At 48.1% G+C, this 70,675-nt stretch overlaps 2 protein-coding genes across 4 annotated transcripts in view; both read left to right on the forward strand.

The window, feature by feature from the left end:
- The first annotated feature begins 3,723 nt into the window (after positions 1–3,723).
- Positions 3,724–57,250, forward strand: GGTA1 (glycoprotein alpha-galactosyltransferase 1 (inactive)). 3 transcript variants are annotated; one of them, XM_044264994.1, is made up of 9 exons: positions 3,724–3,900; positions 31,044–31,159; positions 37,337–37,425; positions 41,673–41,708; positions 43,026–43,079; positions 43,524–43,589; positions 44,136–44,228; positions 50,641–50,778; positions 54,734–57,250. In XM_044264994.1, the coding sequence occupies exons 3-9, from the start codon at positions 37,346–37,348 to the stop codon at positions 55,425–55,427; spliced, it is 1,161 nt and encodes a 386-aa protein (XP_044120929.1). In that variant the 5' UTR covers positions 3,724–3,900; positions 31,044–31,159; positions 37,337–37,345; the 3' UTR covers positions 55,428–57,250. The 3 variants fall into 3 exon arrangements, with proteins under 3 accessions (XP_044120929.1, XP_044120928.1, XP_044120930.1); XM_044264993.1 differs by lacking the exon at positions 3,724–3,900 and adding an exon at positions 4,256–4,471; XM_044264995.1 differs by lacking the exons at positions 3,724–3,900; positions 43,026–43,079; positions 43,524–43,589; positions 44,136–44,228.
- Positions 57,251–68,056: 10,806 nt separating this feature from the next.
- LOC122917297 (N-acetyllactosaminide alpha-1,3-galactosyltransferase-like) overlaps positions 68,057–70,675 on the forward strand; it is a 13,892-nt gene continuing 11,273 nt past the window's right edge. The window contains exons 1-2 of the mRNA XM_044264996.1: positions 68,057–68,136; positions 69,627–69,659. Of these exons, the coding sequence (XP_044120931.1) occupies positions 68,057–68,136; positions 69,627–69,659 (113 nt within the window). The remainder of the gene's footprint in view (positions 68,137–69,626; positions 69,660–70,675) is intronic.

Genomic DNA, 70,675 nt, shown 5'->3' on the forward strand with positions numbered 1-70,675 from the left:
AAAGGGAGGAAGGTCTCCGGGCCCTGGAGTACTTGGGCCACACTGATGTAAGAAAGACATTAGGGTTCAAAGCCGATGGCCAAGAAAGAATTCTTGAGACTTCTTCAGTACAAAAAGGTGGTGTCATTAAAGCACGGGGACAGGACCCGTGGGCAGAAAGAGCTGCACTGGGGTCATGAGAAATGGCCCATTAGATACTTTCAAGTTGAGAGGAGGTTAGGGGTGGCGTAAGTCTCTGAAGAATTTTGGAAGCAAGGTTTCCAGGACCTTGAGGGAGCTAGCTCTTATTGGGAAAAGGTCATTTATTACCGTCTAAGAAAACCTTAGTCATGAGACCCTTCAGATGTACATCAGTAGGTCACATGCTTGGGGGATGATTGCCAACATGGATCTTGGGGGGTTTCCCAAGGAATTTTTATATGTTAAAGTAGACTCACAGATCCTGGGGGTTGGGCTAAGATTGCCTTTTGCCCTTAGCAAAGTAGTAACATTGAGGCAGCTGAGCTCCCAGAGGAATGTCACTCTGCCTGTTTGAAGTACCCATCAATGGGCTGCAAGTAGTAAGGAAATTTAGTAATTTCTCTTCTGCCTTTTATGTCCCCCATCAATACCTAGAGAGATGGTGAACAAAGTTGCTTGTCTGTGCCTTGGCTTTCTTTCCTGGAAAATGGGGACGTGATGAGGATGAGCTGATTAAGGGGGTGGAGGGTCAGGTATGGCTGGAGTGCTTGGAGCAAAGCCCACAAGTGGTCAGCGCTAGCCAATTGCCTACCTGACCCACCCCTCCCCTCCATGAATCCAGTCTCACATTCCTGGGACGTGACAGCACGTTCCAAGGTCACCAACTTTGATTTTACCTCCCCCAAGATCTAGACATCTTACGCCATTTTGCATATAAGGCAAATGAAACTCGGAGGAGAAGAATGACTAATCTAATGACTTAAACCTAGAACTTCCCACCCTAAGCCCAGGGAGTAGAGTTTTCAAGGTGTTTTCCAGCTCAGATATTGTCAGTAGAACTGAGGTTAAATTGTGAGAACTACACGGATCCTCTCAGAGCAAAACAAAACTTCCAGACCCACACTGTTGACTTAAGTTATATTTATCTTATGGTTCCAGAAATAGCGATAAAACTAAATTAAGCATGAATTCCTCAAGCTCACAGCTCTAGAAATCAACCAAAAAGCCCAACAAATCTTCTAAGAAAACAGACACCCAACTGTGAAACGGAGAAAATCCAAATTAACAACATTTAATGAATGCGACTGATGATGTATGGCTGAAATCCAATGGCTGACATTGGGATTTAACAGTAGCAGAGTAATGTTTTTACACGTTTTATGTTTCCGGTGTCATCGTCTTTTGATTTTGATCTTGATGAGCCATCCCTTGAACCACGGTCAGAGTTACCGTCATTGTTTTCTTAAAAACAAAAACAAAAACCCTCATTTATAATCCAGTTTGATGGGCTGAGCAACTTAAACTGCGTTCTCCAATGCACTAATGAGAAACGGAAATAATGCATTTAGTATCATATTACTTATTGTATATTTATGGTGATACTTACTACTGACTACAAGTGTGTTCACCAAAGACAATAATGGCCCAATTTATGCTCTAGCAAAGGACCCATTGTGCTGATTGCCAGAGAGCTCCTCATTCCTGAGCTGCTGTGTGGGGCTGATGAATCCCTTCTCCCACCATCTCACTCCACTGGACCGTTCATTGTAGCTTTTAGAGGCCTGGTGCTGATGAGGTCTGGAGTCCACAGCCAAGAAAGAATTCTTGAGACATCTTTGGTGCAAAAAGGTGGTTTTATTAAAGCGTGGGGACAGAAGCCATGGGCAGAAGGAGCTACTGCCCTGGGATTGTAAGGAGCAACAAGATTATATACTGTGGGGCTGGTGGAAGTCAAGATAACGGAAGTTCCAAAAGGATTTTCAGGTGCCAAAGACTCACAGGCTACCAGAGGCCTTGGATTGTCAAGCTAAGGTTGCTTTTCCCTCTAGCAAGTCATTAACATTAAGACAGTAAGGAGCTTCCTGGAGGAAGGTTATATTCTGCCGGTCTCAAGTATTTGTTAATGGGCAGCAGGTTATAAGGACATTTAATTTTATCTGCATTTCCTTCTGCCTTTCTTTCCCACATCAGACCCATCAGGAAACCTCATTCTTCTAAGCTCGAAGACAGGCACCTGGCTCACTGACAGCCTCTGTGCCTCCTCCAAGGATCCAACCAGGCTTCTGTTCCCTTCTGGTTAGCATGAAACAATTAAAATTGTACATTACATCCAGGCTTTGTGCCACTTCCCTGGCGTCAAAGTATAATTCCAATGCATTAAAATATTTAAGAAGCTGATTTCCCAGTCCTTCAAATTGACGTTCAATGGCAAAGGATCCGAGCAAAAGGAAGTTTTGACCCTTCACCGGCAAAAAACCTGGTCGTGGGCCCCAGAGGGGGTGTAGGACGCCTGTTGTCTTCCTCAAAGCGGGCAAGCTAAGGGAGGGCAGCCGGATGTGCCTACATCAACTGACCAGGAGTAGCGGCCCGTCAAACCTGGCGCAGAAGAACAAACTCCAATAGATGTTGTTGGGGTGGGGGGTGCTCCTTTTTAAATAATTCCAGTGGAGAACCCCAGGGGGTGTGTAGGGCATTTGAGAAACTTGGGCTGGAGTCTGTCAACGCGCGTGGGCAGGACCCGCACCAGATGCCCAGTGACCAGCCCCCACTTCCGGAGCTCAGGACTTGGGGGGCTCCGGCAAGAGCCGCGAAGGCTGCAGCCCGCCCGCCTGTCGCTGTCGCCCATCTGCGCTCTTCCTTCCCCAGGAAACAAATGGTGGATCAGACCTCCCAGGCTCTCCGCTTCCCCAGGATTTGGCGGCGCGCCAGGGCCCCCGAGGCCCCTCCCTGCAGTACCCGGTGACAGACCCCACCCCACTCTCCGAAGCTCCGGGTTCCCCCCTCCCCCCGCCACCCCCACCACGTGCAGCCCGAGATGGCAAAGAGGCCCAGCCACCGTCACCAGGGATTTTCTTTTCTTTTTTTGCTGGTTGCAGGCTTTTTTCTGCCTGAGTGAAAATGAAACAGACACCCCCGCCTCCCCGCCCGCAGACACTCACACGCACCCGCACTCACGCACTCGCGCCGCCGGCCTCCCGGCCGCCAGTGTCCGGGGCGGGTCCGGCTCTGCACACACCGCCGCGGGCGGCGCCGGGCGGGGAGCGCCAACGCTGTCGAGCGCTCGCCGGCTCCCCCGCGCGCCCCTGCCCGCCGCCCGCCGCCCGCCGCCCGGGGGCAGCGCCCCGCGACCCGCCCGCCGGAGCGCAGGCTGCACACCCCGCCCCGGCACGCCCCACGGGGCTCCGGCAGAGGCTGCGCGGCGACTGTGCGGGCGGCTGAGGGCGCCGCCGGGCCGGGGGCCGAGGCGCCGTGCAGCCCCCCCCCCGGGCGCCCGGGCTCTGCGGATCAGGTGGGTCCCACGGGGCGCCGCCCGAGCCCCGGGGTGGCGGGAGCTGGACTCCGGCGGCCCCGGGGCTGCGGGCGTGGCGTGGGGGCGGCGGGGACGAGAAGCGGGCCACCGCTCCGGCCCTGCCCTGTTTCTGCCCTGCCTGTGTCCTTGCTTTTGTTCTTGTCGCTATCACTCTGTCCCAGTCCCTGTCCCCATCCTGTCCCTGTCCGCATCCTGTCCCCGTGGTTGCCTCTGCCCAGCCTACAGACTCGCCAGAGGGGCTGCGGGTGGGGTTCTCCCCACGCGGTCCGCGGGATGCGGGCGGGAGAGAGGAGGTCTTGGGGGAGGGCACGGCGGTAGGACCCCCGTCCCTGAGGAATCTGGAAAGGAGTGAGGGGTCTGTCCCCTCCTGTCGGGCGGGACAGAAGATGGCTCTGGCCCAGGACCGGACGGTAAGAGGATGCCCCTGGGAATGGGGAGCCTGGGAAGGTAGAGCGAGGGGCGGGCGAGCCCCTGAAAGCAAGAGCACAGAGGGGGAGTGGTCCGAGAGGGAGGACGGAGCCAAACACCCGGCGCTGCGCGGGGAAAGTTTCAAACATTTGTAACTTTGGCAGCAAAAGGGCCTGCTGCACTGGGTTGAAGGGAGGAGACAGGGTCCCTTCGACTTTACAAACTACCCCGTTGCTGCTAGAAAGGGACACCACCCGCCTTTGAAAATGGCAGAAAAACAGCTAAACAGAATGATTGCACAAACTCTTGAAAGGCATCCAATAAAACAGTAAAGTGGAAAAAATTGTCAGCGCTCGAGGAGAGAAAGCAGGACGAATTGAGATTTCCCAATCTTCCCGCTGGCAGGCGGGAAGAAGGAGGAAGGCGAGGAGGGTGTCAACGCTGCTCCTCCCCGCCCCCTCGCCCAGGAAGGAGAGGAGACCCGGGCGGCTGCTTCCGTGGCTTTGCTTGTCGTTTGCGCGCCTTCTGGCTCCTGCACAGGCCTCGTTGTCTCCTCCGTTTACCTGGAAATAGGTACGTCTCAGGAGGCAGGAGATGCCCCGGGGAGCCCGGGCCTCACTGCTTCTTAGCTGGGCGACGCTTGCCCAGGGGCAGCCTCAGTTTCTGCAACTATGAAATGGGGATGCTGTTCTGAGTAAGAAAATGCCAGTGCGGAGGGGCCAGTGTGAGCGGTGCTGGGTGGGGACATGGTTATTCTGTTGCCCTTCTGTGCCTTTGTGGATACACTAAGCAAGGACTTTTATCTTGTTCCAAGCTCTTGCTAGGTTTACCTTACCTACAGCACCAGATGGGGGCAGGTGCAGATCTCGGTTATTGCTGCAAGTGGCAGATTCTCAATGACTGAAGAAAGCAGAGCTTGAAAAAGTCCCTGCGGTTTTTACCTTTTTAACTAGTCCGAGAGATTTCGGTTTTTACCTCTTTACCTAGTCCGAGAGATTTCGGGCTGTGCCTCTGGGAGTCTTGTGGTCCTGGCTGCCTAGCACCATAGTCAGGGAGGAGAGCCTCCCGGGCAGGGCTCCGACCCCTCCCTGCCTTCTTTCAGTCGGACCAAGTTTCCTTCTAGAAGCCTTTATCTCTTCTATATATTGGGAAACCCCAGGGGCTGTTTTTAGTATCACGTTCTTCAGATCCAGTCTGAGTTGGTCGTGTTGAGTGGAGAAACCGATTCAAGAGGTGTGCAAAGTGACTAGTCTGATGGCCAGACCTTGCCAGGAAACCTGTCCCCCGAGTCCTGGGCCGGGAGCCCCTTTCCCTGGCCCTGGGCAGCCATTTGGCCAGCTGTTAGCACCGGCTCACTTGGACCCTAACTCCAGGGCCACAGGTCCATCTCCTGCTCCTGGAAGAATCGCATGGTCTGAGGTTTTGTTTTGTTTTTCCTTACGACTTTTGTGGAACTTCACATGGGACTTGGTTTCACAGGCTGAGATAAAAAGAAACGCGTTCAGCAGGAGCTAGTGGGCACGCTGGCCCCATCTGAGCCCAGCCAGACAGGGTGGGGAGTTCAGAAAGGCCAAGGGACTCACCCCCCCCCCAACTCCCCATCATTCAGCTTTTAACTCGAGGCTGGGATTGGACTGCAGCTCTGTCTGACTCTAAGTCTTGTGCTCTTTACATATGTTATCTCTCATGATGGATTAAAAAAAATGGCTAATGGACAGATGTCATTAAGATGGGAGCAAGGGTAAGGGGTAGGGAGACGGGCTGAAAGGGGGGAGCATTAAGTGGGAGACTGGGCCTTTATACTATAAATGTAATCGTATTTGAAACAGGTGTGTTTTCTGTACTGTAGTTTCTTTTTTAGTTTAGTGGGCTTTTTTTTTTTTGTAGATACTTAAAATTATTTTATTTTTCTAATTTTTCATTAAAGGTTAATCTACACACCATAGCATCCACAGATCTTAAATGTTCAGTTCAAACATGTCTTGGCAGTTATTTGTGGCTGTGTTGTTGCTACCCAAAATGAAATGTAAATATTTGCATCATCCTAGAAAGTTCCCAGGCCAAACTAATTTTCCTTTGTCCTTACAGGCAACCGTTTTTCTGATTTTATTACCATTGATTAATTTTGGCTGCTCTTGGCCTTCACGTAAATGGACTTGTACTGTTTATCTCAGGTTTATTTCACTTGACATAGTGGTTTTCAAGGTCATCTGTATTGCTACATATATGAGTATTTGTCTCTTTTTATTCCTGAGTAGTACACATTCCGGATGGGTGTACCACAATTGACTTATTTATTAGGTCTCTTGTTGATGAACATTTTGGGTAATTTCCAGTTGAGCTCTTAATTTCCTGTAGAATCCTTTTGTGGACATTTGTGGGAGTGTTCCCCCAGAAATGTATGAGGCTTGTGATTATTCCACACCCTTGACAATGTCTGGTGGAGTCGGTCGTTTTGATTTTAGTTATTTTAGGGGCTGGGTGATGGTATCTCATACCTTCTATTTTTACAATGGAATTATAAAGGTTGTTGGAGGAGACGGCATGAACTGGGGACAGAATATGGACTAAGATAGTAGTTTGGAGGCCAGTAGTTGGAATTCTGACCTTAGGAGTGTGGATTTCTGGGCTCAGGTGAGCTCTCCGTGTATCACCTGAGATTTAAGACCTGGTCCTCCTATTCTGTACACGTGGCAAGTTCGTCCATGCTTATGGCTTTAAATGCAGCCTGCAGGACAATCATCTTATCTCCAGTTCACACCTCCGTTTTGGGTCCCTGATTCACATGTTTAACTGCCCATTGGGCGTCGCAGGTCTCAGCCACACTACAGACTTGACAAGAATGGAACAGCACTCATCATCTCATATTGGCTTTCCATCATGGGTCACTGGATGAATGATGGCACCACTGGGAGAATATATAAAGAGGAATGTTTGGGTCAAGGGCAGGGATAATGTATTTGGCTCCATGCTAAATGGTGCAGAACTGTCTGGGAAGGTAAGGACAGGAAAATGCACTGGGCAGTCAGGAGATAACTGAAATCTGCTGGGTGTAGTTTTGGTGGAATGGAGGGCAGCCAAGCTAGATCGCTGAGACCTGAGAGCGAAAGAAGCAGCAGAGATGGTGAGTACAGGCAGCTCTTGCAAGAAATTTGCTTGAAAAGGCCAGAGGGAGATTGAGCTACAGTTGTCCAAAGACAGGGTGAAGGAAGGGATTTTAGGATGCAAAGGACAAGGGAAATGGAGGCTCGGGGGAAGGACTCAGTCAAGGAGAGGGAAGGTTGGCCGATAGAGCAAGGTGCTAGGGGGAGTAGGAGGGAGCCGGGAGGTTGGTTTGGAAGGATGGATGTTTCCACTTCTGAGGCTGGATGTGAGTGAATGTAGGGGAGAAAGCTTATCAGCTGCAGAATTATCTGTTGACCCTCCACATGCACAACCTTCGTGACGTGGAAGGTTCTTCACCATCTGCTCCCTTCTCATCTCACCTGGCTCGTGTGTATCGGGTAGTTTTTGCTGCAGCTGTGCTGTATAACAAACAACCCTCCAGTCTTAGCTGATAGCCGCTAAAGTTATGGTTTGCCTTGTGGTGGCTGCAGAGCAGGAGGCCACGTGGTCTTGTGGCTGTGCTCCCGGTGCCAGCCAGACACATCTGCTCCATGTGTCTCCTCCCTTCAGAACGCAGGCTGAAGGACCTGCCTCGATCCAGTAGGTGTTATTTTTGTGGATAGAGCTGGAGGAAGAAAGGAAGGGTGGGATGTCTCATAAAGCCCGTGCTCTGAATGGGCCCAAAGTCAGTAAGACTGATTGATGGATATATAGGCACGGGTAAGGGGGAGGGGCAGAGGGACAAGCAGATGCCCCCCTGAGCAGGAAGCCCCACCACGCAGGGCTCCATCCCAGGATCTGAGATCATGACCTGAGCTGATATCAAGAGTCAGGTGCTTAACCGGCTGAATCACCCAGGTGCCCCATCTGTACCATTTTTTTTTTTTTTTTGCAACAGCATTTGCTCAGTGTGTCTCTGTGGCACATTTTGGTAGTTCTTGCAATGTTTTCACTATTTCAACAAACTCTTTCATTATTACTATATTTGAGTTGCTGCAATCTCATGACATCAACTTGGTTGTTAAAGCAGAGGCAGGATTTGAGAGGACTGACTCCAATTTTAAAAGAAGTTCTAATGTGAACAAAATATTAGCAAACAGCATCTTGTGCTCTAGAGAAATCATTCACGAAAGCAAGAATCATTGATGTAGCAAACTTCCCTCTTTTCTTGTTTTAAGAAATTGCCGAGCCACCCCAACCCGCAGCAACCAGTTACTCTGATCTGTAGCCATCGGCATCAAGGCAAGACCCTCCTCCACCAGCAAAAAAATTCCAAATTGCTGAAAGCCCAGATACTGGCTAGCATTTTTTTTTTTTTAAGCAATAAGGAATTTTTAAATTAAGACAAGTACACTGTTCATTTTTTTTTAAAGAAATAATCCTCTTATTAGACTACAGTGTGGCATAAACATAACTTTTATAGGCATGAAAAAACCACAAAATTCATTCAATTCGCTTGGTAGCAGTATTTGCTTTATTGTGGTAGTCAGGAATCGAATCTGCCGTATCTTGGGGGTATGTCTCTAACTCTGCTCTCTGGCAGGGAATGATGCTTGGGAATAGCACTCCAGTTAAGCACACATATTTGTTCATAACTTCCCAATACAAGTCTCCATTGATTTTTTTTTTTTTAATCTCTCAGAACGAGTCCCCATTGCACGGTCTACTCTTTGGGACAGTTGCCCTCTCTGCAGGCATGGCAGTGCTCTTTCAAGTCCGTGTAGCTTTGTGCACACGGTCCCTCCGTCTGGCAGTCTCCCTGGAACCGAGTGTCTGACCCCGTCCAGGCAGGCAGTCCTACCTCTTTGTCGTCCTGTACTTCCACGCCGCTGAGCCTGCTTCACTGAGGGGCAGTCCGCTCCCCCCGACCACTGCTGTTATGGCTCCGTGCTCTCTGCTCCAGGCTCGTGTCCTCTAGTACATCTTGTCACTGGAACCCGTGCCTGGCCAGACACCCATCTGATTGGGGTTTTGATTTTTCCCAGGCCCCCCTCTGCCGTCAAGGTATAAGGCCCCTGTTCCTTTATGGGGCAGCCAGGATCTTGCAGGAGCTGCAGCTGCCCTGGCAGCCACTCTTCACCCCCCCCACCTCCCCTCCCCACCTTGAATTTCTGCTCAGGCCTCAGTTCCTGAAACCTTCTCCTGGCTTTATGGCTCTGGGCTCTCTCCCATGCTTCCCACCCCTGCTTGGAACCCCCCCTACACTTCCTCACCACATCCACCTGCAGACTCCTACTCATGCTTCACCACCCAGCTTGATCATCGTCCTTTCTGGGAAGCCAGTCTCTTCATCCTGCTTTCCAGGAGTCAGGCGCTGCCCTGCACCCCCCCACCCCTGCCTGCTCAGCTACCCTGGGGAGCCTGCAGTTACGTTTTGTCACCTGTGGTCAGTTCTTTCTTCCTTGACCGAGAGCTCCCCCGGTGGTGAAGTGTGGCCTCTGTTGGCCCACTGCCTGACTTCGTATTCTTCCTGGCCGTCCACTGGCTCCAGGAGGAGCAGAGCCCCTTACCGCTTGGCGTGGGCTGAAGGTCCTCTCCCAGAAGTTTTATCTTTGCTCCTGGGAGAGGGAGGCCAGCTGAGTTTGTTGGGGAAGCCAAAGTGATGTAGATTGGGTCCATGTACCGAAGGCAAAGGGGTCGTCCTTTTGTGTATTTAACCAGGAATTCTAAAAGCCCCGTCCATTCAAAATTTCAAAGTAGAAATATGTCATGTAAATCGCCAACCAGAGAGCTGATGTGCTCAGCTGTGCTTGTCCCGCCCCAGTGTGGAGGCCACAGACCTCGGCTGCAGGCTGGCGGACCGGGCTGGGGATGTTGCCAGGACACGCGCTCCGGCAGCCACTCTGCTCGTTTTTGTTGCCAAACAGAGTTTCATAAGGGAGAGGTGGTGATGGCTGGGGGAGGGTGGAGCTGTGTGCTCCCGGGTTTTGTGCACCGGGAAAGCCTGCTCCGCTGGTGGTGGTGGTGGTGGGGTGCAGCCTGTGTCTTCTCTCTCGAGCCACCAGCGCTTGGCAGGTGGGAACGGCAGGAAAGATGGCAGGGAAGATGGTGGTTCGCCCACCTGGGCCAGCCCCCACCTCGGAGAGCGAGTGATCTGAGAGAGAGGGGGAGAGCCCAGGGAGAGGAGGGTCTGGGGAAGTGGGGGTGGGGGCAGAGCAAGGTTCCCGGGGGGTGTTGTCAGGAGGACTGAACAGTGCTGAGAGGTTGGTGGAATGAGCCTGGAAGAGATCAGCTGGCTTCGGGTTGACAGCAAAACCCCGGGGAAAACAGAAAAATAATTATAGAATTATTATTAGCGTTTCCTATGCCAGTCGGCAGTTCGAAGAGTGAAGTCATATTTCCATCTTGCTTGAGGGTCACAAAAGCCCTGTGAGGGCAGCAGAGTAGAAATTAGGTCCCCATTTTACGGAGGGAGGGGTGGACCGAGGGATGGGAGTTCTAATGCTTCGGCCCAAATCTCTCAAGAACCCATAGCAGAAGGGAGGCATGAAAGCCTAGTCCCAGCTGCAGACATGGTGTGGCTTGGAGACCCTGGCGGGGTACAGGCAGGGGGAGCGAAGATGGGTCTGAAGGTTCTGGGGTGTTGGGCATAGAGCCATGTGCCTCCCGGGACACGGCTGCTCCCTGGTGCTGCTCAGACAAATCCTCCAGAGAGAGTGAAAGGCAGTGTCTGCTCGAGGCCGGGAGACAGAGGCCAGGTGTTGGGGTGAGTTCTCAATGGAAGTTTTAATTGCATTTGGGCTAGGTGCTCTTGTCTTCGGGAGACTTGCTTTTAAATGTGCACTTAGGGGCAGGACAGTGGGAAGAGTCTGGGCTGAACGTGAGCTGATCTGGCCGTCCCCTGTACACAGCACACACGCTGCCAGCGGGAAGAGTGGTTGGGGGCCACGATCCGCCCCCAACTCCGCCCGCAAAATGGCCCGAGGCCGTGATCTAGCAAACTTCTCTGTGAGCAGCTCCTGCTGTTAACCAGCAAGTCCAACCGCCCTGGGCAATGAACACTCAAAAGTAAAAGCCAAGAAGGAGAGGCAGTCTTGTGCCCAGAGGGAGTCCACATTTTTGACCCCTTCTCGCCAGTTGGACACCAGGGACTGTGGTTCTAGGAGATGCACCTGTGCCAGAGACCGTGCTTTGAAATTAGCTATTCGTTCAGCAGCCACTGAACCACCATAAATTCATTCGCTCAGTTATCCACAGGCCCAGAATCTGTTGGGCAGCTGCTGTGTGCTGGGCTAGATGCCTGGGAGGGAGCAGCGATCAGAGACACAGTCCCTGACCACAGGGAGGCTGGGATTCGGCTGGAGAGACAGTCGTTAAAAAGAAAGACTGCACAGCAAGAGTCGTGAAGGAGAAGCGCAGGGTGGGTTTCACAGGGGCCTGCACCTGCCAGGAGAGGTGGTCAGGGAGGGCTTCCTTGAGGAAGTGACCTGTAAACCGAGCCCCGCAGGAGTTAGAGGGTGAAGAGGAAAGTGTTTCAGGAAGAGGGAAGAGGCCGTAAGAACCAATCATCCTGATATCCTGCTGGCTATTCCAGAACCCGGACAGCCTTGGTGCCCAGAGGCACACAGAGAGGGCAGCAAGCCTTGCATGACGGGCCTGCCGCCTGGAGGGATGACTTTGGGGCTGGTAGCGTCTGTGTGCAGAACAGCAGCTGCCCCCCGTCTCTTCCCTCAGGGAACCGCGAGTCCTCAAGTGGCCTTCCAGCTGTCCCCGAGAGGACTTGCCTGGCTTCTGTGGGGAAGGCAAGACACTTCCCCGAATCAGGGGCAGGGTCTTGGTGCACTGAGTTGACTAAGTCTGTGGTTGCCTCTGCAGTGGTATCTTGTATGGCGACTTCTGTCTTCGTGTGTTAGCCAGAGCTGTGCAGAGGAAGGGCCGGGTAATATTCCTATGTGCAAATTCAACTGTGTGCTTAAGAATTATTTTCTGGGCGTGCAAGTGCTCAGTAAATGTTTGAGGTTAATACACAGAGTAGCACCTGAGAACGTGTACTGGGCAGAGATCACGGTTGGAAGCAACAGCTGGAGATTCTAGATCGCAGAGGCAGACAAGGCCTGTGTCGGAAGGATTTCTTTTACCGCTCACAGTGTCCCTGGGGAGGCCAGAACACCAAGCTGACCAGAAGCAGTAGACGTGGGCCACCAACAACACAGTTAGGGTCCTGCCCAGGAGCTGATTCCAGCTCTTGCTGCCGCCGGAACTGCTGTAACGTTTCAAGGGCTTCTGAACCTTCGAGAACTTCTTTGCGATGTTCAAATCCCCTAACTGGCCAGGCCCAGGAGAGGCTCCTTTAATCCCGGGGCACCTGGGTGGATGGGAGAGCGTCTGGCCCCTTCTGCTCTGGTGGCCGGAGGTGATTCTTGACACGAGGCTGAGAAGCCACAGAGTCCACCAAAGCCACGAGAGTTGGGACACCCTTAGTGCTCTCAGGACCCTGCAGGCCTAAGGAGAGTCACAGGGCCGTAGCTGCCGGAGGGAGAAGGCTTCTGGAGAGCTCTCAAAGGGGCAGCCTGGCCTTGGTTGCCTTATCAAACATCTGGGCCTCAGCATTCTGTGGTGCAGAGTGGACTGGGGCAGAGTTTAGAGACAAATGTGCCCCGTGGCGTGGTGTTCTTAAATGGGAAACCCCCCTTGTCGTTACACTCAGCGGAAGTAACTTCACTCAGCTGTTACCAGAACAGTTGTGCCCTCAGAGGAAGGAAACCCAACTTAGGAAAATCTAGAAGTCAGAAGTGGACCACAGACTTTCCTACAAACAGATTCTCTGCAGGGTTCCTTTAAATTTTTGCTGCCTCAAGATACTTCCCATAGGAGTAGGACTTAAGTGACCAAAATTCAATCAACTGTCCTCAAAAAGTCCCGTTGAAGAGATCAGCTCTTTTGCAGGAACAGACAGATCCATTTAGAGATCCTAGTCTGGCTTCCCTTCCTCACTGGGGAAGCCTTAAAAAAGGAAGAGAAAGTTCAGGCCCCGTGACTAGAGGCACCCCCCCACCCCCACAACCCCCCAATCCCCAGGAGAGTTGGGGCTGCACCACCACACCCTCTGGCCGGAAGAACACAGACTCCCACAGACATAGAACACCCGGGTTAGATCTCGACACGGGGGCAGGCTGGTGAATGTTTCATGACTAGCTCCTCGAGAATTGAAAAAGCCCTGATACATGGTATTTGCCAATTTCCACAAATATTTCCACCGTGACCAGTTTCAAGCCACCAGTTAAGGACTTGGGAGCATACTGTTAGCACTTGCCTCCATGTCTGCATAAGGTTGGTTGGAAATAACCTCAAGGGTATACCATGTAATAAAACAATTAGGAAGTGATGAGTTTTGATGATTACCTTTGTTCTTAATACAATCATTTAATTGTAAGGTTACACATTTTAATTTTTAATGATGGCTGTGTTTAACAACTCACTTGCCAAATTCCTGAAAATTTAGCATTTGGCTCTTGCAAGCCAACATGAGCCAAATTCAGCATGCTCCTGGCTTGGGAGGTCCCTGGGGACCACGGAGAAAGGCCAGTGCAAACAGGATTCCCAAACAGCCCTCCCTGCCCCCACGGTCAGTCTCAAACATGTTAACACCTTTTTTTTTTTCTTTTTTAAAAATATTTATTTATTTGAGAGAGCGAGCGTGAGGTTGGCGGGGCGGGGCAGAGGGAGAAAGAGAGAGAGAGGATCTCATGCAGGCTCCCTGCTGAGCACGGAGCCCCTGGGGCTCCATCCCAGGTCCCTGAGATCAGGACCTGAGCCGAGATCAAGAGTCGGATGCTTACCTGAGCCCCCCAGGCGCCCCATGTTCACATCTTTTATTTGCTGTATGACTCTTTCCACCACCTGAAATTACATCCTTAATTATTCATTAATTATAATTATTAGTTTGATTTGCTTACCAACTGGAATGTGAGCTCTGTGGGAACAGAGAACCTGTTTGGTTCCCCATCATGTCCCCAGTGCTTAGAACAGCACATCTGGGCCGTAGGCCCTCTGTAGTCGTGGATCCGTAGAATGAATGGAAGTAAGCCAAGGAGCCTTTGAGGGTTCGAATCCTGCCTCTGCTATAAAGGGCATTTTTCCTTGAGCTTCTTCCTTTAGCTGCAAAAGAAAAGGGTTTGAGTGGAAACCCCTAAGTTCCCCGCCACTATTAAAACATCTCTGTTGGGTGCCTGGGTGGCTCAGTGGGTTAAAGCGTCTGCCTTTGCTTCAGGTCATGATCTCAGGGTCCTGGGATCGAACCCCTCATCGGGCTCTCTGCTCAACAGGGAGCCTGCTTCCTCCTCTCTCTCTCTGCCTGCCTCTCTGCCTACTTGTGATCTCTGTCTGTCAAATAAATAAATAAAATCTTTAAAAATAAAATAAAATAAAACATGTCTGTCCCTGAGAAAGACACCCCATCCACACGATGCAGCCAGTCAAGGGAGCTAGTGCAGGAGTTTTGGGAACCGTCGGTTTTATTCTTTCCTCTGTGGACTGCTTTTTTAACCCTAAGTGCCAGGGACTTTCCTTGAGCAGCATGAGTGGTTCCTGCCCAGCCTTCTGGACTGTGCTGAGAGAGTCTGTGCCGTGGGGGCCGAGACTTCAAGGCCAATGGCATTTGCCACTGGGTGAAATGCTCTCGGCTCAGGATGGCAGGTCTGCCTGGGTGAGTTGTTGCAGCAGGATCGGAGCCCAGACTCCACCTTGAACGCAGAGCCCACTGAAGCCACACGGGGCAGCTGCAGGGGGCAGGCTGTGACCCTGTGTCTCCTGCACCAGGCTTTAGGGCTTAGGACAGTGTGGAAGAACAGTCAGTCCTTCTTTGTTCCTCTGTTTCTAATCCTCCGTGGATGATACTTTGTTAAAATACAGTAAAATGAGTATACTGTCAATTTCTTTGCCTCCTCGTGCGGGAGAAAACAGCATCCTTCCGCAGGCCTAGCTCTAAGGGCTGCGGCTCTGGGGGACGTCGGCCCAGGCTCCTTTCATTCCCACAGCAGCCGGCGGAAGCAGCCAGTGAGGAGACTGAGGCTGGGCGTGGTTCGGGACCACTCTGAGGAGCAGAGGGAGGCAGCACTGCCCACCCCTCCCCTGCCCCTGGAGGGGAGAGACTAGCACTTCTCACAGGAGACAGACTGAGTCCCCTGTTGCCCGCTTCTCCGGGGCTGTGGTGACTGAGTCCAACCTCCTCTTCACCTGTGATGTTCAGGACAGAGACAGGAACAGAGCTAACCCCACACCTGGCATCTTCTACTGCATCTCATCGATCTTTCCAAACAGCCATCCTCTCCTGGGTGAGTGGAGGGGGTCCTCAGGACCCTCCCCAGGCTGCTGAATCTGGATGCGCCCACAGACCTTCCTGGGGTAGCAGCTGGATCCCAAATCCATCTGCTTTGGGGAAGCACGCTAGGACTTTCTGCCGTTGGCCCTACACTTCTCTTTCCGTGACGAGCTTCGCTGCACCCGAGATGCCGTTTGGCTTTCTCTGAGGCACGGGGCCGGGCGTGGCTGGCAGGGCCGGTAGGAGGGTCTGGGCAAGGTGAGAAAGGGAAGCGATCCAGAAGCCAGAGTGGTAATGAAACAAACACTCACGCTCCCCGGGCATTTCCTCACCTCAGATGCTGCCCGGGAGCTCTCCGGGAGGCCTGGCTTTTCATCAGCCAGAGAACCACCGCCCAGCTTTGCAAATGAGGAAATTGAGGCACAGAAAGGTGAAGACATTTCCTGGGGCCACATGGCAAAGGAGAGATTTAGGGACCCAGACACAGGCGAGGAGATGGTGCCCTTCATCGTGGCACCGCGCTGCCTTCTGGAATCGAGCGGGGAGCCAGCGCAGCCCCCACATCCAGGCCCGTTACTCAACAGATGGGAAACGCGGGCCGAGAGAGGGGTGGGGGCTTCCCTGTGGTCACATGGGGCGTGGGCCGGAGCCCAGGGGTCTTACCCTCCAGGGTGGGGGTGGCAAGGGAGGCCCAGATGGGCACCAGCAGGGTCCTCTGCCCACACTGTTGGAGAAAGGTCTTGGGCATAGAGTCTTGGCTTTAGTAGAAGGTTCAGAAACTCTTTGTTTCTGCGTTAGTCCAGCCATGCTTGCAAGCAACAAGCTGGGTGTCCCATTTCCTGTGTCCAAGGTATTACTCCCAGCAAAAGGCAAGGGGAGGAGGCAGCCTCCTTACTGGAATCACTATTGTCGAGGGTGGGAAGAGCCCAGAAGGTTGGACCTGAATGCGTCATTCTGGAGATGGGGAAAGGGAGGCCCAAGAATGCCAGAACCTGTTCTGCAAACTTGTCCAGGGCGCCGAACTCACAAGGGGTGTTGGGCTGGGTTGGTGGGTTGGTTGGTTGAGGGGATAAAATCAGAGAACGGGTGAGCTGGCAGAAAAATAATACGTCCCCTGTCCACCTCCCCTTGTTGTGTAGATGAGAACCTGAGGACAGCGCGACCATGGGTGGGGACAGGAGGGTGCTTTCTGAAGCTCAGAGCCTCGAGGAACTTGTTTTTTGAAACATCGTACAACAAAAACCATTGACTGTCTCCTCTGTGCCGGCTGATTAATGATGAATCTTCCATCTCGTGGTGAGGCGTGTATGCCTGTGTCCAGATAGAGGGGACAGTGCCCCAAAGGAGAGGCATATACTGCTGCAAGGGAGATTAAAAATTTAATGGGGAGATGTCCCTTGGGGAGTGACACTGTCATTGAAGCCTAAAGGAAAGGAGGAGGGTGCGCAGGTGTGAGGGGGCAGGGAAAGGGGTCCCGACAGAGCATGTGCAAAGGTCTTGAGGCAGGAAGTGCCTCATTTTACAGATGAGGACGCCAGAGCCCAGAGATTGGCAACTTACCTAATTTAGTGTCTCAGAATCTTCCTGTTCCCCTCCCTGCCTTTTCTTGAGAACTTTTTCTAAAGAGAGAGGCAAGAGGTAAACAACTAGTGGACGAAGGAGTTAGTGGTGGAGCTAGAAGTACCAGGAACCCCTGCCCCCACCCTCAACCCCATCATGCCAAGGGAGTTTTAAAGAAAATCCTTTATCTGGCCATTCCCTAACCATGTGACCTTGAATAGAACAGATAGCCTCTCTGAACCTCTGTTTCTTCATTTGTGAAATGGAGCCCACCTTCCAGCTCTGAGGATCTCACATGGAGTCCAATGCAAGAGCTTTGTGCCGGCCAGTGTTAGAGCTAGAGCTGGGTGTTGTGGGGGCTGCTGGGCTCCCCTCCCCTGCCTTCCAGGGCTGCCCCTGAACCCTGGGTCTGAAGGAGCCTCTGTTTACCCCACTGCTGTACCATAGTCCTGAAACCCACCGCTCAGCATTAACTACCTTTGGTAACTACCACGCTCCAGTCCACCCCCAAGGCGCACATGAATCTTGAACGAACTTCTGAGATGGAAAGGTAGAAGCTTGAGCACCTGCCGTGTGCCCAGCATCTCAGGGACACTGTACATGTAACTCCTGCAACGGCCCTACAAGGTGGGGGCCTTTCTTCCCCTGGGTTGGGTAAGGACTGCCTGAGGTCCCATGGCCAGTGACAAGCCGCTCTGGGGCACCCGGGGCCTCACCCTGCCCAGAGAGGCCAGGAGTCCGTAAAGGCGGTGTAGCTGGATAGAGGGCACCTTGGTGGGGAGACCCATCAGCTGCCCTTCCAGCCAGTATCCTTTAAATACTTGGGGGCTGTTGGAGGAAATGGATTTGCAGTGAACACAGAAGGCGGGGCTCTCCTGGATTTGTAATTCTTTCTGCCCAAGAGTGTTTTCCAGAAGCATAAGGGATAGAAATTCACTGGCAAAGTCGCTTTCCCAACTGGTGTGTGAATGTCCTGAAGAAAACATGGGCTGTCCCCCACTTTTCTGTGGCGTTCTTTCTCTTCAGTTTGTGTTTGAGCTTTCCCAAGCCAGACAGCTTTTGGGGAAGCTCATTAGAGAATTATATTTTGGTTCTGTTTTTATCTGAACTTTATTTAAATGTCGGTGAGGACAGCTGTCTTAAAAAGGGGAAGCACTCTGCCTGTTGTTCATTTTGACTGAGTGGCTTGCTGTGTTCTTGAGTTGGCATCCTTGAACTTGGCTCCTTTTATTAATTAAGTACATAAAGTATTGCTTCCATTTACATAAAAGACAACAATGCATTTTTGGAAAGTGTCAGAGAACCACCAGATTTATTTAATTAAGTGGATTTTTGTCCAGTTTTGAAAGTCATTTGTTCTCATTGTAGAGCATTTGCAAATGCGGGGAGGTGGAAAGAATAAAGTGATGGCTTTCCCACAGTCTCTTCACACGATTCACCACCATTACCACGTGAATCTGGTTCTGGCTGGTATTTTTTTTTTTTTTAAACCTTGGTGAAATATATATAATGTAAAACTTACCATTATAACACTTTCTGGGCGAACCATTCACTAGCATTAAATACATGTACATCAGTGTGCAACCGTCACTACCGTCCATCTCTGGAACATTTCCATCCTCCCCAGTGGAAACTCTGTACCCATTAAGCAGTAACTGCCCATTCCCTCCACGCCCCAACCCTTGGCAACCTTCACTCTACTTTCTGTCTCTGTGAATTCAATGATTCGAGGCACCTCATCTAAGTAGGATCATCCAGTATTTGTCCTTTGGCATCTGGCTTATCTCATTGGGCATAATGTTTTCAAGGTTTATCCCTGTTGAAGCAGGTGTCACAACCTCCTCCCTTTCCAAGGCCGAATCCTATTCCATTGTATGGATAAACCACACTCTGTCTATCCATCCATTCTTCCATGGACATCTGAGCTGTTTCTACCTTTCTGGCTATTGTGAATAATGCTGCTTAGACTTTGGTGCACAAATAGCTCTTCAGGGGGGCACCTGGGTGGCTCAGTCTGTTAAGCCTCTGCTCAGGTCATGATCAGAATCCTGGGATCCTGTCCTGGGATCCCAGAATCTTGGGATTCTCCTCCCTCTGGCCCTCCCCTAGCTTGCGCTTTCTCTCTCAAATAAATACATAAAATCTTTAAACATAAGTAAATAAAAAACCAAAAAACCCCAATTACTCCTTCAAGTCCTTGTTTACAGTTTTTTTTGGGAGGTATATACCCACAAATAGGATTGCTGGATCGTATGAGAATTCGATGTTTAATTTTTTGAGGACCCGCCATACTTGTCCAGTAATTTTGATATATTAGAGCCAGAGTTGAGATCGTAGTCTATGTGTATTTTGGTGTCTGGCATTCTCATTTAATTTCCCATTTTATTAACTATTCTTCAAAAACAATGTTTCTTTAAAAGATCGTGTAATATTCCATTGCATTGCTGTCCCCACGTTTCCCCCCTCCACTCATTGATTTCTGCTCTGCAGCTAACGATTTTAAAATGCCTAACCCCGGTGAGCAGGCTCGTGCTGTGTCCCTACTTGCCTGAGGAATACGCCACAAAAATAGGTTGTTGCCTTTAAGGAATTTAAAAATTTCTCCTTGGGGATTCTTGGGTGATCATCCAATTCCGTGGTTTTAAAAGTTCTTTGTAGCCAAGGAAACTTTACGGCAAACAAAATAGCACATGGAAGCACAGCATACGATAATGGACAGATAAAAGGGGAGATGATCCAAGGAAGGGTGGACTGGGGGCTCAGAGCCCTGCTCTCTCGGCCTCCCCATCTCCCTCTTATGGTTCCTGAGGGCCTTTGGGAGATTCTGGGGTTCTCTAGAACACAGTTGGAAAAAATACCAGGGCGACCCAGTGCCTTTATTTTTAAGAAGAGAAGACATTTTGAGCAGGGAAGGGACTTGCCCGAGGACAAGTTCATTTTTGTACTTCATTCAGTCATTTTTTTTTTTTTTCCAAACACATGGCACTTACTGCTTGCATGTTGGAATCACTTAGAGAGCTTGTTAAAAATACAGTTTCCAGGGCACCTGGGTAACTCAGTGGGTTAAAGCCTCTGCCTTCAGCTCAGGTCATGATCTCAGGGTCCTGGGATCGAGTCCCACATCGGGCTCTCTGCTCGGCAGGGAGCCTGCTTCCTCCTCTCTCTCTGCCTGCCTCTCTGCCTACTTGTGATCTCTGTCTGTCAGATAAATAAATAAAATCTTTAAAAAAAAAATACAGTTTCCAGGGATTCTTCTGGATTCCAAAGCAGTAGATGTGGGAGAGAGCAGGACTGGACCCCTCGCTCCCCCGTCCACACTGGGGGTGCTCTCATTCTAGCCCCCTGCATTTGCACATGCTTGTCCTTCAACCCATAGATACTCCTCCCCATGCAGTCACCCTTCAGACGCCGGGTTCGAATGGAGCCCCTTCCTCTCTGAAGCCTGGCACACAACCCTGTGCGGTACACCTTCCTCCTTCCTCCTTGACCCCAGAACAGAACTTCCCACTTGCATTGATTTCTTATCACTGTAGGCAATAGTTCATTTCTTCGAGGTCTGGCTCCCCCACTAGAATGTAAGCTCCTTAGGGAGGCTGTGTATAATTTCTGCATTCTCTACAGCTCCAGGCATACACTGGGTGCTTTGTGATTCTTGATGGGCTGGCATTGAATCTGGTACACACCCCATCTCTGGAGGATAAAAAAAAAATCAGATAGCTGCAACATATGGAAGGTCAGATAGCCCATCGGAGCAGTGCCAAGAGTGGCACTGGATGTCCTGAGGCTTGGCCCTCAGCACTGGCCACCTGCCAAGGAGGACAGCTGTCTGGTCCGGACAGAGAGCACTGGCCCCAGCTGCCTTATCCCTGAGTCCTATAATAGACCAGATTTTCCAAAATTTAGAGAGTTCTGCCTGATTGGTGATTCAGCGTGCAGGTTTGGATGCCTGAAATTTGCTTTATGAAACTTCAGCATAGGTAGGATGGGATTTCATGTTAGTGCTGTTTAGACTGAGGCAGTGCACAGATGCTAAGAAGGCAAGGCCAGTGGGGGACGGCCAGCTAGTCGACCCTCAAGGATGCATAGCTGGGGCTGGGGGTCAGCCAGCATTGTATCCAGAGGCAGCTGTCACAAACCCACCTGGTATTCCAGTTTGTGATCCACAACTGACGCTTTTCTGATGAGCACACTGGACGCTAAATTTTCTTTTTATTGGGGAAACAAGTGACTTGTTTGTTTCAATGAGGAATTGTTATACATGGGCTCATACTACTGAAATTGAAGTATTTATGGTTGTTTATGTATTTATGATGTGCAGATGGGCTAAAGGAGCAGTGATTCACTCCCGGCCCTTGCAGGAAGATGGCATAGGGTCCCTTACTCTGCTTGCCCTGTCCTAGCCAGGAGCTTTGGGTTCTGCAGGGTAAGTGGGGGGATCGAATCCTGCTTCTGGAACCCAGGCACGTGCCTCCACCCTGGATTCCTTTGGCATATGGGGAAGCCCACAGACCCCTGAGAATGTTTTAAAATCTGAAAAATAACAATAAATGAGATTATAGCGGAAAGGATTCAAATTGAACTATCGTTATTAAAATACTAATAGCAGGGGTCGAGTTTCAGCTCAGAATGAGAGGTTTCCACATCTGCAGAATGGGGGTGATTCGTACGTGTTTCAAAGTTGAGTGAGAACTGAAGGAGTGTAAAGTGCTTAGAACACAGCCTGGCATATTGTGTGTTCAATAAAGAGTAGCATTTGCTGCTGCTACAGCTACTATTACTAGTTATTGTATAAAGTACTTATTCCTGCTCTTCGGAGCTCACGATATGGCTTGGGAAACGCTATACATGTGAAGTAGTAATTAGAAGGAGAAGTTCAGGTGCAGAAGGAAAGCTTGATAAAGGGCCAAGGGGAGCTCCAAGAGAGTGCCATGGCTCCGGCTGAAGGAGTACAAGTAGTGGCTAAACTTTTGGGCCCACCAGGCTCGGATAGCTCTGGCTCTGACCCTTAGCTGTTGGAGCTGGGCAAGCCATATCATCTCTCTGGGCCTCGATTTCCTTCTCTGTAAAGTGGGATAACAGTAGAACCCACTGTGAGCCCTGCCTCCTCGTGTCCTGTGATCAGTGAAGGGGACCATGTGGTCAGCCCAGTTCCGACCCCAGGAGGCTTCTAGGGCTGCTTGGCACCCTGGGTCCTTGTCCCTGGTCGGTCTTTCCCTTTCCCCTCCCAGCACCCCTGGCACCTGCTGCTCACCTGCGGGCTCTCAGGTGCAGTCTCTCTTGCTCTTATCAAATGATCTAGCTATTTCAGATAGGGGGAGTCTGTAGACAACAACCCATTCAACTTCCTTATTCTTTTCAAAAAGCAGGAGAACGTTCAGCCATCATTGGGACTTGAGGAGAAGATTTCTCCAGGGCATTGGAGAACTGTTCTCACCTCCTCTGCCTTGTGTGTGGCCATGCAGGGTTCTTAGTGATGAGGAAGGTGAGGTTTTAACAGGAAAGAGGGTAGACCAAGACCTTGAGAGTCGCCTACTCTGTGCAAGATGGGCTGCGTATCTGAGTCGGGATGGAGTAAGTTATAGCGAGAAGTAGCCCCTCAAGGCTAGGGACCAGACCCATAGAGGTTTATTTCCTACTCTAACAGATACGGTATCTAGGGTCAGCTGGTGGCTGTGTCCCTCACAGCCTGGGAACCAGACTGCTAGAACACCTTCTTGAATATACTCCATGGCACAGGGAAAAGAGAGGGGGTCTTTCTCTGGCTATTGAATAGCCCACTCTTACCATATTGGTCCGATGAATCGCTAGTCCCCAACCAAAAGGGGACCAGGAAATGAAATCCTGTAGTGAAGGTGGGGAGCTGGAAATATTTGGTGGGACAGCATTAGTGAGACCTGGGCAGTGGAGGGTGGGGGGTGGGGGGTTCCCTTCTGTGCCTAGCTGAGGTAAGCAACCCAGGTGGTGTGGACAGAGCAGCCTATGGACTTTGCATTGTATGTCCTAGGAAACCACAACCCGATTAAAACCCCAAGGCCACGTCTCAGCCCCAGGCAGGAGAACAGAGAGGCACACATGGCTGCTGTCATGTCTGGAGGGAACAGAAGCAGAAACTCAAGTGGAGAATGGACCTGTGAGGAGGGCAGACAGTACCTCCTCAGAGCTCCAGGCCCTAAGCGCATGACCAAGGCCAAGGCAATGGGGTTGAACTGGGCTTTTACACCACATCTTCATAACAGACTCATGTGATGTGGCCTCAGTGGAGCTCATATTTACAAAGTTTTGCTCCATTTCTGAGCTGTTTTATGTTTCTGCGTGAGGGTGTTTTTTTCTGAATTGGTTGCCTCTCTTAACTTCAGCCCATCCCGTGCTCACCTTTTCCCAGTGACATTTCTGTCAGAAAGCCCATCGTTGGCATCCCCAAATCATTCAAGAGCAGTGGGGCCAAGGGAGGGGAAGAACAATGATGTGGCCATCGCTGGCAGAGGCTTCTGGAGTTTTCTGGGCCACAAGTAAGGAAAGTTGGGAAGAAGACGGTTGACGGCAGCCTCCAGCCCCTCCCTGAGCCCTTCGATTTCCTGTGCTGTGGTTTAGAGGCATCTTGTCCTGGAGAGATGCCAGACACCTGGGTAGCAGCCGTGATCTCATGTCATTGCCAGGCAGAGTAGTCATTTCCCTTCCTCAGAGCCTCAGTTTTCTCAGCTACAAAAGCCTCGGGAGGCAGGGGGCATGCTTGAGGGTAGAGTGACCTTGGGTATTAAGGATGTTCCAGCAGCCCCATGGGCAGGTGGCATGTGAGACTGGTCCGATTCTTCCAGAAAGCTGTGGAGCTCAGAGTAAGGGAGTGGCTGCATGTTGGGGAGTTCCTTTGTCTTTCCTGTGTCGGGACATTCACCTCGATCACAGAATGCATTTGGCGGCGCAATACTTGGATTCTGGGCTCAGCTTCTCTCCAGAGCTCCATGGGAGTGAGGCCATATTGGCTAATCCTTGTAGACCTAGCAGGCTGAGCAGGGCCAAGTGGACACGAAATCAGTACTTATTTTATAAATGAATAAACAAGGGACTACATCATTCCCTTCCACTTTAACTGAAGCAGTGACCTTCAGATTTCCTATGGGCCAGAAGCAGGTTGGGAGAAACTCTTGACTCCATCCAAACCCAGCTTCTGGCCCAAGTTGAGTCACCTTGGGCAAGTCCCCAGATTCCTCTGCTGGTGGGAGGAGCAGTACTCACCCTGCCTCACGGGCTAGGGAGGCTCCAGCAGGTGGGAAGATTTGAAAAGACCCCATCCAAAGGACGGGCTGGTTGTTTTTAGACCCAGGAACATGGCAGATTCTTCAGGAACACAGAGCAGGGGATGTTATGAGCTGGAGGGTTCTGGAATAATCATTATTAGGAATTAAGTAGCTGCCACTGAGCACTTGTTCCAACATCAGGCCCTGTGCCACGCACTGTTTGTGTACCCTCTCATTCACCATAGTTGAAGAGAAAGGCGTTGTTACTCTCATTTTACAGAGGAGAGATACCAAGTCTCGGAAGCTCATGTGATTTGCCCAGGGTCACGCATTTAGTCCATGCCAGGCCTGTCTGACTCCCAGGTGGGCTGCAAGCTCCGTGCCATGCTGCCTCCTGGCGCTGGGATGTGGCGGAGATGGCACTTGTCTCTAAGACACTGACAGTTCGTTTTTCCCGAGTACCTACAAGGGGCTGGGAGCTTTACGAATGTTATTGTTCATCCTTTCAACAGTTCAAGGAGTAAGGAATTATTATCCCTACTTTACAGGTGGGTGAACTGAGGCTCACAGAGTGTGGAATGACTTACTTATCCAGGGTCAGAACAGCAAGAAAGTAAGTGGGACTGGGATTTGAATCCAGGCCTTGTCTCATTCCAAGAAAAGGAGGAGAAAAAGCCATCTCCATTGTGATCTCAACTCAGAGGTGTTTGTTTTGCTTTGTTTCATTCTATTAGCTTACAGCTAGGATTCCTGGAACCTCATCTTTAGAGTTTAGTTCTTGGAAGTCAATTTATCGTCAAGTTATTACAAGAGTCAGTTTATTACAAGAGAGATGGGAAAACCTAGCAGTGGGGGACGAGACAACCTCTGGATTTTCCAGTAAAAAATTTTTTTAAAGATTTTATTTATTTATTTGAGAGAGAGAGAGGGAGAGTGAGCATGGAAGAGGTGGGGCAGAGAGAACCAGGAGAAGGAGAGGCAGAGGAAGAGGGAGAAGCAGGCTCCCCATTGAGCAGGGAGCTGGACAGCAAGACTTGATCCCAGGACCCTGAGATCATGACCTGGGCCAAAGGCAGATGCTTGACCGACTGAGCCAGTCAGGTGCCCCCATTCACCAGTAAATATTTAGGCTTTGAGAACCTTCTAGGCTGCATAGAGAAAGTAGGGAGAGTAGAGAAACTCCCAGCCAAGGCACTAGAGGACAGGTGGAGGGCATCGGTAGAGCAGAAACGCATCTGGAGAGGCTGGGCTTCCACCACCTCTGAGCAGCTGTAGGAAAGACTATGGATACTGGTGAGGAGGATCCTAAGGGACCCGCAGGTGGTAAACACAAGGATTCTAAACACTGGATTCTAGCTGGAAGGGATCTTGAAGAGGACTTCACTGAACTCTCTTTATATTATGGAACTGCTTCTACATAGAGTGACCCTGTGATTTACCTGCAGATGGGCACACCTTTGAAAGTGAAAGTGGGCTGTAGAAGGTTAACCTTTTAACTGCCCCACAACACATGTCAACCGGAACTGTCGGAGGGAACGCCGTCTGTATGGTCACCCTGATTTTATAGGGCCTTTCTTACCGATGACACCGATAAAGGCAAAGCACAAGTGATAGAAACAGGGACGGTAAAAACGAAGGAACAGGAGACTGACCCCTAGGGAGAGAGGAGTGCTGACTTCTTTCTGCCAGTGGTCGTGCGCACGGCCTGGCTCTGTGCCAAGGCCAGCACGGGTAGCCTGACGGTAGAATCAGGAACTGATATCTGTAAACAGCATTTGGCATTTGTAGGTACACATGTCCCTCTCACCAGATATGGACTTGGAAAAGTGCAGGCAGCAGGTCTGATTCAAGCTGTGCATAGCTACATCCCAGCACAGTCCCCGGTACGGGGGAAATGCCCTCCACGTGTGTATTGCTGGAATGAACGCTGGTGGGCACGGCTTTGCTGAAGTGTGAGAGGAAGAGCGTGTTTGCTTCCAGAGGAAAGAGTTGGATCTCCGCGGAGCTGTCGGGTTCGGTGGGGAAGGCACGGCTCTGTGGACAGAGAGAGCTTATTGGCTGTGTGATCTTGTCTGTGTCATTTAACCTCTGAGCCCCAATTCTCTGCCTGGGAAATGGAGAGCATCGTCACTGATCAGAGTAAGGATCAAATGAAATGGGGCATGTAAATGAATGATATGATAGCCTTTATCCTTATTAATAACATTCTAGGAAGCAGAGATCAGAGATCGGTGACACACTGAAAAGATGTGCTTTAAGCCATCAGAAAAGTCTAGAGACGGGACACCTGGGTGGCTTGGTTGGTTCAGTGTCTGCCTTTGGTTCAGGTCATGATCTCAGGGACCTGGGATCGAGCCCCACGGCGGGTTCCCTGCTCAGCGGAGAGTCTGCTTTTCTCTCTCCCTCTCCCCCTCCCCCCTGCTTCTGCTCTCTCTCTTTCTCTCAAACAAATAAAATCTTAAAAAAAGAGAGAAAAGTCTAGAGATGAAACAGTTCCCCGTCACTAGAAGCCTTCAAGCAGAGGCTGTCTGGTATGCATGCTGTCAGTGGTGAACAACTTCTGGGGACAGGCTGGCTAGTGAGACACTGGGAGCACTGACAGATTACCACTGGCATAAAAGCCAGAGGGACTTGAACTCTTGCGGATGAGAGTGACTTGTTTATTTCTCTCATGTCACCTGGCAGACGTCAACCAGCCAGAGCAACACACAGGGGCAGCGAGGCTGGGACTGGGAGCTGGCCCCTTGAGACACAGGCTCTGCCGGTGGGAGGGAGAAGAGGACCCGGGGCCTGAAAACCTTCCCTTCTCTCCCCATGCTGTGCTGGCTTGCGGGAGGACCTCCCACCGCAGCTGAGGGAGGCGAGGGCTGCTTGGAACTTGCCTCTCAGCGGTTGTGATCTCAGCCAGATGAAGCCGTGGATTAGGCACACCTGTTGGCTCTGCGCCCCACCCAGAGTGCCTTTCTCCAGCCAAAGGCTGGGGCCTCCCCTTCTGTCTCTGGTGTTGGGAGCCCCATCACAGCCTAGGGCTCTGAAAGCCCCAGCCGCCCCTCGGCAGGGGTCTGCAGCCAGAGTCTGTGGCCGGGTTGGAGGGGGGCCACGGCCCCCCCATGGCTGGGATGCAGGCAGAGCAGGAGACCCTAGCCCAAGCTTTTCATCTGCCAGGAGGTGGAGGGTTAGGGGGAGAAGGGGGGGAAGCGTGGGAAACAACCCACACATGCAGGGAGTTGCCCGAAGTGGGACGCAGAGCCAGGACCAGAACCACCTCTGGGGTGGCGCTCCTTGCAATTCTCAAGACAGCAGCCACCTTGCCCAGACACATGTGTGTGGTCTTCTCCTCTCGTCCAGCGGCCAGGGGGCCCTGAGGGGGTCCGATGAGAGCTGGGACTCCAGATGGCCTCACCGGTCTCTGCCTGCTGCCCTCCCATGGCTGTCTTGGCTGCCAGGGTCCTCTCGGGCTGTCGCAATTCCTTTTGTTCCTGGCTCGACCCCCTCCCCCCACCCGCCCCTGTGCCCTGCCTCTTAGCAGTGCCCGCCTGGTTTCAGGGCGGTGCCTGTTAGGGATGCCCCGCTTTGCCCTCTATGCTGCTGGGCCTGAGCACTCACCAGACCTGCCCGCTCTTGCCTGTGTGCTGGCATCTCCCAAACTGCACCCCTCCCGGCCTCAATCTCTCCAGGACACCCTGCTGAGTGGGCTCCAGCAGGTTCGTCGAGGCATCTAGGACAGAACTCAGCAGCTCCCCACACTCCCACCCTTTGCACTGCATTCTTCAGAAGCACCAGTACTAGTCCACTCCACTGCTGCACCCAGAACCCTGGGTACCAGCCGAGGGCAGAGCTTGCAAACGGCAGCGAGCGGCTGTTTCACCGGACTCCTGGTGCAGACACTGACCTGGGCCCACCATGGACACCCAAGCGTCCACACCTGCAGTAGCGTGGACTGCACTGGTCTCCGCCTCGCTCCCTCCATCCCACCGCTCACTGCCAGTAGCACTCAGATCAGGGCCGTCCACTTTTTAGAATAGTTAACATTTACTGAACACGCAGGTGCCAAGCCCTGTGCGACGCATGCGGCGTAGCCCACGAGATGCACAGAGCATCAGCTGTTGTTTTGCTTTGGGACAAAACGAAAGTTTTGATGAAAATGAAAGTATCTGCCCACAGAGTTGACGTTCTGGTAGAAGCAGAAAAATACTTTGAAGAAAAACAAGGGGGCGGCTGGGTGGCTCAGTGGGTTCAGCGTCGGCCTTCAGCTCTGGTCATGATCCCAGGGTCCTGGGGTCGATCCCCGCATCAGACTCACTGCTCAGTGGGGAGTCTGCTTTGCTTCTCCTTCTCCCTCTGCTTGTGCTCTCTTTCTCTCTGTCAAATAAATAAATAAAATCTTAAAAAAAAGAAAAAATAAATAAGGAACTTACAAAAAGAAAGTCATTCTAAATCCAGGAATTTCTCCCCAACGAGGTGACACTTAAGCAAAGCTGAACGAGAATGTACTTCACGTAACCCAGTTTGCTGTGTCACTCCCAAGCGAGAATGTCCTTTGTGACTGCCCTCAACGAACACTGCCAGCTTGCAAACCTTTGGTCTGTAGGGTTGTCACGGACGCTTAATCCTCATTCCTCTGCAGAGATAATCAGGGTGGGATCTTGACCTTCATTTTTCTCAGCCAGAAGTGGTCTTGGGTGCTGGGCCAGGCCTTCCACACCTGGGCTGCAGTCACCTTGGCCATAATTCTGAGGTCCCGCTATCTTCTGCCTCGAAGTGTGGCCGGTGGACAGCTACCGCACGCTGGCTGCTAGCTCCTAGATCCATGGGTGGCCAGGACCGGATGGGCCCTAGTTACCACGAATGAGAAGATGAAGCACCCCGGCCAGGCCCGGTCTGAGCTCTTCCCTGGGTGGCCTCTGGCCTCCTTCGATCAGCACAGCTGTATGGCCCGAAGCTCATTTGCTGGGTTTTTTCCTTCTCAATTCCAGGAGTGACCACAAGTGTATGCTCCTTTGTTTTGAGAGTCTGAGCGTGACCATAGATCAGGGAAAGAAGAAGACTGTACCAGATCCTTAAGAGCTGAATTTTCTGCCCTCGGGTTTGCACACTGAGTCAAGCTGCTATTAGCCAGCCTGGAGCCTGTTAACCCCACGGCCTGCAGAGCATCTCTTGGAGGCTGCCAGGGGAAAAAGAGCAGCCCCGGACCACCAGCTGGGTTCCTTGAGCAAATCCCGAAGGCTCCCAGAGCCTCCTCCTGTTCCGACCACTCTGTGATTCTGAGGATCACCAGGAGGGGCTGCCTTGTCATCTGAGAAGTGGGGCCTGTGAGAAGTGCTTGTGTGTGAAAAGGGACCAGTTTATCTTAGCCTCCAGCCTCTGTGATCTTTCCTGTTTGCATTGACCATGGCTTCGGGTTTCTGGATCGTTGAATGCAGTAGATCATCCCTGGACCCTAGTAGGGAACTCAGTGGTGCTCAGTAAAGGTAAATGGAAAAGGCACATTCATGACAAAGTTTCATGAAGTGGCCACACCTGTGTAACCACTACCCAGCCCAAGAAGCAACAGGACCAGCCCCACAGGAACTCCTCTGGGCCCTTTCCGACTCTCAGCCAACCCCGTCCTTAACTTCTAGCACTGCAGGTTGGTTTTGCCTGATCTTGAACTTTAAATAAATGAATTCACCCAGGACTCCTTTCTCTGGGCCTTCTGTGTGCGGGAGTCACCCTGTCGGTCTTAGCAGCTGCAGCTGGCTCGTTCTCACCATGGTGTGCGGAATCGTACTCTAGGACGGGACTGAGCTGCTCTGAGGATGGTTCTTGGGGTCATTTCCAGTTTTTGCTGCGCTATGAACATTCCGGTCCCATGTCTCTTGGTGAGCTTACAGGCTTTTTCTTTTGTGTCCAGATCTAGAGCACGATGACTGGGTTGCAAGGCACACCTTTGTTCACAAGCACGTTCTTGGGACTTCCAGACCCTAAACACTGTGGCCAACCAGCTCATGCCCCCAGAGGAGGGGGTGTGAAATTTGGTTCAGAACAGCAGTAAGAGGCTGGACCTGACTCTTCCTGGACTTTGGTCCCCTCTCCCAAGTCTGGGGTTTCCAGAATGTCCTCCTAGGAGGCATGTGGGGCCCCTCAGGAGGGTTGGAATGGAGGTGGGGGGGGAGCTTGGGGGCGGGGACAGGGACGTGGGGGCTCTGAGCTTCATTTCCCTGCCTCAGCCAAAGCACTCTGTGTGCTGTTTTACGTAGCGGGGTTCTGAGAATGACTTCCTGTGGGCTTTTTGTTGTTGTTGTTGTTGTTTAATAAAAGTTTGAGCTGTTTCAGTGTTTGAAAATCCACTGCACTAAGGTCCTTTCCAGCTGGAAAGTTCTATTTTGGGAGCAGGAGGTGGGTGTAGGAAGGGTTAAGTATTATTCAGTCAAAGAGCAGGGTTGGGCCTCAGTGACCTTTTAAAGTTCTTATAGCTCGGTTTTCGATGCGGGAGATCTCATAACATTCTGTAAAAATAGTGTTCAAACGAAACAACTTCCAAAGTTCAAAAGATGTGGAGGAGAGGCTTAACCTTGAGGAACATCTAGGTAGCATTTCAAGAGTGTTGAGGACTCTCCCCCTTGCCCACCCACCCCTGCATTTTTTTTTTTTTTTAACCTCTCCATTGGCTCTTTATTATAGTAGTCACTTGGGGACTTCTGGGCTCAGAACAGTTCCCATTTTTGCCAGGGAGTGGGCAATGTGGGCAGCCTGCGGGTCCCTCTCAAGGTGGTGGCCTTCTATCCTCCAACACTAGGCCTAGTTTGGGCCTGTAGTTTCACTGGGTGAGGGAGGCCCGGCCACTCGTGGGCCCAAAGAGAAACGTCTCTGCCTTGGCATGTAGCTCTGAGTCGAGGCCTGATAAACAGCCCATTTCCCGGGGCCAGCAAGGAACAAAGCCCCTGGCTGCTGCAGGATCCGTCTACCCCCCTCTTCCTGAAACAGCTGTTTATTCTTTTGACAGGAGTTGGAAGGCTGCACCTTCCCTTCCTCCCAGCCCTGCCTCCTTCTGCAGAGCGAAGCTCAATAGAACTTTGTTGTTTTGCCTTTTACTCTGCGGGGAGAGAAGCAGACGATGAGGTATGTGAAATGTTGAAATTATTTGCTTCTGCCTTGTTGGGGTCACTGGGGAAGGTGCGAGCAGGCTCCGAGGCATGGACCCACCTGGGGGAGGAAACTTGCTCTCCCCTTGACCTCTTGCTGGTGCCCTGAGCAGCCCCAGAAAAAGAGAGTCTTCCCTTCCTGCTCTAGAAGCTGGAGCCGTGGGACGCTGGCTCAGGGATTCACTGTAAGCTCTTTATTTTGCTCCCCCAGGGGCTGGCTGGCTGGCATGGCTGCGGCCTAGGCTTTTCTCTCTAGGATTCCAAGGGCTGTGCAGAGGCTGGAGGGCCCAGGGCTGGCGTTGTGGGTAGACCCAGAGCCCTCCCACGGCACTGCACACTTCATTTGCCATATTTCTCTTGGGAAAACCCTGGCATGGTGACTCCTGGGCCAGGCAGCAGGGACAGACTTGCTGGATCCAGGCCTTAAGAGTTCCTGAAGGGGATTCAGGAAAAGGCACCACAAGAGGTACCTCAGGGAACAGGTTGTTCCGTTTGTGGTGGCTGGAGCGACAATTAGTCCTGTGTTTAGTCTGAGACCTGACTCTTCATTTCCTCTGCCTGTGTTTACTCTGAGCCTCATAATGGAAAACATCACTGGAAACAGCCTTCTGTAAGCTTCCCCCTGCCCCCCACAGATTGTTCTATGTTTCTTCCAATGGGGAACATTTCCGTGTAACACCCACCATTGCAGCGGGGTTTTCAGATCAAGTGGCCCTCTCCCCTCCTCACCCCCGGCAGCCTCCTCTACTGAGAGCAGGGCCTGGGAGACAGAGGGACTGCTTTTCAGACTCCCCTTCTGGGTGAGTGCAGTGACCTCAGTCTGTGTTAAAGCTGTTTGCTCAGCTAGAAGCCGCTACTCTGACCACAATGAGGAACGAGCAAGGTAGAGCCGGTGAGGAAGGACCCACTGAGCACACGGGAGGACCCTAGAAATGGCAGCGCTGTTCAGCCAGTGCTCACCGGCTGGCCCCAGGAGAAGCCAGCCCCTCAGGGAGTCCCGCCTGTGAGTGGCCAGCTCTGGGTCCGTTGTGACCCAAGTGATTATCGTGTGATTATCAAGAGAGACAAGATGAGAGGATGTGTCAGAGAGCCCCAGGTGATCAGTCCATGGATAAGCCTTCATGCTTTTTGAGAAAAGAGGGTTAAAAGGGTGGACACTGAAGCCCGACTCCCTGGGCCTGAATCTCATCTCTGCCACTTTGTGCTGTGTGACAACAGGCAAGTTACTGAACCTTTCTGAGCCTCCATTTTCCTATCTTTAAAATGGGGATGCTGCTAGAGTGACTTCACAGGGTCGTTGTGAGATGCATCTGAGAGACTATTGGTAAAACTTTTGGCCCAGGGCCTGGCCTAGTTCAGTGGGCGAGCATCCAAGTGTTGAAGGGCCTGGAGCTTTTTTCATTTTCTGAGCCTTCTTCAAGAAAAAGAACTCAGAATTGCGAGTACAGTATGGAAATGAAGATTAGAATACGAGAAGAGATAACATAGCAAATAACACTGACAAATACTTGAAATAGGACTAAATCCAGGAAACGACATCATAATAAAATGATGTGAAAATCATAGAAAGACGATTAGTCTACTTAGCTGCCTAATGCATCTGTCACAGTCTGCATAGTCTTGGACTGCCTCTTTATCTGACAACGATTTTGCCGTATCATTTTTGATCGAGACAACAAATCCATTTGGCCTCTGGCATGGTTAACCAACATTACTTTTTGTTACTGAGCGTTCAGAAACGTTTCTTAGAGCTTCACAACTTAGTGGTGCCACATCTGTACATCTCTTGGCTGTTTTTCCCTCAGTTCTTTGACCCTGGAGGGGTTAGGGATGGGGTACGAGGTGGCTATGAAACCTGGATCACTGTGACCCCTGGGCAGGGCGCAGAGCAGCATCTGGGTAAAGTCCTTCCTCAAGTGGGCAGCTCCTGGGTGCTCAACCAGGTCCACCTGGGACAGGCTGTTACTGGGACCCAGGTGGGCATGCGGGGAGTGGGATCAGTCACTCGGCCCCTCCTGCAGCCCTAGGACAATGCTCAAAGCTGGAACCATCCCCCAGATAGGGGCAGCACTCCTTGCCTCAGGAAACGTACAGGCCTTCCTGACCCACTCCCCACCCTGATGATCTGGCCCGGCTTGCAAGGAGGACTAGCTTCATTAGTTTCTGGTTAAGTCAGCCTCTGTGCTCCGCGCATGCTGGCTGGTGCCCCCACCATTCTGTTGTCACAGCAAAGAATCCCCCTAGGCCATGGCAGCAGGAGCTCCCTGTGTGTCTAAGGGAGCTGCCCTTGTAGAGTGAGACTTCTAGCCCCCACCTTCCTGGCCCACCCACCTTGAGCATCGGGCAGGGATGGGGGGCACCATGCTGAGTAGCTGGGTCCTGAGCCTCAGTCATCTATTGGGGTGGGGGTGGGTTCCCCCTGGCTCTTCTATATGGTACAGCCTCCAAGGACTCAGACTCCTCTCTCAGATAAAGTCAGAGCTCTACTTCAGAGCCACAAATGCAGAAACTCGCCTGTGGAACAGCGTCCTTATCACGATGGCTGCATTTGCGGCGTGTTTGCTGATGGCCAGGCACAACATGTGGCATAGACACCGTCCCCTTCAGTCCTTTCTCAGGAACCCTGGAGGAGGATGTTTAAAGCTCCATTTTGTACATGCAAATAGAGGCTCTGAGTACTTGGTCAAGGCATGCGTCCAGGAACGCTGATTCCAGAGTCTTCCTGCTGGCCTAGTTTCCACCTGGAGTGCTGGGTCTAAACATTACAGTGGCAGATGTGGAGGACTCAAGAGGGTTTTGCCCAAGGTCATGCGCACCCAGTTGGTTCCTCTGCCCTCCCACCTGCTTTGTTCTGGTTTGCAACACTTGTCACTACCTAACCTGTAGCCTTTCGGCGTCTCTTCATTGAATGCGATAGTCCAGAAGTGACTTAAGACTAGCAGGGGTCAACCTCATGGGGAGCGTGCCGCTGGGTTCCCGGGTTTGGGGGAGGAATCAGAGGCAGAGTGGAGGCTCTTTAGCCTGTGGGAAGGTCTGGTTTCCCTCTGCCCGATTCCTGTGCTCCCGAGATAATGGCTTTTCCAGAGTTTCTGAGTGCTTTGTTACTCAGCTGAGACGTTCCCCCCCTGACAAGATGAAGAAAACATGGTCCACCAGAATTCCTTTCAGAGAGGAATTCAGGTTAGAAGGAATACCTTGACTTAGCCCCAGTGGGGTAGAACTCCGGAGATTATCCAGAAGGGGTGTGTGTGTGTGTTGTTCTGTGTGGGACAGGTGGGGGTGATAGGGAAGAATTAATTTATGGGCCACATGGAGAAATCCATCCGACACGTCACATGGAAACTGCCGTGAGGGCCACACTCTACGAGGAGCCCAGGGGCAGCCCGTGTGCGGGGTTGGAAGCATTTTTTGGGGACAAATCATAAGATGGCCTGGGAGATGGCCTGGGAGATGGTGGGGGGATTTGGTGGAACTGGACCTGGTTGAATCTTCCAAAGGGTGGCCCAGAGTCCCGTTTCCCCACATGAGACAGGGTGGCAATTTTCAGCCCAGTTCTGTTCTCTACCCCTTAAATGAAGGAATTCAGAAGCAATCCCACATTTCCATCTTGATGGGGGAAGAGAGCCAACCACCAATTTTCAGAATTATCCAGTTCTGAAAATTCTGAGACAGAAACCCAAGAGAAGGACTTGTAGACCACATCAACTGCCAAAGGCCTCATTTTGGTCCAGAGAGAAAAATTAAAATGTCTTAGAAGATGAGTGGCTACCCTGCCAAGCCTTCCTTCCCCCGGGGACTTGGATCCCAAATTCCAGGAAGCACAGATACACCCATTTCAAGTGCCTCGCTGAAGGACACAGTATTGGCTCCCTGGCGAAGCTTCTGGTTGTAAGTCTCCAGCAAGAGCGATGACTGGCCATGATCAGGTTCAAGCTGTCAGGGAAGTCCGGAAAGCCATGGGCTTCCAGAGTTGCCTCTGATGCTAGCTTCTGGATTCAAACAGCCTGCGCATATTTGGAGAGGCGATGGGGAGGTGTGTCTGATTGGGACGCTGCCCGGGGTTCAGTGTCAGCGATTCTTCTGCACCCCGAGAGTGTGGGTGTTTCTTACACTGGGAAACAGTCAGCATGGGCTCCTTAGCAGGAGGGGCTGGTGGAGCTCTGGGTGCTGGTGGCAGTGTGGTCACCTCCTCCGCACACGCGGGGTGTTGGTAGCAGGGCCCCTGGCTTGGGCTTGGTCAGTGTAATCCCACTTGCATCCCACGTTCATGGATCTCTTCCTTCAGCTGTGGCTTGGAACAGATAGAGAAACCTTTAGGGTCCCTCATTAGCATCTATTTGCACTTTGTTGCTTAATAACACAGTCTTACGTTTCTCTTCACATTTGTTTTGAACTCTTGCTAAGTACCAGGCATGGCCCCTGGTTTCACTGGAGCCTCCCAAAGGCCCATTTTATGAACTGGCATTTGGGGAGAGCATCTCTACAGTGCCAGGCGCAGGGAGAAGCATTTTGTGGACTCCGTCTCTTGTCATCACCATTTTCATCCCCATTTTATTTTATTATTTTATTTTTAAATAAGATTTTATTTATTTATTTGACAGCGAGAGAGAGAGAGACAGCAAGAGAGGGAACACAAGCAGGCGGAGTGGGAGAAGGAGAAGCAGGCTTCCTACTGAGCAGGGAGCCCAACGCAGGACTCGATCCCGGGACCCTAGGATCATGACCTGAGCTGAAGGCAGAGGCTTAACGACTGAGCCACCCAGGCACCCTTCATCCCCGTTTTAAAAGATGAGGAAACCAATTCAATTAGAGAGCCACAATCCCTTTACTGAAACTCCAGGGCCAAATATGTTGGCATTCAGAATTTGGGGGTCATGGATAATATATCATGTATTAGGTGACGTCCTAGTACATGAGCTTAATAAAATACTTGAATGTTGGTGGAAAGAAACATTGAAAACAGTCTCACTAAGTGGGATAAAGATTATAGAGAACCTTCTGCCAGTTAGGGCCCTGAGGCCAGTGGAATTTAAAAAGACTATTGGTTCGGGGTGCCTGGGTGGCTCAGTGGGTTAAGCCTCTGCCTTCGGCTCAGGTCATGATCCCAGTGTCCTGGGATTGAGCCCCGAATCAGGCTCCCTGCTCAGCAGGGAGCCTGCTTCCCCCTCTCTCTCTGTCTGCCTCTCTGCCTACTTGTGATCTCTCTCTCTCTGTCAAATAAATAAATAAAATCTAAAAAAAAAAAAAAAAAAAGACTTTTCGTTCTCAGAGGTTTTTGGAGCTATGCATGAGGACCTGAGGACCTACCCCAAGGTCAGCGCTCCCCAGCTCCATGTGCGTTCGTGCTGGCCCCCAGATCCACATTTCTCTGGGAGTGAAGACATCTCCACATCATGAGAGGTGGCCACAGTCCCAATCTAGACCTGTTCGCTCCCAGCTGTAGGACTTTCCTTGTACTTGTTGTCTTTTTGCACCCTATCTTCATCCCTTGGGAAGCTCTGTCACCTCCCCAGTGAGAGGCCTTCCCTGACCTCTGGAATTAATGTACTTCTAATCTGATATTCCCCACCCAGCACCCTGTCTCTCTTCAACCACAACTTCATGCAGCAGTCAAGACATATTTATGTACCTATTGTGTGCCAACGGATGGATTGATTGATTGACTGCCTGTGGGCATGGTGGGGAAAAGCTAGGTGGGGCTGAGAAGTGGGTGAGCCTAGACTTTAAGGGACCAGGGTCATCCTGAGGATGGGGCATGTGGTCAGTGTATCAAAGGCAGCAGAGAGCCAGGGAAGGGATGATTTCCCACAATCGAAGTCAGGAGGCAGCTGGAGCCCATGGGAACCATTTATAGCTACGCCCTCACCTGTCCAAGTCCATGGTGGACCTGTGGTCAGAGAGTATACTGTCCCCCTGAGCGCCAGCGTGGCCTTAGGCTCCTTCCCCACTGGGAATTCATTAAGTTAGTCAATTCATTAAGTGAGCCCAATCTGCCATTGCAAGCCTGCTCAATTTAAGGTAGAACACACTTCTTAGCTCTAGTTAAATATTTATAAACATTTCCCCTTAGAGGGTGGAAACCTTGCTTAGAAACCGTATCTCACCTTGCATTTATTTAATCCATTTCTTCCTTTCTCCTCTTTTGTTTCCCCAGGAGAAAATAATGAATGTCAAAGGAAAAGTGATTCTGTCAATGCTGGTTGTCTCCACTGTGATTGTTGTGTTTTGGGAATATATCCACAGGTAACTGAGGAGTGCGGTGTCCACCTTTGTCTTGAATCTCTTAGTTATCAGCCAAGTCACCAGGTTGAAGTTGAAATGGAGATTAACTGAAACAATGAAAGGCAGATTCCACCCTTCCTGTATCCCAAGCCCTGGACTATATTTAAAATCATTAGATCTCCAAGTACCTTGGAGCAAAATTCTCTTCCTTCCTGCTACAATCCGAATGTCCTGATTTTTATAACCTTGCCATTCCGGGTAGGCTATATCCAGAAACAGCAAGGCCATTGTCAACCCAAAATGTGACTTTAGATGATTTGTGCAATGAGCTGTGGGAATTACCTTAAGAAATTTCAGACAGGAATTTCATGAGAATTGCACCCTGAATTTTGTAATTCTAAAATATTTTCAGGGCTTAAAGGAGCAACTCAGAGTTGTTGACTTTTGCTATAAAATCCACTCCGAGTGGCGGGTGATTCATTTGTGCCTGGCTGCAACGCTTGGGGGTGTTTTGTTTTGTTAACTCTGGAAAGCAAAATGAATTAAACATTTCTGGGTTTTCACATTCATCCACGGATTTACCCCAAATATACGTGCTTCTGTGCTTTGGGAAAATAAATGGTCTCAGAGGTTCCAGCTGGAGAGATACCTAACAGAAAGAAGTCTCCGCAAACAGCTACAAATATGCAGGATGCCTTTGACTTCACTGGGACAGCTCTGTCTTGATCCAAAAAGGCCACCGTACAGCGATGGGCAGGGAGAGCTGTGCTGGCACGAAGACTGCTATCTCCATGGTGGAGTGCTTTAGTAGCCCCCACGTTAAAGATGACAGCCTGGATTAACATTTGAATTCTTTTAATTCTGAAATCCTAAAATTTGATGAGCCAGCAGGACCATCTTGGCTACTAAAAAAGGACATGTGCCTTTAAGAACATCAGTAGGAGGGGCTCCTGGGTGGCTCAGTGGGTTAAAGGCTCAGGTCCTGATCCCATGATCCCAGGGACCTGGGATTGAGCCCAGCATCTGGCTCTCTGCTCAGCAGGGGACTTGCTTCTCTTCCTCTCTCTCTGCCTGTCTCTCTGCCTACTTGTGATCTCTGTCAAATAAATAAATAAAATCTTAAAAAAAAAAAAAAAAAAAAGAACATCAGTAGGAGGAGGACTCCCCAGAATATGGAGCTGTTATTCCCCGGAGTACAGCATAGGTCTAGCCCCTTGTGGAGCATTACTCTGTTTCATTCTGAATAGCTCGTTTTCATAAAATCAAGACAAGCTAGAGTGTGATCAAGTTCAAGGGGTCTACACCCACAGCTTTCGAATTGAGGGAGCTGGGGGTACTTAGTCCTAAGATGAGTGGATTCAGAGTTGAGTGCAGGGAGCCTGGGATCCCTTGGGTACTCGAGGGCAGAGGAGTCTGGAGCTACATTGTCTGGAACTGGTCCTCTGCCACCTCTGTGACCCCAGACACGTTACTCAGCAACTCTGTTCCTCAGTTTCCTTCTCTTTAAAAATGGGTGATAATAGTACCTGCCTCATAGGCATGTTGTGGGGAGGATTAAATAAGTCATTGTATATAAAACATTTAGGACAATGCCTGGGGCTTAATAAGCACTCAGTAACTGCTAACTGCCACCATCGTCGTCATCATATCGGCTCCAGAGGGGAGAATAGGACCCAGGAATTTGACAAATAGAAGGAAGAGCTTGAGCAGCTGGAAGACTCCCAGCAGAAGAACAAGCATTCTGTGGGGTCCCTGCCCTGAGTCTTGATGCTTGTGCGGATAACCCGCTGCCTCTGAGTGCTTGTTTGTTTAAGCTTGCTGTTTTGAGTCTGAGCCAGAGTTGTACTTCCATATTTTGGGCAGCTTGCAAAATTAAAATGTGGGAGCCAAAAGCCCCAGTGTGCATTTTTGCACCAACCTCCCATAAACAGGGTTATTTTGCAGCACTGGGCACTGGCTGAACAGTAACTAGAGCAGGTTCTGGCTGCTCTTTGGGACCAGGGTTTGGCACCCGGACTCTAGGCACATCATCCTCCAGTGTGAGCAATCTATTGAGGGTCTGCAAGAGGTGTAAATGGCAGCCGATCCTTTGCCACCTCGTGAGTTGACCGTGTGATGGCTTGGGGGGAGCTGAGGGCCCTAACCTGAGACAGGTGCACAGCACTGAGCTTAAAAAGGATTTTGACATAACTAAATGGAACACATCAACTGACTACACTCAAGGGGTTATGGTCAAGATGGAGCAGGAAGACACTAGAAGTAGAGAAAGACTATTAGGGTAGAGAAAAGGAACTGGCAGAGTTAAGGAGGCTAAGACTGATTATGTTTGGCTTGGAGGGGGAATCTATTTTTTGCATTGATTTACAACTGTTTATTGAGCACCTACTAGGTGCCGGGCACTATGCTGGGATCATATCAAGAAAGGCACAGAAGAGGAATAAACTAGACTAAACTAAACTATAATTTAAAAAAAAAAGAAATTTAAGAAACAGAAATGCAAAAGGAAAACAAGGGTGTATGTATCAACAAGTTCAGGTTGGAAGGTTATTGTGGAATTTGATGTACTGGACATCTCGCTGTGACAGTAAATAGGTTAAAAATTATCTATATAATAATAAAAAATTATCTGTATATAAGGAAATGAGCCAGAATAGTGGGAACAAATTAATAATAAAAATTGTCCTATGAAGTAAAAAAAAAAAAAAAAGAAAGGCACAGAAGAGATGGCATTTGTGCTGTGCCTTGGAGGATGAACATGCGGGAAATGTCATATATGCATCGTGGGTATCACGGTGACTGTTGAGATGCTGAAAGATTCTGAGAGAGGAGGGTGAGGAGGAGAAGAAGGAGAGGTTAGTCAAGAGAAGTGACAGGGTAGCAAAGCTGAATTTAGAAATTGATGCCCTGAGTGCCAGGTGGCCACCTGAGAGGTGGGTCCCATCCTCATTCCCCTCCCCCTTCCACCTCTTGTAGCATCTGGAGTTGGATTCTCCAGGTTCAAATACCGGCTCTACTCCTCACTAGCAGTATGGCTTTGGGCAGATCACCTAATGCTCTGTGCCTTGGTTTCCACCTCCATAGAATGAGGAAGAGTAGAACCTACTTGTTGGGTTATTGTGAGGGTTCAGTGAGCTAATATATGTCAGTTGCTTAGACATATGCTGAACAGTGGCTGGCCAAGCATTCACTATTATGAATATTGTCAGAATCAGTAGAGGAACAAGAAATTTAGAGTGTGGTGCATGAGTCCTGGGCTCAGAGGAGGAAACCATCGGCAGTGAGAGAGCATGATTTTTTTTTTCCTACAAGGAGGTGCTGACACCCAACAGGAGGAGAAGGCAGAGGGAGGGGATAAGAGGCTAAGGGGCGTTGGCAGAGTCTGCAACAACTGTGAGTCATTTGTGTTTTTCAGGGACGAGGGAGCTGGGGCCAGGCAGGGGTTGAGTCAAGGGAGGTGCCTGAACTCTTCCTACGAGGTTGTCCTCCCTTTATTCAGAGAGGAAAAGGGGAGGGCCAAGCAAAGCTTAGCACTGGGGCACAGTGTCCCTGCGCAGAGCAGTGGAGTAACGCATGCGACAAATTCTGTCACTGTTCCCCTCCAAATGCCTCTCAAGTCAGTGAGCTTCCTCCCCTCCACCTCTTCAGCTACCCTGAGTCATGCTTGGGCAATGGCCATCACTTCCGAACTGGTCACCCACATTCACTCCTACACCCCTGCACTTTGTTTTCTGACGACCTTCTTCAGTTGCATGTAACACCCTGTCCCTCTCTTGCTTAAAACCCTTCAACGGCTAAATCCCCAGTAGGTCCCATCAAGGTCTGGCCTCTGGCTACTTCTCCTCCACTTCCTTGCACATTTCAATGCCTCCTTTTTCCCTCAAGTCCTTTGCATGGTTTTCCCTTTGTCTGGAACACTCTTCCTACTTCCCCTTCACCTGGACTCCATTTATTCTTCAGATCCCAGCTAAAACATTCCCCCTCTTCCAGGAAGCCTTCTGGGTCTTCCTGTTAAGTGTTTATAGTTACTTATGCTTTTTTTTGTTGTTGTTGTTAAGGTTTGAGATTTTTCAGTGACCTCTTTCTCACCTCTTGTTCTGAATAACCCTGACGTGACTATAAGTGAAAATTTCCAGTCCCAGTAGAAACCTAGGAGTAGCCAAAACCCAGGATTTCAGCTCAGCCCAGGGCTTCGCTGTTAATGGTTGCAAAATCACTTTTCTCTGAATTAAAAGTAACATAATATGTTTTTATTTCTCATTTGTTTTCAGCCCAGAAGGCTCTTTCCTGTGGATATATCATTCAAAGTAAGTGCTTTGAATTCTACAGGTCTATGGGAGGTCTCCCATGTCCAGTCTGGCACCCCCTACAGTCAATTTTTAGCATGGCAGCGGGCTGGGGGGTGGGGTAGAACCCCCCCTGGTCAAGGATTCCGTAGGGGTGGTGGGGGAGGTGAAGAGTGGTTTCCCAGGGATGTGGACTACCCGCCTACCATTCCCTAGATTGGCCTTTATCCGGCTGTGACTTGTATTTTGCCCTTGCTTCTCATCAAGGGTTTCTTTAAGTGGTATCACTTGGAGAACATTCCCCCTTGCTGATGAAAAGAATCAGGACAGGTATTCTCCATTATGCTGCCCAGTATATGTTATACAAAGACTTGCAAGAAATTCCTTTGAGACAAAGGATCAGGAAAAAAAGTCAGGGTCTCCTGACAAACTATTTATTATTATTATTATTATTATTATTATTATTATTATTACTGAAGGCAGCGAGAACTACGTAAGCCTTCATTTTTCTATCTTTGGCTTGGTTGCCAGGAGGCTCAGGGTAAAGTCTCGCGCTTAACTGCTTGTACTTTCCTCGGCTTTCATTTCTGATATCATTCTTTCCCTGGTGTCAAATCCTGGCTTTTATGCTCACGTTCTGTGGGATCTTAGCACTCGGCCCAAACCCATGTGGCCAAATTCTCAGCTAGAAGTGAACATAAAGGTGAAAACCTTTATTCTCATGAGTAGCTGGGATGACCAAGATCGAATGAAAACAGCGACCTGGGCGACTGAAGAAATATTTCTCTTCCTGTTCCCTTTTGTTTAAGTCGTATGTGGTCTCCCTGTGGTATGGCAACCACGCCTAAATTATCCATCATCTGAAACACCTCTGGAACGTTGATGGGCTTTAAAACAGGTTTCTTCCTATTATTCGGCCTGTTCCTGCCTCACCGCCTGATTTGTCCAGCCACAGGGCACTGCAGCCCCCGCCTTCCCGCTTCTGCTCTTTTTTTCCCTCCTCCAGAAAGCCCCCGCCTTGGAGAGACTCTCACAATGAGAGAGGATGGAAATTTCCACGTGTGGGTGGCGAGGGTGGCTTCTGATGACAGCTTCCTGAGGCTGTCCCTGCTGGCCTTGGTAGCAACCTGAACCCTGCTTTAGCAGAAGAGATCGTTCTTGGAAAAATACGCATTTTTAGTGTGTGTGTGTGTGTGAAGATTTACAATGCGTTCTAGTAATTTTCAACTTGTAATAAAGCTCTCTGCTATATGTGATTTTGTTCACGTTTCAAAGTACCTTATTGGCAAGTTTATTATCATGATTGTCACCATGGTTATTATATATCTGACTTTTCAGAGGAGAAAACCAAGATTCAGAGAGGGAAAAGGTCCCATCACGGTCGTACTACCAGTAAGTGGGATATCCATGACCCGGGTTTACCCCCACCTTGCACCCCCGCCTTCTCTCCTCTGTCCCTACCAGGGCCCCCTCGTTGAGCTGAGTGCGGGGGACTGCCCAAGGGAGGAGAGGCCCGGCAGGGGTGGGTCCATCTTCCCCTGTTTGGCTAGAGCAGCTTCACTTTTTTTTTAATTTTAAGTTTTCATTTTAATTCCAGTTCGTTACATACAGTGTTATCTTAGTTTCAGGTGTACAGCAGAGTGATTCAGCACCCCCGTATATCTCCCAGGATAGGGTAGCGTCACTTCTGTCTGTTTTATAAACTGGCAGTTTTGTTTTGTTTTGTTTTAAGAAATTAAGTGATTTTCTGCCATAAAAGGAGTTTGGAAACCCTCCCCCGATGAGCCCCATTTGGGACTGCCTCATTTTCTAAAATTGTCATCTTTCTCATCTTAGAAACCCAGAAGTTGGTAACAGCATAAGTCAGAAGCACTGGTGGTTTCCGAGCTGGTTTAACAATGGGTAAGGTGATGGAAGGACCCTCTCTGTTTGTTGATTCGCCCAATGCTTATAGAGAGTCTGAAGGAAATGGCTTCATGGTCGTGACCTTCTCGGTCACTTGTCTTTCTGGCCCTGTTGAAGTCATACAAGGAATCTGTTTCATGGTTGGGACTAGGATAATTAACTTTGGGGGTTTGGTTTAGTTTTTCCATTTAACTTGGGGGTGAATGGGGCTTGGGCTGACATTTAGGCTGTGGGAAAGATGCTTGAAGCTAATTCAGTTAGCTGTCATTAGTCCAGCAAGTTCCCTGAAATAATCTGAGGGTCCTGGGTCACTAAACTGGTAACTGTGCAGACCTGGAAGGAAAATAAGAAAGGTGGTACTGAGCCTTTCCACCAGAAGCATATGTTTATGCACAAACATATCGTGTATCGTGAAGCTTTCTCCAGACACCCCCTCGCCGCACGCGTACTCCACCTGGGAAGGCATGCTCACGTTCACCAGCTGTCCTGGCACCATACATTGGCTTCCCTGCCTCACTGGGCTTGCTTTCCCTTTGTACGTAGGACCCACATTTACCAAGAAGTGGAGGACACAGATGAAGATGAACGAGAGGAAAACAATGGAGAGCTTCAGCTATCAGACTGGTTTAACCCACAGTAAGAAAGGAGGCATCCCCCATCCCCTCCCTGGGTTCAGTAAATCCATGAGCTCCCAGCAGAGGTGGCGGGAGGCAAGAGTGCCATTGAGAACATTCCTGGTTGGGGATACGGAGTCTTAGCATCCCTCAGACTTTCACCATAGATTAGATGAGAAACTGAGGGTCTGTGTGTTTTGACTCAGATGCTTGAGCAACGACACAGCAATTCTGACAGCGGCTGCCCAAAGGCAGCAGGCGAATCACAGAATAGTGGGGCTGGAGGGGGTCTTGCTGGCCATGGGGTTTTGTAGAAAGCTGCAGCATCTGGAGTCAGAGCAAGAAAATTCTCTCTTGAGATTCAGCTAACTCATCTGAAAATTGGTGGTGATGATGAAAGATCTCATGAGGCTGTGCGTGCATTCACTAAGTGAACATACAACAAATGTTTATCAAATACCTGTGATATACCGGCTGGTATTTTTCAAATTACCAGTCACAGTCCATTAATGTGTTCAAGAAACTAGTTTAATGGGTCAAAATGAGTTTTGTTTTTTTTTTTTAAAGAATTGAAATCAAATAGAAAATCAGGAGGCATCACATGAAGTAGAAGTAAGGCTAAGTATTGTGAGGTTGAATTATTGTTTCTGTATGTATGCATATGTGTTTGGTTGTGATGTGAAATGCATTTCTCACTGTAGGTTGTGGTCAAAAATACTGTGCTAGATGTAGTGTTAGGCACAGGAGATAGGAGAAACCAGCCAATATGGTTATACTTAAGAAGTTCATAGTCTTCGGGGCAGGAGATGTGCAGGGAGAATTTGCCAGAATTGGGAAGTTGTGGTCAGTTCGACTTAACACAACGTGGCTGCGGGAGTAAGGAGGCAAGAGCTGTCCAAGATGACCGTGACACCTGAGCGACTGGTGGGTGGTGGGGGTGGTGAGCATGATAGGAGGAAGACAGCCAGGACTAGGAGTGGGGGTAGGGGATGAGCTCTACTAGAGACGTTTGGATTCAGGTACCTGCTGGCCATGGGGACTGAGATTCACAGGGTGCCTGTCTTAGTCTGTTCAGGCTGCTATAAACAACAGAAATGTATTTCTCACAGTTCTGGAGGCTGGGAAGTCCAAGATCCAAACCCCGCAGCTTTGGTGATTGGTGTGAGCCCACTTCCAGGGTCACAGACAGTCATCCTCTCTGTCCTCATACGGTGACAGAAGGGGTAAGGGGGCTCTCTGGGAGCTCTTTCCTGAGGGCACCAATCCCACTCTTGAGTCCTCCACCATCATGAACCAAGCACTTCCCAAAGGCCCCACTTCCAGAGGTCATCACACTGGGAATTGGGTTACAGTGAATTCCAGGGTGGTGGGGGAAACGGTCAGTCTATGGCAGTGCCCATGAACTTAGTGGAAGACGTGTGGTAGACATGTGGGCAGCCCTGGGACCTGTAGGCCTGGAGGGGGCCACCCAAGTGGAGGGCTAGAACCACATCCTGTCATATCAACATTTAAAAGGCTGGTGAAGGAAGAGAAGTCTGAGAAGGGGCAGGAAGAGCCTTAGAGAAGGATCAGGAGAGACTATTCCAGTGGGAGGGGTAAGAGCTCTGGAAAGACCTGGTTATGTTCTGGCAAGCTCTCTTTTTGTTTGGGGGTAGTGTGGAAGGATGGGAATTTTGGCCCGTACATATGTCAGTCAGTGAGCTGGGCAGCAGGGTAGCCATCTGTGAGACACTAAACCCTTACTGGAAATGCAAGAATACGGAAGCAGTGGTGCCTTGTTAAGCCCCTTAGGCATGTGTGTTGGGGAGGGGAGGGACCTCCATGAGGCTCGAAGGGCTAGGTGAGCCAGAGATAGTCACCAAGTCCCCTTCTAAGGAGGATGGTGCTCTTCTGCTGTGGCATTTCTGCTCGCTGTGCGGGACCTGGGAGGCAGGGTGAAGGCTGAGTTACCGGAGACAAAGGGAGAGACATATCATGGCCACCAGCTGTGACTCTGCTCTGCCCCATGCATGATACAGTGTCTCGTCCAAACAGATGGCGAGCAGGTATGTAAGGAATATCAGTTTGAAGAGGCACCAAATTTAAGCCTTCCCAGGGCACCAAAGTATATTTCCTGCCTCAATGAAGGATTAGATGAACGACTGCATGAACAAATAAATATATTTCTATACGTGTATCCCTTCCTGGAAACGACCTATAACATGTTGCAGTGTATTGTGCACACACTTCCACAGTGAGATCTCTTAGCTTCTGTGACAAAGCATCCTCTGGATTTCCCTCCTACTTCTCCATTCTCCTTTCTCGGTCCCCTCCAGAAGCATCTTTTCTGCTTCCCAGCCGTCAGTGGTTGGAGTTTCTGGAGGCTCTCATCCATTCCCATGGCCTTAGATGCCATGGTGTGAGAGTGACCCCCACCTTCCCATCATCAGCCCAAAGGTTCCCTGAGCCCGGACTTGGGTCTGAGTGCCTGCTGGACAGCTCTGCACACACGACTTCCATGACTCAGCTGGATCTCCACATTCTACCCTCCCTTGTTCTCAGTTCCGATCTCACGCCACAGTCCTGCCTGTCTCTCCGGTTCATCCTTTTCCTCCACCCACACCACAGTCTCCCGGATGGATGTGTTCTGTTAATCCTGCCTCCAAATCTCTGCCTGCATCATGTCCTTCTCTGTATTCTGCAGCCCTCATTCTTGTTCCTGTTGCCATCAGCTCTTTGCTGGGTCACACCGGCTCCGGCATACTGATGCACACATGGTGTGCACCGCACAGCTTTTCTGACCTGCTTCATGATTCGCATTTTATCATATTCATATTTAAAATATTCACTTTGAACACTTCCTCTACCCAACACTTGGGGACCACAAGGTACCCATTAGTCAGTATGTAAAATTTAAAAGCTACCCATAGCCTAGGTAGGTGTGTGTTTAGCTCGTGGGAAGACTCTGGCCATCACGGAGCTGCACACATGGACCCGGTGGGTGTTGTGCTTGGACAAAAGGCATTTGGGCAGCTCTGAGTCTGTCCTGGCACTTTCCCCTCTTTCTAGAGCCCCATCCTTTTTGATCTTGCACATCTCTGGCAATTGGCAGTAGCAAACACTAGCTCTGACACATGGGTGGCCTGCCCTGTGTCGCTTCTTTCGGGGAGCAGTGGTGTAGATGGTTTTGCTAAGACTCCCTGATGCACAGGTTCATCTGGGAACTGATCCTCCTCCCTGCCCCCCACTGCCTGTGTTTTCAGGCTGTCACCCGGCTTCTTCATCAGGGTCCAGGACATATTGGAATTGCCAGTGAAATTTAATAATTAACAGCTGGGAAATAGGACATTTTAATTTTTAAGTAAACATTAATTTTTAATATTGCTGCCTTTTTCTTTCCTGCTTGGAGGACTCTCCCCAGCCAAGCGACAAAACTGGGTATGGCTTTTTCTAACTCAGTCTCTCTAGAAGATGAGGACTAAGCTGGGGTCCCATTTTATAGCAGGCTGACCACCTGTTGGGAGTGTGAGATTCTCAAGGGGTAGGAAGGAGTCTCATTTCTCTGATCTCTGTGCTCAGCAGTGGGGCTGGTGTGGCTAGGAAATGTGTGGTGAGGGACTGCCCCTTCCTATAAGGCTGAAGATGCAGATCTCTTCTGCTTTTCTCTTACCCTTCCTTCCTTTATTTGTAAAATATGGGGGAGGGTGGCACCCACTTTATAAGGTGGAGGTGAGGATTAAATGAGAGATTGAAAGTCAAATACTTGGTCCCCGTGCACATAAGTATTAAATAAGTACAGTTGCTACCTGCCAGCCCCCCACTTTCCTTTTTTAAAAAAAAAAAAGAAAAAAAGATTTTATTTATTTATTTACTTACTTACTTACTTACTTAGGGCGAGTGTGAGAGCTAGTGGGACGAGGGTTGGAGAGAGGGAGAGAGAGAATCTCAAGCAGACTCCCTGTTGAGTGAGCCCAAGGCAGGGCTTGATCTCACAACCCTGAGATCGTGACCTTAGCCGAAATGAAAAGCTGGATGCTTAACCGACCGAGCCACCCAGGCTCCCCTTTTTTCCTTTTTTTTTTTTTTAAATAATATGACCTGCTTACAACATGCCCAGATTGTAAACAGTTGCAAGACTTGGCTAGGGGGCTGGGTCGGAACTACTGAAAGATCCTTGATGGGCTAAAACTAAGGACCACAAAGAATGAGGCAGTGACACAGGGCGGAGTTCAAGTTCAGAAACGTTGGTTATAGATGTGTAAGCCGTGTGTGTGTGTGTGTGCGCGTGGTGGTTTGTGGTTTGAAATCCTGTCATTCAACAAAGGGGGGGTTTTATGTGACTAAAAGCATCACATAAATTTCTAAAAACATAACAAAACAAAAGCTCATTATTTCTCATTCTGCACTGATAAAAATGCCAGGGTAGCTAAGGTGAGTGGAAATGATGACAAATGTGGGTTGTAACCCCAGCCTCACCAGCAGAGCTGGTACGTGTCCACATAAGAAGCAATACAGGGTGGCAGCTCAGAGCATGGCCTCCGGAGTTAAACCATCTGGGTTCAAAAACCGGCTTTGCCTCTTACTAAGCTCTGTGACAATTTGGCAAACTATTTAACCTCTCTGTGCTGCTCACAGATAAAATGGAAATCAGAATAGCACCTCTGAAGGGTGATGCCCTGAACACAGTGCCTGGCCTCACGGGACATACTTATATGTTAGTTTCCATCAGCGGCAGCCAAGTTAGCAAGTCTTTCTGAGGCTTGGTTTTCTTACTTGTACAAGAGACGTAATATGTGGCAGGACTGTTGCCAGTGAAAAAGTGTAGTGAAGGTGCCTGGCACAGGTTGGTGCTTTCATGATTGAAGGAAACCAAGAGCGGCTCTTCTCGGAGCAGCCAGCCCACGCAGAGTGTGAAGGCAGAGCCCAGACTCCAGACAAGATAGGGGGGCAGGAGAGCAGCCTCAGAGTGCCCCACCCCCCATCTCTGGGGGCGATTCAGCTGTGCAGGGGGAGAAGGAGGCCTGAATCAGGGCACAGGCTGCAGCCGGAGGGACTGTCATCTCAACAAGTAGAGTGAAGAGCTTGGTGACCGAAGGACAGAAGATGAGAGTCTGCTGAGGCACTTTTCCACTCTGGGGCTGGGGCTGGGACTGGTGCTGGGACTGGGATGAGTTTGGAGCTGGGCTGAGGGCTGGGGCTGGGATGAGGTTGTGGTTGACCCAGCTTGGCCCAGCCTCACTCTGGAAACCCCAGCTTAGGTGGTGGGATTTGGGCAGTTTTGTGAAAACCCACCCTCCTCCGATGTGTGGGACTAGGGGAAGTTCTCACTGGCTCCATCTATTTGCTGACATGTCCCCAACAGCTTCCCTAGGGCCACATGCACACAGCCGGCCGGGACCCAGTGGGGACCACGAGGACTTTGCCCTCATCACTGGCCTTTCCCCCCTCAGTGGATGAAGTACAAGCAGGTGGTTAGTGGGGACAGGCCCATTCGTGCTGGGGTTTGAATCTGATGACTGTTTCAGTCTCTGCTTCCCAGCAGGGGAAATGCAGCCACTTCCTGAGCAGTTGGGGGTCAGGGCTGAGTCTGCATCCCCCTCTCCTGCTGGGCCCCAGCTGCCACACAGCCCTTCCACATCTACCCTCCACAGTTGGTCAGTTTGCTGTCGCTCTTGTGTTGCTTCCTGTGTTTGCATTGGCTTTGCCAAGTCCCTTTTGAGCATTCTAAGTGCAGAAAACATGCCTCCCCTTTGCCCTTTGTTCTCCTAGCAAAGAGACAATGTGGTCTGTGGGGAGGGTCTGTGCCAGAGCCCCATGTTCCAGCCTTGGCCGTTGGGGGGAGGCTCTGTTAAGTCCCTGCTTTTCTGGGTGACTTTGTCTCTTTGTGCATAAAACGAAAAATAACAATTAAATTGGGGGCCCTTTTGGGCCTATAACCAAGGTTTTACCCAGAAATCCATTTCTGGAGAAAGGTGGATTAAAATAGCTTTCTCTCATTTGGTTCCAAGGTCACGCTCTCATCCTCCCAAGTCAAGGATTAGGGCCTCCTGAGCCTTGGATGGCACCCATGGGGAAAGAACCCAGAGATGCCACTGGCAGTTTAGGAAGGGCTGGGGAGATAGGGGAAGGGATCCAGAAGGAAGAAGAGAATAGGAAAGCCGCAAAAGGGGACAGAGTGATGGAGATGTACAGGTAAAATCCCCATCAGGGACCTAAAGGCAGCCCTCAAAGGCACCTGGCCAGAGCCTCCTGCTCCTCACGCAGAAGATGCTGCTCCTGCAAAGGTCACACCAGCCCCTGCACAGGTCACACCAGTCGGCTGACTGCCTGGGGTGAAGTCAGGATTCAGGGGCAGTCTCAGCAGATCATAGCTGACCCCAGTGTCCCCTGAGACAGTCTCTGCCCTACCTTAGAAAAGCTGTCCTGACTCATGGGGACCTATATTTTGTCACCAGGAAACGTCCAGAGGTGGTGACGGTGACTGGATGGAAGGCGCCGGTCGTGTGGGAAGGCACTTACAACAGCACCATCCTAGAAAATTATTACGCCAAACAGAAAATTACCGTGGGTTTGACAGTTTTTGCTGTTGGAAGGTAAGTGTCCCTGATAAGATCGACCTCCGCTTTTTCTTGTTTCGTTGTCAGAGTGTTTGTAAGGGGCCCCCTGGCCTCACGGAGCTGTTCCTGCCTTGTCTGAATTCTTAGATAGGAGAATGTTATAATGGGATGGTTTCCATCCCTCCTCCGCTGAGCCCCCCTGCAGAGGGCTGAGAACAAAACAATAGTGAGTTGACTCCTTCCCACCTCAAAGTGAGGGTCTTGGGTTGCAGGTTAAAGTTTTCATTCCACCCACAGAGCCTAGGGTCTGTAGCACACCCACACACATCATGGCTTTCTCTGGAAATTCCAAAAATGGCAGCTGTTGGCCCAAATGTGTATCATCCATCCTCTTACACTCTCAGACCCACGACCAAGGACAGAAGGACCTGCAGATCCAAGCATGATCCAAGACTGATCCAAGCATGACAATTCTCCATGTCTTCCATGGTGCCTCAGGTCTTCCTTGGCCCCAGAGATTCAGCTAGCCAGAACCTCCTCTCTAGAGGTTGGGTAGGTTCCTGTTTGGGCTTTCATTTCCTTATTTAGAATGCCTCTTCCAAAACTACAGTCATTCTTACTTGAAATTAGTAGCCATAATATTAGTTTTCAAATGTTACATTTGAAAACTAATATTATGGCTCTTTTGGAAAGTCTTTGGGTTTTGAGGAGTCTACTCACCATTTTGCTCTTTTGGAAAGTCTTTGCCCCCCCCCCCAAAACAAAAGCAAAAGTTCAATTTTCCTAGTCCCCACCCCCACCATGGGCTTCTCCTGTTCCTTTCCTGAAAACCACATGGAAAGTTGATCCCGTGGCCTCTACAAAGAGTGTTGAAGGCCCAAGTTGATTTGAGCCTCAGATCTACCTGCCGTAGGGCCTAAAGGAGAGCTCTGTGAAGATCTGATGGTTCTCCTGAGACGCCCCCAACCCAGAACCCAGAAACCATTGCTGAAGCCATACTAATCAAGAATGGTGACCTGGTTAGTCACCTGGGGGGCATCTCTAATAGACAAGGGTGACTCTGGAGTTTTGACATTTTCCTCAGAAGAATCTACAGCATTCTGAGTCAGGAGCCTATACTCAGCTCACCTAATCCCATGGCACTGGGATTATGTTAGGGATTGCTTCGCTCTTGGTGTTCCCCCAAAGAACAGAATACTGCCTATGGCTCCACAACAGCTTTACCATCCAGCTGCAACTCTGCAGAACCAAACTATAAATCACATATCCTGGGGAAAGCCCTATGCTCTCTGCTCTGAAGCTTGCGAGGACTGTTTGTGTGCTCAGCAGCAATAAATCCTTGTAAGAGTGGATTTGGACTTTTAAGAGGTGTGATGTTTGGTTTGTTTTCAAATAACAATGCGGGAAGCCAACAGCAGTGTTTTAATCCCTAAACAATGTTAAACCTCTAACAGCTCCCTCCCTCATCCTAGGATTGTCTCCCAAGCTTCAGAGCACAATAGATTTTTCTTAAAGTTCCAGAGTGCCCAAGAATTTCTTGGCAACCAGCCATAGAGCCATGTTGAACTCCCTGTTTATATTGCTCAGATACCTTCTTTCCATTTAAATCACCAGGACTGTAAACTCTTGGGCTTCTGGTGGCCAGCCTTAAAAGCACACTTTGTTTTGGTAGTAAAGAAAGGAAATCCGGGCAGTCACCAAAAAGCATAATGAGGTAACGGTTATTATGGCTCACAAAACTCCTTGATTGGCTGCAGCTATGATCAGTGAATTGAATTCAATCCAGTCACTGAGCAAAGCATGAGTCTGGGATCTGCAATAGTTGTGTAAAGCCATGTGACTCCTACTTCTTCCTCCTCTCTGTGATCTTCCTGGCTTCACAAGATTGTACAGCTTGGGTTACAGAAGACACCAATATGACGTATTTGGAATGAAGACATACATAGCTAAAATATCTCCACCCACCCATTAGCGTGGCCCAAATTCAAAACACATTGTCAGTACCACATACCAAATGCTGGTGAGGATGTGGAGTAACAAGCACTCTCCTTCATTACTGGTAGGAATGCAAAATGGTGCAGCCATTTTGGAAGACCTTTTGGCAGATTCTTACAAGGGTAAACATAATCTTACCATATAATTCAGCAACTGCACTCCTTGTTACTTAGCCAAAAGAGTTGAAGATGTATATCTACACAAGAAAACTCCCCACAGATGTTTATACCAGCTTTATTGATAATTGCCGAACTTGGAAACAACCAAGACATCCTTCAGTAGGTGAAAGGATAAATGAACTGTAAGATCTAGAATATTATCAGTGGTAGAAAGAAATGTGCTGTCAGGCCATGCATACTTGGAGGAACCTTAAATGCATGTTAACTTAGTGAAAGAAACCAATCTAAAAAGACTGCATACTGTATAATTCCAACTATATGACATTCTATGGAGACAGTGAAAAGATCAGTGATCGCCAGGGGTGGGGTAGGGTTGGGGGAGAGGTGCTGATGAACAAGCAGAACACAGGAATTTTAGGGCACTGAAAATACTCTGTATAATACCATACATAGTGATAGATACATGTCACTATGCAGTTGTCCAAATCCATAGAATGTTCAACACCAAGAGTGAATCTTAATGTAAACTATGGGGTGATTATGATAGGTCAGTGAAGATTAGTGGATTGCAAGGCATGTGTCACCCCAGTGCTGGATACTGGTAGTGGGTTGGGGGGAAGCTGTGGGAAGAGAAGGGGAGCAGTGGGTTCATGGGAATTCTGTGCTTTCAGTTCAGTTTTGCCATGAACCTAAACACGGTGTGAAAAATAAAATCAATTTTGAAAAACAAGGAAAAAAATAGTTAAACTAAGGTTAAATCAGGTTGTTTGCTCTGGTGTTAGGAGGAGTCTTACAGTGGTGGTATCTGAACGGTATATTGGTGTTTGGGGTGATCAGTGGGAGGCTCCCAGGGTGAATATGTAATATAGAAGGATATCTATGCCCCGTAACCCATTCTCTGGGTCCCAGAAGAGGATACGAGAACAGTGATGGTTAGGTATACTATGTCCCCAAAGGACCTAAGGGTCATGTCACTCTTGTATCCAGTAGGACAACAGCAACATTGGGTATAGTTTGAAGGAGAACTAGTGCCCCCTGATGTTGGTCAGAGGGTACAAGCTTCCAGTTACAAGATGAATAAGTTCTGGGGATCTAATGTATATCATGGTGATTATAGTTAATAATGCTTATGTAATGGTGATTATAGTTAATAATAATAGTTATTATGCACTTGAAAGTTGTTAAGAGAGTAGATCTCAGATGTTCTCATCACAAAAAAGAAATAGTAGTTATGTGACATGATGGGGTATCCGCTAATGCTGTAGTGGTAATCATTTTGTAATATGCAAGTGTATCAAATCAATACTTTGTATACCTTAATGTTATACAATGTTATATGTCAAGTACCTCAGTGAAGCTGGGAAAAAAATATCAAATAGTACCCACTTTGCCCAGTCTGAACCAAGAGATAAATAAGACTAAGGACTGAGCAAGATAGATGACGTGAAATCATGTTCATTGCAGTTAAGGTCTGGAGAATGTGGCTTCTGTCTGCAGACCATTGGCTTCCTGATATTAAATCACTGAATTAGAAAGATCAGGTATCCAGGCTTCCAGATGCAGGGTAGGGCCTGTTCTAGTACTCTCATTTCAAGGCCCCAAGCAGTTGAGAACATAGGCTCCAAGAGTGAGAGTGGTGGGTACAGGTCCGTCTTCCAACATCAGCAGGTAAGTCACTCCTCCTCCCCAAAGTGGAGCGATTGAATGGTGGAAAGCAGCCAGGAATGTTGCCCTAGCAGATGTGGAAAACACATGTCTGGGATGGGGAAGATCATTCCTCCCCTACACTGCCAAACACAGACAAGATCACTGGAAGAGCATGGAGTCTCCTGTGCAGATCCCAGCAGTTACATGTGTCCCATTCTTCTTTGTTTCAGATACATTGAGCATTACTTGGAGGAGTTCTTAGTATCTGCCAATAGGTACTTCATGGTTGGCCACAAAGTCATATTTTACATCATGGTGGACGACGTCTCCAGGATGCCCTTGATAGAGCTGGGTCCTCTGCGTTCCTTCAAAGTGTTTGAGATCAAGCCTGAGAAGAGGTGGCAGGACATCAGCATGATGCGTATGAAAACCATTGGGGAGCACATTGTGGCCCACATCCAACATGAAGTGGACTTCCTCTTCTGCATGGACGTGGACCAGGTCTTCCAAGATAGCTTTGGAGTGGAGACGCTCGGCCACTCGGTGGCTCAGCTGCAGGCCTGGTGGTACAAGGCAGACCCTGATGAGTTTACCTACGAGAGGCGGAAGGAGTCTGCAGCCTACATTCCATTCGGCCAAGGGGATTTTTATTACCACGCAGCCATCTTTGGAGGCACACCCATTCAGGTCCTAAACATCACCCAGGAGTGCTTCAAGGGAATCCTCCAGGACAAGAAAAATGACATAGAAGCCGAGTGGCATGATGAAAGCCACCTAAATAAGTATTTCCTTCTCAACAAACCCACTAAAATCTTATCCCCAGAATACTGCTGGGATTATCACATAGGCCTGCCTTCGGATATTAAGACTGTCAAGATATCTTGGCAGACAAAAGAGTATAATTTGGTTAGAAATAATATCTGACTTTAAACTGTGCTGGTAGGCTTCTGAATTTGAGAGAGTATGATTCTGGCAACTTTCTCAGAAGAGTAACACTTAACTTTTAAACAATACTAACAAAACACCAACACTGCAAATACTTACTCTTCTTCCTTGTAACTTTGAATTTCACAGTATGGGAGAATGAACCTATGATAATCAGGTGTAAATTCCCAGTGATTTCTTATTTATGCTGGGTTTGGGGGAAATAGCAAAAAAAAAAAAAAATTTTTTTTTTTTGACACAGGCAAAGAAAAAGCCAGAAACCCTCTGCACATGCCAGATAACATGCTGGAAAAAAAGGTGCTAAGGAAGTGTTTAGCCACAAGATACAATAGTAAGGGGTCAGCTCCTCGACTTCGGTGTCCTTGGTGAGTTGCTCAGCAGCAGAACCTGAGGAAGGACACAGTCAGTCCCCGCTGGCAATCCTTGGATGGTTTCAGGAGCAGACTGCTTCAGGCCATTGGCTGTCCATGTTCTTTTCCCATAAGGAAAATGTCATTTGGCTTCTGTACAGAAGATTGGTGGAGAATTCCCAGTGGATAGCATGGTGGTGAAGGTTTGGAGTCCCAGGATATGTGAATGAGCCAATGGGGGCTCGGCATGGAGTGGAAACAGACTCATAGTGAGTTTGCCGTGAAGTGGCAGAGGGTGGGAAAAGAGGCTGGTCACTGTGGGCCACCTCTGAGGGGCACAGGGCATGGGGCTGGTGCTTAAACACAGCGCAGATCCAAGCGCTGTGTGGGAGGCTGTGTGGGAGGCCCTGCGGGCCATCTCCAGCCTCCTCAGACCCACAGCGACCAGGGTGGTGGCCTTGCATGGAGATGCTTCTCTTTTGGCCCAGGTGACATTCAGTCTGCTGGACTCTGCTGCTTGTGTCCTCAGTTCTGTGGCTAGAGCTTTGAATTAGATGGTGACAGAGTAGGCAAAGGCCCACAGTGACTAAAGAGGCTGGCAAAGAGTTCAACTTCCCAAACCTGGGCTGCATGACAGCCCGTCATCAACATGCCCGGCCTCCGCCTGCTCAAACCCTCAGGGCCCCCAGCCCATCATGCCCCAGAGTGGAGGGCTGACATCCAGGAGTAGACCGGATTGGAAAAACCCTCCCATCAAGCACCCTCCTGTTTTCCCCTGCCCCAACTGCACTAAAGCAGTATAACAACCAGAATAACAACAGTGAATAAAATCTGCTTCATATCAGAAGCAGAGGGGATGGCAGTGGGAGACCCCATCCTCATGACTGAACAGCTTAACATGCAGTCCCCTTCTCTAAGAGAAGCTCTGAAATCCTACATATTATTTAAAGTTAGTGATTCAGTGTCAAGGAAGTTGGGAGGCAACATCTACATAGGCAGGAATATTTATAGTTGGCATGTATTCCAGTTTGGGTCATTTTGTTTCCATTTTTAAGTAATGGATTTGAAGAACCACTGCCCTGGCTCCGTGGTGGGCACAGTGGGCTTATGTGATCCAAATAAAACCCACATTTTTTTTTTCCTACCATTTCACTGTGCCTCCTACTCTTCAGTCCTTGCCAAAAAATCTCACAACCCGGCAAAACCAAACCAAATCAACAAAGTCCTGAAGAAGCGGACTTCGTGAAAGAAAATGAAGGCCACATGTCAGGGTGCTGCCTCTCTCCAGGATTCAAGTTTTCCAGGATCCCTTCTGGAGTAGGGACAGTTGAACATTTACGTCCTACACCAAAGAAATGCCCTATCTTAAAAGATTAGGGGAAGGGAATCTTGATTTCCTTTTGTTTGTTTAAATTTAAACATTAAAAAAAATAATAAAATTCCTGATTCACAGTTGAATAAATTATTTTCTCAGTAGATTCTGGTCTGGTCATGGATTGTGCACTTATCCCAAAGACGTTCAGTATCGTCCATGATACAAATTTTACATTCTTAGACTCCAAAAAGTCCCAAGGTCTTTCTAAAAACACATACACTATTAAGAAGATAGGCTATGGTTGAGAGTCCCAAACTTTCAAAACAACAAATGCTTATGGAGAGCTTTTCCAAAGTGGGGCATTGAAGTAATTAACTCCCCGTGGAGGAACCAGAAAGAAAAGGCTCACCCCTGAAGCCTAGGGTGGGACAGGGCAGAGGGAGAAAACAATGTCATAATACATCTGGGGGTTGTTAGCCTTGACCTCTTGGGAATATATATGGCCAAGGGGTTCTGGGAAAAGGCTAGATTTCCAGCAAAGTCAGGGCTGGTGGATTTGTAATAAATAGAGAGATGAAAAGTGACAAGACTGAGGGAGTGAGGTACACTACATTTACAACAGGGCATTGTTCTGTCATTAGAATTATTTTCATTTTATAGATGAGCAAAGTGATGTTCAGAAAGGTTAGCCACCTGGCTAGGAAACAACCAAGTGGAAGCTCAGGCCAGAGAAGCCGACAAGGACAGATGGGTCAACACCATACATCTGAAGGACCATGTTTCATATCAAGGAAAAGACAGCTTTATAGAAGGATCTCATAAAGGGGTATTTTTGCCATAAGAGTTAATATTTTAAAAACTCATTGTGTCTCCAAGTCTGTTATACTATTTCCTACTTTTTGTACTAAACCTGCCCTAAATGCATTAGTTAAAATGGATCATGTAAAAAAAAATAAATAAAAGACTATGATCATTTTTATCCTTTCTTCATGCATGCAGGGCTAATTCAAGTCCTGTGGGCACACACTAGCTGCTGTGCCAAGGCAGGTGCCACGGAGGGTACGATTGGGCAGGGCAGGTGGAAGGGACAGCTGCACCTCCACCTTCCACTCCACCTCTGATCTGTGGGTCACATGCAGCTGGAAGGGGACACATTTCTTTAAGCCCCGAAAGGCCTTACTTCTCTTGTCCTTGAAATGATGCCTCATTGATGTCTCCCAGCCAAAGTCACCTTGTGATTTACCAATAAGGGAATCATAGTTATGGCAATACTTGAAGGTATTTATTAAACGCACTATTTGTTATATGTGCCTTGTGTAAGTGAATAACAGGCACAATAGCATAGTAACAGGGGTGAAAGATCATAGAAAGCATGATTGCATCATATGTAATGCATAATTATTAAGGCGAGAAAACAGGGTTTAGTGAGGATCCATTGGCCAAAGCCTCAGATCTTTTAGGGTGCTGACTAGAATTCAGACCCAGGACGATCTGACTGTACATCCTTTGCTCTTTTCACAGCTCCTGTCTGCTTCCCTCACTCTCTTTCACATATGTGCAAGCGTGCACAGATGCGCACACACACATTTTAGCCATCTTGTTTTTGAAATTTGAGGACACCGGAGGAATCACTACCAAAAGCTCTCAATTTCTTTATTAGGAATTAGGAACTTAGTAGACCAAAAACTCTCAGAATGCAGGTCTAAAGCCATCATCTAGTGCCATGTTGGAAAAGTGGACAAATGAAACGTGAGCAATAGGGGGCCAGGGAAGCATGGAGGAAGGGGGGAGAAGCTGCCTCGGAGGGGCTGACTCTGAGCTTTGGAAGAAGCAGGTGACTGAGGAGTGGAGCTGGAAGGAGATTTCAGAGGGAGGAGCAGATGTAAAGCACAGAGGGCTGCCTTCCCAGAGAACCACACAAATCGTGCTGGGGCCTTGGTACCAGCTGAAATGAGCTGGCAGAGCCTGCGTGGAAAGCAGTAAAGACCATGTGAGCACTTTGGCTGGTTGAGGATTCCACATCTGTCTGGCATTTGTGGCTCTCTTTCTCCCCTCCCAGCAATACCTGGGTGCTTTGGTGGAGTCAACGTGATTTCCATGGAAACTGGTGGCATGGTTGGAGCAAGGGATCCAGACTAAGCAAATCAACACTTTCCATCCCCTTGGTGGCAACAATTGATCTGGGGATGGGCAGGTGACCTAAAGTAGTCCACTCAAAGTGAATCTCAGGTCCTTTCAGGAAATGAGGAAGCATGTAGTATTAGGCGCTTGACCACGGGAAGGTCAGCCTTAGGATGGAACTGACAATAGGACAGGAGGAGCAGGGAGGCTGAAGGAAACACAGTCCTTGATGACAAGTCTAAGTTGCTGTCTCCAGCCTTACCTGAAGCCTGCACTGGCTGTGGGTTTTTCAAATGTGTGTGTGTTCCATTATTAAGTCAGTTGGACTTAAAACTGAAAAATACCCCATTGAACCTTCTAGATGTGTTAGCTCCTGAAGGGCAGGTCGACAGTCCTAGCCCCCAACTACATCTCAGAGGTGCTGCTTAACTCATACCTACTTAATGAATGGAGGAAGGAATCATCATATCAACACCCATCATGCTTAATAAGAAGTGGTTGTTTTTCATTTAAAATTTTTAAGTTTTGGTTGTGGACTCTATGTCCTACCACAAAGTGGATGCTTTCGTATCTGGCACCTGGAACATCTCGCCCTGTGTGTAGTACATAACATGAGGACTTAGGAATTGCAGCCTGGGCTTCAGGCTCGAATTTGGGGCCGTAACCTACTGTGTTGCACAGGACAGCCCCCGCAATAATGATCTGGCTCAAAATGTCAGTAGTGATGAGGTTGAGAAATGGTGGTGTAATGTTCCTTTGAATTTCATTAAGGAAGAAACACTAGGGAGTCGACATACAGAATACCCAACTCCTGTCCCCTAGGAACACTCCCTGATGGGTGTCAAGAGCTTTAAACTCGCCTCTTACACCTGTAACATTCACAGCTAAGACAGAAGTATTTCCCTATACTGGACAGCAGACGGCAGGGATTTCCAAAGATTGCATGTCTCCAAAGCAAGTGCAGTGCTTAAACACATTCCTCTCTGGGTCTGCTAAAGACCCCACATTTGTAGAAATAGATGTGAATAAACAAAAATAGCTATAAATATCTAAAGAATGTGGCTGTAAAAGATCAGCCAAAGTTAGAACATACTTTTAGTGAACTGACTGTAACTGTTCAGAATAAGACGTGGTTATGCCAGCTAGGTATTTTAGTTACAAATATTTTTATTGCTGGGGTGCCAGGGTGGCTCCGTTGGTTGGGTGTCTGATTTAGGCTCAGCCATGACCTTAGGGTCTTGGAGTCAAGCCCTGCATGAGGCTCTGTGCTTATCAGGGAATCTGCTGTCCCTCTCTCTGCACCCCTCCCTGCCATGCACATGCCTGCCTCTCTCTCAAATAAATAAAATCTTTAAAAAAATATTTTTTGATTGCAAGGAACAGGCATCCTCCTTGAGCTGTCTAAATCTGAAAGGGAGATTTTTGGGAATCTCTTTTTTGGGAGGGAAAGTTCAACTAAATAAAAGGGAGAGTTGATAACCAGACACTAGTATACTGAAGCTGGTTTATTCCCGGCTCCCTGTGCAGTGAGTGACTTTACTGTGATAGTTTGATATGGGCTATACTGAGAATACTGACACCATGGGAATCAGTACACGCTGGAAATCAGGGCTGTTCCCCCCTTCCTTTCTTTTCCATTTTTCTTTTTTAGGACTTGGTGCATAAAAATTTTCCAGGCCATGAGCAAGAGCCAGGGAAGTTCTATCTAAAGGCTTCAACAGCTAAAAATTGTGAACTTTCCCCAGGGGTCTGTCAATATGGCTCAGCCCCAACTATTTTCAGGCTCAGGGTTTCTTCCTTCAAAACTTTTACATTCCTGGAAAAGAAAATGCAAACAGCACAGTATCCACTCCTGCTCCCAGCCGCTGTGCTATGGGGCAGGCTTAACCGGAGGGTTGACTGCACTGCGGGGCAGTTCTCAGAGAAGGACATATCATGAGCTGGGTAGATGCCTTTCACAGTATCTACCGCACTCCACTTATAACTGTCTAGTCATCAATCACTTCTTCCCATGTACCTAAAATATTCCCTGCTACTATGATCCAAAAACATGCTACACTACTGTAGCACATCCTCCTCTCCTAAGAGCAGACCACAGAATCCACAGATAACATCAGAAGGCCAAGCTTCTCAGAGTCTACTGTCTCCTTTGGTTCCTTAGAGAACACATCTGACTATTCAGCAATCTGTACAGTAAATGGTAAGCTTAGCTCACACCCAAAATACACTAGAGTCAGTGGTGAGACACAAGGAAAGAAGAGGGAAAAAATTATAGTAACCCCTATTTAAAAGAAGGAAACAGGGGCACCTGGGTGGTTCAGGGGGTTAAAGCCTCTGCCTTCGGCCCCGGTCGTGATCCCAGGGTCCTGGGATTGAGACCCACATCGGGCTCTCTGCTCGGCGGGGAGCCCGCTTCCTCCTCTCTTTCTGCCTGCTTCTCTGCCTGCTTGTTATCTCTGTCTGTCAGATAATTGGATAAAATCTTAAAAAAAGAAAAAAAGAAGAAGAAGAAGGAAACAATGGTTATCTGCTCAAGAGGCATTTCCTTGAGTCTGCTATAAGTATCCCATCAGGGCTAGGTGCAGTCTATCCATCATTTCATTCTACTGTGGATTCTCTGAACTATGTAAGATAGGATTGGTCATATGTCAGGGCAACAGGCCTGCAAGCTGAACCAGCTGGAGAGCTTTCTCTTGTCCAGAATCCCACTGAAGCTTTTATATTATCAGGTAAATGGGATCAATGTGTATGGGGCACTGCCTCCAAAATCCAAAGTAGCCCATAGGACTTATACCTCTCTCTTAGTTGTAGGGGGTATACAGCCCTGGTTCTCAAACTTGGGTGCACCCTAGAACTACCTGGAGAGCTAACATTGATGTCTGGTTCTGACCCCACAGATTCTGATTGAACTGGGTGGGCATCAGGACTTGTAAAAGCTTCCCAGGTAGAGAAGGTTCCAGGAACATTGTGGAATTGGAAGCACCAGGCATCTGTCTCCCTGCCTAGACAATGATTGCACTTGCAGAATCTAACTATTTTGGAACTCCAGAGTCTATCAAAGGTGAGAAACTTCCAAGGGAGGGCTTGGATGGTACATTAAGGTTAACTTTGGTCAATTTCAGCTCTTAGCACAGAAGCAGCCACCCATTCTCCACTCCAGCCACGTGGCAGGCAGTTGTGCACATGTTCCTGGCATCTTGGGGGACCCAGAAAGAGCAAAAGGGACCCTGTCCTCTGCATATCAGGGATCTGTGCTCCAATCACTAACTGTAGCTTAAGATCACAGAGATGAGTCAGAGGCAGGCGGCTGTAGCTGTTGTTCTTCCCAAGTTGTTGTAAGACCCTCCCCCTTCAGCTGAAGAGACCGCCCAGGGATTTAAAGGACCAGCATTCTTTTTCTCTCTTTTCATTTTTCTCTTTTCCTCTTTTGGGAGCCAGCGTGGAAGATTCCATAATGACTATATAAACGGGAAAATTAGTAAGTGATCATGCATGCCCAGGGATAGGCTCAGAAAAGACCTCAGAAGACCTTAAATTTGTATCTTATCCTGATTCTTGGCACAGAGACAGCCTACAACAATCAAGAAAGCAAAAACAATAAGTGAAAACAACAACAAAAAACAGTTAACCCTGGAGAAAAAAGACAATTGACTTCCAGAGTTATCACAGTATTAGATTTAAATGTCCAGTTTTCAACAACAACAAATCACAAGGCATACAAAGAAACAGAAAAGCATGGCTCATGCAAAGGAAAAATAAATAAACAGAAAACTATTCCTGAAAAAGTCCTGATGGCAGATGTACTAGACAAAGGCAACGGTCAACAGTGCTCAAAGAACCAAAAGAAGACATGGGTAAAGTCAAGAAAATGACGTATGAACAAAGTGGAAATAACAATCAAAGAGAAAAACCAAAAGAGAAACCAAAAAGAGATTCTGGAGCTGCAAGCTACAATAACTGAAATGAAAAATTCATTAGAGGGAGTCAAAGGCAGATTTGAGCAGGTGAAAGGAAGAGTTAGCGACCTGCAATATATATGACAATAAATATGGAGTTTGAGGAACAGAAAGTAAAAAGACTGAAGAAAAGTGAACAGAGCCTAACAGACATGGGGCACCAACAAGCTGAGCACATACACATTGGGGGCATCACAGAAGGGGAAGAGAAGGAGAATATATGAAGAAATAATGCTGAAGACATCCCAAACTTGACGAGAGAGATGAATGTAAACATCCAGAAGTTCAACCAGCTCCAGGTAAGAGGAACTGAAGATGCACACTGAGACACATTGTTATCAAACTTCTGAAAAGTAAAGATAAAAACAAAGAGAATCTTGAGGACAGCAAGAGAGAAATGACTCATCATATACGAGGGATCCTCCATAAGATACTGGCAGATTTCTTGTCAGAAACTTTGGAAGTCAGAAAGGAGTCTTCCAGAGTGAAATGAAAGGACACTGGATAGTAACTCAGAGCAGCATGGAAAAATAAAAGTAAATACATGGGGGCACCTGCATGGCTCAGTGGGTTAAAGCCTCTGCCTTCGGCTCAGGTCATGATCCCAGGGTCCTGGGATGAAGCCCCACATTGGGCTCTCTGCTCAGCAGGGAGCCTGCTTCCTCCTCTCTCTCTGCCTACTGTGATCTCTCTCTGTCAAATAAATAAATAAAATCTTAAAAAAAAAGTAAATACATGGGCAATTACAAAAACTAGTATTGTAACAACGGTTTGTAACTCGAGCTTTTGTTTCCTATGTTACTTAAGAGACTAAAACACTTTTTACTTTACCAGTCTAAAAGCTAGTATTATAACGTCAGTTTGTAACTTCAAATTTTGTTTACTACGTATTTAAAGAGGCTAATGCATTTAAAAGAATTGCTAGTTCATGGTTTTTGGGCATACCATGCAATTTCGTGACATCAGCCACCACAAAGGATGGAGACAGAGGTGTAAAGGAACATAGTTTTGGTAAGTTATTGAAGTTAAGATGGTATCAATTCTAATTTAAGTGTTATAATTTCAGTATGTTCACTGTAATCCCCATGATAACCACAAAGAAATGAGCTATAGAATATACACAAAAGGAAATGCAAAAAGAATTTAAGTATTTCACTACAAAAAATAAACTAAACATAAAAGAAGACAGTAATGCAGAAAATGAAAAGCAACAACAATCCAAAAAGGCCCTAAGGCATATAGAAAACAAAAAGCAAAATGACAGAAGTCTCTCCTTACAGTAATTACATAAAGGTTAGACCTTTATTCTTATGGCTAGGATGTCCAAGCTCATGGAAAACACCTACCTAAGTGACTAAATAAATATTTCTTTCTATTCCCCACCCTTTTTTAAAAAAGATTTTATTTATTTATTTGACAGACAGAGAGATCACAAGCAGGCAGAGAGGCAGGAGAGAGAGAGGAGGAAGCAGGCTCCCCGCTGAGCAGAGAGCCCAATGTGGGGCTAGATCCCAGGACCCTGAGATCATGACTTGAGCCGAAGTCAGAGGCTTTAACCCACTGAGCCACCCAGGCGCCCCTAGATTTCCCTTTTTTTAAAAAAAATCCTTGTGTTGTTTCCCTATTTACTGTAACCTTACCTTCTTAATAGTAAGCCATCTCAAATACTTCCTGAGGGTAGATGGGCTTTAAAACAGACTTTCGATATTATTATGCCTGTTCATGCCTCACCATCTTATTTGTCCAACCACAGGACACTGCACCCCCCAGGCTTCCCACTCTTTCCCCTCCTCCGGAATGCCCCCAGCTTGGGGACACTATCATAATGACACAGTGTGGAAACTTCAGCATGTCGGTGGCTAAGGTGGTTTCTGATTGCAGTTTAAATGTAAATGGATTTTCATTTCCTCTCTTTTTCACGTAAGATGATTTACATTGATCTTTCACTTCACTGACATTTTCTTCTATAGTATACAGTCTGTTTATAAGCCCATCCACTAACATCCTTACTTCAAATACAGTACTTTCAAAATTCTAGAATGTCCATTTTTAAACAGCTTTCCTCTGTTCATTTGTTTTGACCAAGTTTTCCATTAAATCCTCAGCCATTTTTATAATAGTTGCTTTAAAGTCCTTGTTTACCACTTTCAGCATCTGACTTACATTGAGGTTTTGTTCTCTTCACTATGGGTCACATATTCCTGTTTCTTTGCATGTCTAGGAACTTTTCCAAAATGTATACCTGACATTATAGATAACAGGTAGAGACTACGGATTCTGTTAGTTTCTCTAAAGAGTGTTGAGTTTTGTTTGGACAGATAGTTAACTGGGCTGGACTCAAATTCCAAATTCCATTTAACCTGCAGGGGGCATTGGTGGAAATTGCCCAATTTCAGATGTTGCTATTTCCTAGTTTCCCTAGTTTTTCCTATGCATGGGCAATTTAGTTGTCATCCAGGTGTTAAGTCAGAGTTTCTGTGCAGATTTTGGGGCACCCCATTCTGTGTTTTCCTTTCTGGAATTTTCTATATAACTTTTCAACCTCCTTTACATCTAGCAATTTCATCCTCCGACCCCTCAAGTCTTTCTCTGTGAGTTCTAGCCACACAACTCTGAATTGGGAGGTAACCTCAGATGAAAAGTTGTATAAGTGTAGGTTTTACCATATACACTTACCTCCTTTCAAGGATCAATCTGGTTTTGTTCCATCTCTTTTGTCTTCAAATCATTTTATTTCATTTTTATTTTATTTTCCCTTCCAAGACTTACAATTGTCATCTATGGGAGCATTGGTCTGGTATGATCTACTTTCCTATGACTCAAAACATTCTAATTCTGTATTAATTTAATTTCATTATCCTACTTCACCACCCCCCATTTTTCTCCTAGGAAGAATGGAGATCAACAGAAAACTTCTAACATTAATATAGATTTTATTTCCTGTATGGATCATATATGGTATGTATTATTTAGGTCACTGTAAACCACTGGTGATCAGTAATCACTTATTTATACATCTCTTAATGTTGTCTTTTGATGAGCAAAAGTTTTCTAATTATAATAAAGTATAATTTATCATTTTTAGTTGTTGTTTTCTGTCACCCTCTAAAGGACCTTTATCTATCCCCAGACTAGAAAGATATCCTCCTACATTTTTCTCTAAAAGTCTGTGGCTTTAGCTTTTATGCATACATCTATAATTCATTTTGAATTAACTTTTGGTATGTGTTAGATACACACAACAACATAAATAAGTTGCAAAACCTTGAGTGAAAAAAAAAAAAGAATACATGCCATATAATTCTACTTATATGAAGTTCTACAGCCGAAACAACTCCACTATGGTAATGGAAATCAGAACACTGGTTTCCTGGATGGGCGAGGGCAGTGACTCAAAGGGGCACAAGAAAAAAGATACTGGGGTCATGGAGATGACCTGTATCTTAATTAAAGTGGTTTTACACAGACATGTACCTGTGTAAAAAACCCAATGAGCTATACAGTTAAATTGCTTGTGTTTTACTTCATATAAATTGTACTTCAATTAAAAATGTATTATAGGAGCACCTGGGTGGCTCAGTGCGTTAAGCCTCTGCCTTCAGCTCCGCTCATGATCTTAGGGTCCTGGGGTGGAGCCCTGCATCAGGCTCTCTGCTCAGCAGGGAGCCTGCTCCCCCCCCCCCGCCTGCCTCTCTGCCCACTTGTGATCTCTGTCTGTCAAATAAATAAATAAATTCTTTTTAAAAAATGTATTATAAAACAAAACCAAAGTAAGCAAAAGAACTTCAATGATCCTACTTTTTTTTTTCTAAATGAGACAAAATCTACTCCCTTGGTAATGACAAAGAGAAGCTAATGGCATACGAATTATTATGATTGCAAGTATCCAATTCTTCCATCATCAAAAGAGAATCTGATGACATCATCATTCCGAGAAGGTTGAAATCATCAACAGGCAAACTGGGGAGTACCATAGAACCAATACCAAGTTATCTGATTCATGATTTTTCAAAGGTCTTAGAATGTCCTGCTTGAAAACTGCCCACGTGAGGTTTTCCACATGTCTTCCCAAACCACCATACCCTAAATGTTAAGTCTCTAAGGAAGAAACTATATAAAAGTCCTATGTGATCTTAGGAAAACAGAAGGTAAGAGTTTGTCCTTAATTTCAATCAGACTGAGCCACCTTCAATTTCGTTTCTGCACACAATTTCGTAAGTGCATAGACTGAATATTACAAAGAAGCTTCATAAACTTCCTGGCTAAAATTCCTAGGTCAATGAGCAAATAATATAAAAATTATAGGTAAGCCTCTAGCCCATTCTTGGACTCAATTTTATATTCAATTAGTTTTAAGAAAGAGCATCTATTTTATGTTGTTATTGGTTCTATCACCTGTCTTGAAATGACGAACTTCATAATATTAATTCATTAAAAATAAGTTCCTTCATAACTATGTGCTTCTTAGAGTCCAAGTAAGTATTTTCACAATTATATCTTTTCTCTGACATCCTACCCTGTGAGGTAGGCTGGGAAGTGGCATCTGTATTTTATTTTCTGTAGGAAAAGCCCTGTGTACTCTAGAAATGACAAATGAAGGTTATAAAACCTCTTGCATCAATGTCAGCTTAGACCAGCTAACATCCCAAGACTTTGGGCAGCTAGCTCCCACAGAAAGTGTCTCCACAGATTCAACTCTATTTTCCTATAGGGAGACATCCAATGACTGGATGTGCCTCAAACCCTAGCCAATATCTATGAAATCAGCTGGTTTAAGTCATGGAGAATCACAATTCAATACATCTCATTCTGTATATATTGTTCTGTATTTAACCTACTTCTGTTTCTTTTTCCTCTCAGGAAAGGATGAAGTATAGAAGAAAAATAATTCAGTTGTTATTACTTTTATTGTTTCTATGGGCTTTGCACAGATGGTATCATTTCAGGTAATTTAAAAAAAAATTAATGAATATTTTGGGCACCTGGGTGTCTCAGTTGTTAAATGTCTGCCTTCAGCTCAGGTCATGATCCCAGGGCCCTGGGATCAAGCCCCGAGTCAGGCTCCCTCCTTGGCGGGAGGCCTGCTTCTCTCTCTCCCACTCCCACTGCTTGTGTTCCCTCTCTCACTGTGTTTTTCTCTCTCAAAAAAATAAATAAAATCTTTAAAAATAAATAAATGAAAATTAATGGATATTTTATTCTGGGGTTTGGTAAGGATCTAGTTTGTCAGAAAGATGATAGGCTAACCCCCTGAATAAATCAGCATCCAAATGTATCAATCCAATATATATACCCCAATATACCCCAAAATATCCAAATGGCATTCAAATATATCATCATAAACACATCCTTCAGCATAAAAATTCTTTGCTTCTAATGTGATCAAAGCTAATATAATTTTTGTAGGCTCATATGTGTGAGGAGAAGCAACATTAAGCTACCAAGATAGTGACCATGTAATTATTAGTTGGCAAGTAAGTGTTAGAGAGACTGTCATTTTTAAATAGGTGGCGCCTTTAAGAAACATCCCTAATATTGGTGACTTCAGGCACTATGTATGGTATCTGCCCTCCATATATTTACACAAGTAGAAAGATTTCATGGGTAATTAGCAAATTCCATTGTTTCAATGACATTAAGTTAGCTCTTCTTTCATTTCTAGCTCAAAGAATTAGGATTCCTTTCTTTAAGATCCAGCATATGAAGTCCTTAACTGCAGTCACTACTGTTTCTCTACAACCAATAATGTACTTGGCACACAGGATGTGTCTTAGTCCATTTGAGTTGCTATAATGGAATACCACACCTTGGGTGGCTTATCAGCAACAGACATTTATTTCTCACAGTTCTGGAGGCTGAGAGGTCCTCCAAGATCAAGGCACTGGAGGACTTGGTGTCCTGGTCCATAGACAGCTGCCTTCTCCCTGTGTCTTCACATGGCGGAAGGGACAAGGGAGTCTTCTGGTATCACTTTTGCAAGGCTACTCATCCCATTCATGGGGGCTCCAACCTCATTACCTAATCATGTCCCAAAGGTTCCTCCTCATAATGCCATCATACTGGGGGTTAGGAATTCAACATACAGATTTGAGGGGACAAAAATATTCTGTCCATAATATTATGTGTTCATTGAATATTTGGCAATATTAGGTAACAAAATGCATGGATTGATGGAGTATAACTAGTCATCTTAAATGTGGAAACCTGGGGTGCCTGGGTGGCTCAGTCTGTTAAGCATCTGCCTTTGACTCAAGTCATGATCTCAAGATCCTCCAATCAAGCCCCACACTGGGCTCTCTGCTGAGCTTCTTCCTCTCACTCCCCCTCTGCTCGCGCTCTCTCTCTCAAATAAATAAATAAAATCTTTTAAAAAATTAAATGTGGAAACCCTTTATATAAGTTTAAAAGTAATATAATGCTTTCTGTTTATCCTAAGCACAAAGAAACTACAGCAGATATACCAGTGCCGGTAAGTCTTATTTACAAATGCTCTATGACCTCTTCTTTGAGGACAAAACCTGTTGGAGGACAGTGGGGTACCTGCAAGTCCTTGGCTCCTGCAGGCAGGGTAAACCAAAATAACTTTGCAAACATATGTTGGAGATACTCATGTAAGGCCAGAGGACTAGGAGTACTAGGAGTGAGAACTGGTTAGGGGAAACGTGTGATGGGAGCCAGAACCCAGCTTCCAGGAATTCTGGGTCTTTTAAAGCTCTGGGAAATATAATCGGAGTAAAGTTTTGGTTAGAAGACTTGGGAGATTGTTATTAACCATAGGCCACCTACAAAATCATACTATCAGAACATGAGCAGAGAGGAAAACTTCCCTAAAAATTGCACAAGACCCCAAATCATAGTATGTTCTTCAGTTTCTTCCTTGAGTCATGGGAACCCACATAGTGAAGTAAAAGAAACTTTCTTTCTGATGCTTGCTGTGTCTAAGAGCTTTATTTCTCTGGTGGTTCTATGGTGCACAACGCTCTCACCAGGACAGTGACTCCATATCTGGGTGAGCTGCTCTGTGCATGAAAATAATACAGTAAGATGGTTTTCATTGGCAGGGTGTTTCCCCTCTATAGAGCCATGGCTAACAGGGGGGCAGTAACTCTCAACCACCTGAAAACAAGAGGAAAACCCCTAGACAAAGGTGGGAACATGCAGAAGAGACTGGGAGAAAGAATGATTTAACATGTTTTCTGGTAAAATATACACAATGTAACAAATCTAATAATCACTCTATCATTAATATCAGCTCTCCTTAGTATCAGACCTTACACATATGGCCTTAACACACTAATGCTTGGTATCCAAAGGCTTTGCTGTCAATGAGGCAGGTGCCTATGTAGAAGGCCTTCTCTCAGTCACACCCTGGACACTGTGGTATTCACTCATGACATACAACTCAGCTCCGCAGCTGCCCAATCCCCTCTTGAACTCAGTCCAAGATCAACTCTCCAACGATAGGCTAGCCAGGGTGCCATTAGA

This window comes from Neovison vison, chromosome 9 (assembly GCF_020171115.1).
Source record: "Neovison vison isolate M4711 chromosome 9, ASM_NN_V1, whole genome shotgun sequence".
Lineage (NCBI taxonomy): Eukaryota > Metazoa > Chordata > Mammalia > Carnivora > Mustelidae > Neogale > Neogale vison.

Coding starts and splice junctions, on each gene's coding strand:
- GGTA1 (XM_044264994.1), top strand. CDS start 37,346: ATGAATGTCAAAGGAAAAGTGATTCTGTCAATGCTGGTTGTCTCCACT. Junction 43,080..43,523: donor CCATCACGGTCGTACTACCA/GTAAGTGGGATA, acceptor TTCTCATCTTAG/AAACCCAGAAGTTGGTAACA. Junction 50,779..54,733: donor ACAGTTTTTGCTGTTGGAAG/GTAAGTGTCCCT, acceptor TCTTTGTTTCAG/ATACATTGAGCATTACTTGG.